Source organism: Quercus lobata, chromosome 10 (genome assembly GCF_001633185.2).
Source record: "Quercus lobata isolate SW786 chromosome 10, ValleyOak3.0 Primary Assembly, whole genome shotgun sequence".
Taxonomy (NCBI): domain Eukaryota; kingdom Viridiplantae; phylum Streptophyta; class Magnoliopsida; order Fagales; family Fagaceae; genus Quercus; species Quercus lobata.
Genome location: NC_044913.1, coordinates 61574430 through 61646518, shown reverse-complemented (window position 1 = coordinate 61646518; position 72089 = coordinate 61574430). Strand labels below are relative to the sequence as shown.

At 37.1% G+C, this 72089-nt stretch overlaps 2 protein-coding genes, 1 long non-coding RNA gene and 1 other non-coding gene across 4 annotated transcripts; all 4 read right to left on the bottom strand.

Moving 5' to 3' along the window:
* Positions 1-30893: 30893 nt before the first annotated feature.
* On the bottom strand, positions 30894-32032 carry LOC115962439 (zinc finger BED domain-containing protein RICESLEEPER 1-like). Its single transcript, XM_031081276.1, has 2 exons — positions 31144-32032; positions 30894-31036 (listed from the first exon to the last, which is right to left on the bottom strand). The coding sequence occupies exons 1-2, from the start codon at positions 32030-32032 to the stop codon at positions 30915-30917; spliced, it is 1011 nt and encodes a 336-aa protein (XP_030937136.1). The 3' UTR covers positions 30894-30914.
* A 15490-nt stretch (positions 32033-47522) lies between these two features.
* Positions 47523-51618, bottom strand: LOC115965364. Its single transcript, XR_004086041.1, has 4 exons — positions 51485-51618; positions 50557-50661; positions 49113-49207; positions 47523-48053 (listed from the first exon to the last, which is right to left on the bottom strand). It is a non-coding gene; the product is annotated as an uncharacterized LOC115965364 (long non-coding RNA).
* Positions 51619-52254: 636 nt separating this feature from the next.
* On the bottom strand, positions 52255-53454 carry LOC115965148 (putative disease resistance protein RGA3). The gene is made up of 2 exons (XM_031084338.1): positions 52566-53454; positions 52255-52457 (listed from the first exon to the last, which is right to left on the bottom strand). Exons 1-2 carry the CDS (start codon positions 53452-53454, stop codon positions 52255-52257), a joined length of 1092 nt encoding a protein of 363 aa, XP_030940198.1.
* Positions 53455-59974: 6520 nt separating this feature from the next.
* LOC115966142 lies at positions 59975-60083 on the bottom strand. The gene has a single exon (XR_004086331.1). It is a non-coding gene; the product is annotated as a small nucleolar RNA R71 (small nucleolar RNA).
* Positions 60084-72089: the final 12006 nt, after the last annotated feature.

Genomic DNA, 72089 nt, shown 5'->3' with positions numbered 1-72089 from the left:
TTCGAGTTTCCTGAGCTTCTTTTTGAACATTTTGAGACACAGCTCCACATGCCATAATGTCATGGCCTATAACTCACTACAAGAAAAAAAGGCCTAAAAAAAGCATAGCATAGTATAGCTTTGATCTATGCTTGTCACTTAGGATTTATTTGTGAAAGTGTTGTGAAAATGTTGTGAACATAGTATTTTTCGCAATTTTTTGGTTTAACCTTCAATGGACCAAAATTTTGAAGGGATCAAATTTTATTTTTAATGGGCTCAAGTTTTTTATTTAGGATGTTCAAGATTTTTTTTAGGTTGGGAACAACCCCATATTAATTTAAAATTCAAATTTTTAAGGTATATAAAAAACAATTAATGTCATGGCCACTTTGATTAACATGTAGAGTCCTCCCTGCCCTAATACATAAGAATTATTATTTTTTCTTATATTACATAATTAAAAATAATAATTGATCAAATTTAATTAGTTAAAGATCAAATTCAACCAATTACTTTGCTCTCATACTAGGAGAGAAGGTAATAAATTTGCCTATGGTCTAGCTTTGCATTTTCCTAATATCTCGGATTATGCCGTTTAGATGGAGGATGTTCCATCCATTTGTTATGCCATAGTTCAGTTAATATAGCGGTTTTAAACCGCTGTAATACGTACTGCCTATGCCAGTGCTTTTAAAACAGCCAGTATAGGTCATTTCAGATATAGAAATAAGCCCTATACCAGCGTTTTGGAAACGCCGTAATAGGCCCTGCCTATATCAGTGCTTTCAGAAATGCCACTACATGGTAATTAGAGAAATAGAAATATATCCTATTCTAGCGGTTTTAAACCGCTATAATACGTACTACCTATACTAGCGCTTAAAACCTCCGGTATAGGTCATTTCAATATTATAAAAATAAGCCCTATACTAGCGTTTTTAAAACGCTATAATAGGTCATGCCTATACTAGCAATTTCAAAACCGCCACTACAGGGTAACCAATGAAATAGACAATAACCTATTCCAACGGTTTAAAAAACACTAGTATAGGGTTGTTTGTCTTTTTTTTTTCTTTTCTTTTTTTTTTTTTTTTTTTTTTCAGGAACTTATAATAAACCTGTAATTCTTATTTTCCGAGCACCTGTAATGTAATCAAAATACAATACCAGATACAATACCACTTTAAACCAACGAACCAAATATATTTAATTACACTATATCAATAAATATATACCAAATAATACATCCCAAATGTCTAGAATGTTATGCACAGAATAATACATCCCAAATGTTTAGAATGTTATGAACAAAACAATACATTCCAACTGTGTAGAATGTTATGCACAAAAGAATACATTCCAATTGTCTAGAATGTTATAATAAAGTTTCCAACTACCACACACACACACACACACACACACACACATATATATATCAAAGTTTGAAACTTTATTATAAATTAGGAGTGAGCGCAAAGATGCCGTCACCGATCCAACCAACTGGCGCCAATCGTCCTACACTGCCGCTGCCACCAATCGACAGAGCCGATACCGGCGATCGGAGCTCGAAATGGACTTTCAATGTCGGTGCAGTGCATTCATCGGATTAGAGAGCCCGAAACCAAGTCCCTGCCGAACCAAGCCAATACGATTTGCATGTCTTTCAGATGTTTGGTCCGTTCTTCATACGATGCCATTTCACCAAGTATGTCTTTTAATTTTTTTAACAAAACAGAGTCGTATTGGGTGTTGTAAAAAAAAAAAAAAAAAAAAAAAAAAAAAAAAAACAAACAAACAAACAAAGGTACAAAACGATGTCGTATTTTGCTAGGTTTCTAGATTTTTCACCTCTCGCCTCTCACTAGCCTGAGCAGGTGCTCGCTAGTCATCGGCTCATTGAGGCAAACCATCGGTAAGGTTTATCCCTTTCCACCATTTAACCAATTCCATTGTATTTTGTAAGTTTATACAGTTATACTAACACTGTATCAGTCTTTTGTATTTGGTTTATACAAAAAGTGGACAAACTATTTTGTATTTGGTTTATAGTTATACTAAGTTGGTTTATACTTTATACTAAGTTACTAACATTGTTACGGGTTACCTATTTGTATTTGGTTTATACTAATACTAATACTAATATTGTTACTAAATTTATAGTTTATACTAAGTTCCATTCCCCCCTGTTACTGTTACCTATTTGTATTTGGTTTATAAATGCTCTGTTTTTTATGTTTTTTAGTTAATTAGTTAATGAAATGATAGTATCCACTAAAATGTGATATATAGTAAGCAGTAATAGTTTATATTGTTTGGGTTTTGGTTAACAGTTAAAATGTGATACCCTGTTTTACTATAAACTTACCAAAAAAAAAAAAAAAAAAAAATAGTTTATACTGTTTGGGTTTTCTCAGCTGACATGAGATAAGATAATTTCAACTTAAATGTGATATATAGTAAGTAGTAACAGTATAAACTGTAAACTTAGTAATACATTGTTAGTTGTTACTTTAGTAAGTTTATAGTAATAGTATAAACTATAAACTTTGTAAACTTAGTAATACATTGTTAGTTGTCACAGTCTACTAAGTACTAACTTTTTTTTTTCTTCAACTTTTTAATTTTTGAGGGAGACAGAGATTGAGAGAGTTCATGCTTTCAATCCTTCACAGAGAGGTAATCACTAATCACTCACTATATTCAACATTTTGATTTTAAATTTTTAGTACTTAGCAACAACTGCTTTAAGTTTATATATATAATTAGCTTTTATTTTATATTTATATCAAGAACATTATAACAAATTCCTTGTTAAATTAGTGACATGAATTGTTGAGTAATGACTAATGATTGTTAATTTGTTAGTTGTTATTGTTGCCTTGTTGTAACTAAACTGATTAGTTATTGCTATTATATGATCTGGTTGTGACATTCATTGATTGGGAGTGAGCTATATTGTATTGCTGGAAAAATTATAATTTGATATTGCTGTGAAAACTTTGTTTTTTTGTTGGTTAGAAATTTTTTTATTAGATGGATGTCGATGCTCCACCTACATTTGGTGCCCCTGGGGACCCTAACCCACCTCCTCCTAGTCTTGGTAGTGTTAACCCTAACCCACCTGAACTTGCAACACCAATTGGACTTGGTGCATCACTTCCTCCACTATCACCTAAACAAGGTGGTAAGGACCCATCTATAGTATGGCAGCACTTCATTAAGTTGGCTGGTTCTGATCCCAATAATCCTAGGTCTGAATGTAAGTATTGTAAAAATCAATATAAATGTCATGGTAAGAAAAATGGTACTTCGGGGGCATGTTGCAACACATGAAGGTGTGTAAGAAGTGGCCTTTTCCCCATGATGATAAGAAAAAAACTTTGTCTTTCCAAGCCAAGAGAGAAAAGAGGATAAGGTTGGCGTTGGCAAGGATGATCATCATTGATGAATTGCCTTTTAAATTTGTGGAGCGTCAAGGCTTTCAAGAATTTATGGAAATAGTTGAGCCTAGGTTTCCTATTCCCGATCGCACTACCATTGCAAGGGCTTGTATGAAGATTTATTTTAGTGAGGTGGATATTTTGAGAAGGGCTTTTGTTGGGCAACGCGTTTGTGTGATAACGAATACCTGGACATCCATACAAAACTTGAACTACATGGTAGTCACCGCACACTTCATTGATGGGGATTGGACTTACCAAAAGAAAATCTTGAACTTTTGCCCTATAGCTAATCACAAAGGAGACACCATATGTAGAGCGGTTGAGTCATGTTTGTTGAAGTGGGGTATAGACCAGTTGTTTACAATCACCGTAGACAATGCTAGTTCTAATGATGTGGCAATTGATTATGTGAAGAAGAAAACAAAAGAAAGAGATAGTAGCATTTTGGGTGGTGAGTTCATGCATATGCATTGTTGTGCGCATATCTTGAATTTGATAGTTCAAAGTGGGTTGAAGTATATTTATGAATCAATTGCCAAAGTTAGGAATGCGGTGCAATATGTGAGAGCCTCTCCTGCATGGTTTGAGAAGTTTCAAGGATGTGTTGAAAATGAGAAAATTAAAGCCAAATGTTTGTTGTCCCTTGATGTGCCAACAAGGTGGAATTCCACTTATCTCATGTTAGATTGTGCTTTGAAATTTGTGAGAGCATTTGATAGGTTGGAAGAGGAGGATGGACATTACAAACTTTATTTTTGTGCAGCGGATGGGAATGGGAAAAAGCCCATTGGTCCTCCTAACTATCTTGATTGGGAAAATGTCAAGACCTTTGTGAAATTTCTTGGCATATTTTATGAGGCGACACTTAGATTTTCTAGGTCCTTGTTTGTCACTTCTAATACATACTTCCATGAGCTAATTAGTATTGAAAATCAATTGCAACAGTTGTATAGTGTTGATGGGGATCCATTTTTGAAGAGTATTGCCGTAGAGATGAAAAAAAAATTATGATAAGTATTAGGGAAGTATAGATAATATCAATTTGATGCTTTTTATTGCTGTTGTTCTTAACCCAAGGTATAGATTGAAATATGTAAAGTTTTGGTTTAGGGAGTGGTATGGAAAGGACAAGGGGGATGCAATGAGCTCTAAGGTTCGGGATGCATTGAAGAAATTGTATATGGAGAGAGTGGGTCAAAATGGAGCTTCGAGTTCTAGTAGTGCTTCATTGTCTAGGGACTCCAGGCCAAGTGTTGATAATGCTTCATTGTTTGATCACATTAAAAGTTATAATAATAGGTTTAAGCAACACTTGGTGGACAAGGACAATGTGGAAAGCAAATTTGAGTTGGATAGGTATTTGTTGGAATCTTCTGAGGACCCTGATGTGGAAGATTTTGACATCTTGATGTGGTGGAAAATGAATTCTTCTAGATATCAAGTCCTTTCCCAAATTGCCTGTGATGTGCTGGCTATTCCTATCTCTACAATTGCATCTGAGTTTGCTTTTAGTACAGGGGGGCATGTTTTGGATTCATTTTGTAGTTCACTATCTCCTAATACAGTTGAAACTCTTATTTGTACCCAAAATTGGTTGAAGGATGCAAAGAAAAAAAGATAAATAAAGCTTCGGGAGTGCATAGATAATGGGGAGGATATGGATGGTTTTGAGATTGACACTGGTAAATATATATATATATATATATTCATTTTGTTTGTTGTATATATCAATTGTTTATTTGTTTGCTCAATGCTTACGAATCATTTTATTTTGAATGAGATTGTAGAAATTGCACCAGTTAACCTAATGCCTATGGAGGAGAATCCAAGCACCATTGTGTTGGATGATAATGAGTGATGTGCTACTATTTGCTTGGAGTTAGTTAGTAGTTAGTATTATGTAAGTATACTTACTATTATCATTTGTTTGTGTTAATTATAAATATTTTATTGTTCATAAGCGTTTTATTGTTATTAACACATGTTTGTTTTGTTTTGTTTTGTATTTTGTAGGAGTTCTAGAATGATGCATAGTGCACAGACTTACAAGACAAAGGACTTACAAGAATTAGCATTCTTTTGCCTATATGCTAATTATATTTGTACATGTTATTGGTAATGGACTTTTCACTAATGGTAGTTATTTAGGTATTCATGGGTGAGATTATCATTGGGGATACAAGCAATTAGCATTATTTTGCCTAAATGCTAATTTAATTAGTATATTTTTCTTTTGGCATTTGTGGATAGCGACAAATGGTTCTTGATGGTTTTTAGACCCCTTAAACAATTGATTTAACCTAGGTAATTAGCCAAGTTGTTACTTAGTCCAATTAAACAAGTCTAGGTTATCACAATAACAAAGATCAAATCATGGAAAGCAGTAAAAAATAAATAACACAAGATATGATCACCCAGGAAACCAAACCGGTAAAAACCTGGGGAGGATTTGACCTAGCTACCCTCAAGATAAACTTGAATCCACTATCTTGAAAGAATCGAAGTTCATACAATAAGACTTACAAGCCCCCACGCTCGACTTCTTATTGCTACCAACCAGTAGAACTTATTGACACGACCACGTACAAGCTCCGAATCCACGGACTCCTTCTTTCTTGGATTCACCACCAGATACAAGCACACCCGCTTGTGTTTTCTTTAAACTTTAATGGCAGCAACTGAATTGATCATTAAGGTGTAGATATATCTTCTCCTTGAAAACCTTAAGTTTGTGTAAAGGAAAGCTCCTCTAGATCTCACAAGAGATTTACGCAAACCACAATTATGAGCAACACTAAAACGTGGCTAGGGTTTGCCTTTTATACTTAAAACAAATAAGAAACCCTAAAAACGTTTTAAAACACTTAGGGTTGAGTTGGAAAAGTCTGCAGAAAATCATTTTGCCCGAGCTTCGATTGATCGAGCCTGTCTTTCGATCGATCAAGCCAAGCCGAAAGGCATAATGTTTTCCTGCTTTAACTCGATTCCAACTTTACATAAATGCACAACTTTGAGCTAGACTAAAACACTTCTAAATACATTGTTTTGATCATGGTTTGCCAACAATACAAATTAGAGTTCTAAATACATAAAATCCTAAGACTTTAGAACCTAACAAACTCCCCCTTTGACAATCCGTGACAAAACACAACTAGAAGCTCAAAGTTTACAAAATAAAAAACCCTTTACAAAATAATGCTCATAAAACAAATTCAATCCTAACTACTATCCATCAGTTGCAAGTGTAGACAGCAGCTCAATTGAATCAACCTGTATATTTCCTAAAACACTAAACAAAATGCATAACCGCATGTGTGGAAATAATACAAGTAAACAAATTAACTTCTTGATTTCAAACAACACTCAATAAAGACATATATCAATGAATAACTCATAAATATAATTCAATAAACAATTTGAAACAAGAAACATATAAAGTACCAACAAAACATAATACTTCCCCTAACATGAATATCCCATCAAAAACATGGCAAGAGCTGAAAAATGTAAAGTACAAAGTGAAGCATCTAGATACAATCTAAACTCCACAAGCTCTAACCAAAAACATGAACTCCCCCTGAAAGCAAAAACTCTACAAAGTACTCCCCCTTTTTATGATGGAATGCCAAAGGGCAAACAAAATCCATCATCAAAAGGGAGGTGGTTGAAACTGCGCCAACTCCGCACGCAAAGTACGGATCTCATTGAGCATGTCCACCAAAATTTGTCCATGAGCCACCTGAACGGTCAAGACATGATCCAATGTGCGACGAATGTCTGAATCATCCGAAGTAGTCGATGGAGGAACATCATCATCAGCAGCAACACCTGATGTCCCAGCAGCATCAGTACCTGTAAAAGAGGGAGGAGGGGGAACAGCACTAGATGACGCACCTCTAGGACGGGAATGAGCAACTCGCAAGTGAACAGCCCTCTGTCTAAGAAAGGTGGCACATATTGGAGCAACAACATGCACAGGCTCACCAGACGGAAAACCATCTAGACCTAAAAAGAGCAAAATCCTATGAATGAAAATAGGATGAATAAGCGCATGCCCTACAGCAGAACTCCTATGAACCTCGTTCAAAGAACGAAGAAACAAATGAGGAAAACTGATAGACGCTCCAGAAACAAACGCATACAAAAACACACATCGCTCTAGAGGGATGGTGTGGAAGTGAGAAATAGGCCACAACGAATGACATGCTATCCTAAAGAAAAGATAAGCAGTCTCAATAAGCTCAGCAGACGTGATCCGAGGATCAGAACCCCACTGGATAGATGACCCAGTGATGTATGACATGACAACATCTAATGAGGGTGACTCATCATAGGGATAGACAGGCTCCCAAACAACTGGAACCCCAAGAGCCTCAGCCACTACCCGAGGGGTAATGGTGAACTCAACACCTCGTATCCAACTCCTAACAAGGGTGTTAGAATCATAGACGTGGCAAGAGAGGTTCAAGAAGAACTCTCTAATCAGGGCGGTCGGGGGTGGATGATCTATCTATAAGAGAGGCAACCAACCTCTAGACTCAAAATTGGCCCTAATGGCCGGATCAAGCTCATCTAAGACTACAGCTCGCTCAGCCCAAATCTTACGCTTACAGTTCAGGGTCTCAAAGGCTTCTCTACACCTATCATTCCTAAACACCTCACTCCTAGAGGGAGACTCAGAGGAAGTGGAAGGGGTCCTATGGGCTCTAGTTTTCCTAGGCATGGTGCTAGGATAAGGACCAAAACACAGAGCAAAAGAACAAAACACAAAACCAAGGGTAGACTGCAAGTAAGCACAAAAAAAATATAGAATAAAAATCTATATGATGCATGAACAATTTAAATGGTATGATGCATGTTCTAATGCTGTGCAAATAAGTCCAACAAGTTCAAATTCACAAAATTGGCTTGAACATAGACGTATTAACACAAAAACCCCAAAATTTTGAAAACCACTTGATCAATTTGAAAAATATTGACGAATTGATCATCACACATGATAGAAATCAAAAATTAATGACCAAATTCATCAATTTAACAAGCCAATTTCATCAATTTAACCCAATTAGACAAAATCCCCAATTCGGAACAATTTCAAACCCTAGAATTTTCAATTTTTCAAAAACCACAAAATTGATCAAATTAAACTACAAGAATCATCACTATAGCATCCTAAAACAAAAACCCATCGATCAATTTCACCAAAACAGGTTTGAATCATCAAAAACCCTAATATATAGAAAGTGCCAAAAATACCCATAACAATGCATGAAAAATGCATGAAAACAAGAAATAAAATGCAAAAGGAAGGGCAAAAGAGACTTACCGGCCTTCAAGGACAAAAACCTTGCAAAAAACTTGGAAGAAAACGACAAAAAATCGTTGGTGGAGCCTTAGCCAAGTCGGAGAGAGAGAGAAGGTTGAAAATTTTTTAAAAAGTACCTTTTGAAAAAGACATTCTGACCTTTAAAAAAAAAAACAAGTTTTACGAGTTTCGATCGATCAAGGAAACAGACAGGGACTCTATCAAAAAATTTTAAAAATTTTCGATCGATCAAAAAACAAAATGGATCGATTGAAATGGGCAGAGGCTCACCAAATTTGAGGAAAAACACAGTTTTTTTTGAAAAAGACATTTAGAATCAACTTAAAGCATTGAAATTTAAGAGCAAAATGCATGAGTATGAGATGATATGATTTCAAAACAAGAATTTTAAGCCTAAATTCCCAAACAATAAAATTTCTTGTATTCTCCACAAAATTTCAAGTAACAAATTAATTTTGCACAAAATTCATAGTATTTGCAAAACTTGATTGGTCAGACCATAAACACACACAATAACATGTATAGAGTTTAGCAAAGAGTAACTCGTGTAGTGTGTGCAACTAGCAAAAACTTGAGATACATGTGAGGTGATATGTGAATAGCAATCAATCACAAAGTCTATAAAATTCATCACAAAGAATTTAAAAGAGACTATCACCTAAAGAGTTACATCATATAACTCCTACATCTCCTAGATCATAAGCTTGCAATCATGTAAGTTTCTTGTAATTATGCCTCATAATATACATATCAAATTTTAGGTCATGTGAGTTTGGCATCAAGCCTAATAGTACACACCAATTTTAATTTTAAGAATTAAGCAATTTAAACCGAGGCTTCACCTTATGTTCTTTTTGTGCATGTGCTACACTTTCTCGAGCACAAAATCTTATGATATGCACTAAGGTGTTCATAATTGGCTAGTGAACAGTGGTGAGATGGTTATTTATGCATTTCTCTAAAAGTTCAAGTCCAACATTCAAAAACATGTGATTTCAACATTAAGACAGTGCAATCAAAAACCATAAACATATTTCCCACACAACATGCACTACAAAGTTTCAACTAGTAAAGTGCAATAAGTAAGCTCATCAAAACTAAACAAGATACAAAAGACATGTTATGTGAAAATAAATTGACCAACCTTGTTCTCAAAAACCAAGAAAAATAGTACAAAACAAAATTTGCTTCCTTTTACTTCCTTTTTTTTTTATATATTAAAAAAAACACCTAGAATGAAATGTATGAATTTTATGCAATGCAAATCCTTGAAAAAAAAAAAAAAAAAAACAATGGTCACAAAAGGTAGAGCAATGAAGCATAAGGACCATGTCAGAAAGACTCAGTTAGTTCAAGTTTTTTACATCCAAAACCTTTTAGATGCACCATGAGCATTGGAGTTCTTATTCACATGAGAATGATTACCAACTCCAGAATTGGAATAAAGGTTTAAAGCCTTTACCAATTCACCAATAAGTACCATAGGATCTTGTGCTTGAGGCACATGTACTTTTGGTTTGTTTGCTCTCTTTGCAGCTTGCAGCTTGTAACAGTTTGGACGAATGTGTCCAGACTTTCCACAAAAGTGACAAACCCATGCAGGCTTATCATGTGTCTTGTCCTTAGATAGGGTAAGCTTCTTAGACTTAGATTCTTTTAGATCAACCCTATTCTTCCTAGATGGTGACACTTCTATGGGTTTGACAACCTCACTCACAGGGGGTTTGACAGTTTCACTCACTATCTCACTCACAGAAGGTTCAGAAGAAGAAGATGAAGGAACAAACTTTGTGGAATGGGGAGCAGACACAGAGATGCTTTCAACATAACCTAATCCAGTTTTGTCAGAAGAAAACTTTTGAACACTCAGCATTTGATCAAGTTTAGAACTAGCAGATCTAGCTACAGATAAATCAAGTTCTAAAGATTTAACTTTATCAAGCAAAAGCATATTCTCAGTTTTCACACTGTTCAAAAGTTCATTAGCATCAAACAGTTTAACAAGCAAACTCTTCTTTTCAAGCTCAAGAGATTCAATTTTCTTTAGGCCAAGTTCAACATTCACAGCATCCTTTGCAGCAACTTTGCAAAGTTTATTATAGGCCTCTTGAAGATTTGCATCTTCAGAGAGTTCCCCATCAGAAGGGTTCTCTTCAATAGATATGCTTTCATCGACTACAGTAGTAGCGGTGAAAGTAATAAAGTTTCCATCCTCATCACAATCAGACTCATTATCAGAAACTTCAACATCACTAAGGGTTACAGCCATAGCCTTACCCTTAGACTTCAAATAGGTAGGACATTCAGATTTCATGTGTCCATACCCTTGACATCCAAAACACTGAGAGCCCAAAGAATTATTGGAAGATTGACCTACTTTTTCTCTAGTTTTATCATTATTATTAACCTTAGTGGGATCATGCTTCCTAAAGTTTCTAGGTTCAGCAGTGTTTGTCCTTCTTGCCTTTCTATTACTATTCCTGAGAAAGTTTCTAAAGTTCTTGGCAAGATAGGCAATCTCTGTAGCAGAGAGCTCATCATCAAATCCTCCACCTTCAACATTATCAACTGACTTAAGAGCCATTGATTTGGATTTGGTAGTTTTGGGTAGATCCAACTCATAAGATTGAAGAGATCCTACAAGTTCATCAACAGGGATGGAGTCCACATCCTTGCTTTCAGTAATGGCAGTCACCTTGGGTCTAAAGTCTTCAGTTAAAGATCTAAGAATCTTCCTAACAATTTTAGGTTGATCATAAATTTCACCCAAGTTAAAAGCAGAATTAACAATATCATTCAATTTAACATAGAATTCGTCAAAAGATTCATCATCAGACATCCTAATGCTTTCAAATTTAGAAGTTAATTGCTGCAATTTATTGATTTTGACAGCCTTTGTGCCTTCATGCACAGTCTGGAGGATATTCCAAGCAGTATGAGCAACCTCAACATTAGAATTCTCTTAAATTCCTCCATAGAAACAGCGTTAAAGATCGCATTCATAACCTTGCTATTAAACGAAGTTGCTTCTTTTTGAGAAGTTTCCCACTCACTAACAGGAGTAGTGGGCTTCTCCTATCTGTATTCAACGGAGTTCCACACTCTTTCATAAATAGATTTTAGGAATGCTTTCATCCTTACTTTCCAATAAGCATAATTATTCCCATCAAAGTGAGGATGAAAAACTAGAGAGTGTCCATGTTCCATTACACCAGGGGTCAAGGATCAGCTCAATGATTAAAAGATCAACAACAAAAGAGCTACCCGCTCTGATACCACTTGATGGTTTTTAGACCCCTTAAACAATTGATTTAACCTAGGTAATTAGCCAAGTTGTTACTTAGTCCAATTAAACAAGTCTAGGTTATCACAATAACAAAGATCAAATCATGCAAAGTAGCGGAAAATAAATAACACAAGATATGATCACTCAGGAAACCAAACCGGTAAAAACCTGGGGAGGATTTGACCTAACTATCCTCAAGGTAAACTTGAATCTACTATCTTGAAAGAATCGAAGTTATACAATAAGACTTACAAGTCCACACGCTCGACTTCTTATTGCTACCAACCAGTAGAACTTATTGACACGACCACGTGCAAGCTCCGAATCCACGGACTCCTTCTTTCTTGGATTCACCACCAGATACAAGCACACCCGCTTGTGTTTTCTTTAAACTTCAATGACAGCAACTGAATTGATCATCAAGGTGTAGATAAATCTTCTCCTTGAAAACCCTAAATTTGTGTAAAGGAAAGCTCCTCTAGATCTCACAAGAGATTTACACAAACCACAATTATGAGCAACACTAAAACGTGGCTAGGGTTTGCCTTTTATACTTAAAACAAATAAGAAACCTTAAAAACGTTTTAAAACACTTAGGGCTGAGTTGGAAAAGTCTGCAGAAAATCATTCTGCCCGAGCTTCAATCGATCGAGCCTGTCTTTCGATCGATCGAGCCAGGCTGAAAGGCATAATGCTTTCTTGCTTTAACTCGATTCCAACTTTACATAAATGCACAACTTTAAACTAGACTAAAACACTTCTAAACACATTGTTTTGATCATGGTTTGCCAACAATACAAATTAGAGTTCTAAATACATAAAATCCTAAGACTTTAGAACCTAACAGTTCTGTAATACGTTATTAAGTGGATACATTAACGCTTATTGACATTGACACATACAGTGAGACTAATGATATTATATGTCACATGATAGTACTTTGGGTGTTGAATTCTTATTGAGACAATTTCAAAATATTTTTGCATGGTGAATGAAATGAAAAAATTTGGATAGTTTGGATCATTACTATTTGGGTGAACAGATTTTTTTTTTATGTGAACAGATTTGTTGAACATAATTTTTTTATGTGAACAGATTTGTTGAACAGATTTTTTTATGTGAATAGATTTTTTTTATGTGAACTGATTTGTTGAACAGATTTCTTTTATGTGAACAGATTTATTGAACAAATTTTTTTATGTGAACAGATTTATTGAACAAATTGTTTTATGTGAACAGATTTGTTGAACAGATTTTTTTTATGTGAACATATTTTTTGCACAGGTTTTGAATCATTACTATTTGGGTGGACAATTTTTTTTTTTTTTTTTTTATAAAAAAACACAAAAATAGATTGTTAATGTTTCAAATCAAACCGACCAAATTGATTAAATCAAGCCGATCAAACTGCATTGCTATAGGTTGGAAAACCAACCCTAATCGGTATGCATCGGTTTTAATTATTACAAAACCGATCCCTATTGGTTCGGTAACAAATTTGAAAAAAAACGAGCCAACCAAACCGCACACACCCCTAAAAATATCAAAATGTCAAACTAGCTACTCCAAAATAAGGCCCACTCCTATCAAAATAAATAAATAAGGCCCACAATCTATATCATCATTACCTAATGCCTGTCATCGGATGATTAGCGTTGATCATTGGGAGAATGGACATCCGCAGTCGAATCATCATCACCATCCTACAAATTAATAAATGCACAATGAATTAGATTATTTAACAACGTTAGTAACTGAATGACACAATATCACTAGTCTATTACCAATTGAACACATTATATAACTACATGGATAACATGGCAAATTTAAGTTAGTCTTCATGTAGGTCATTGGTTCTTCCTTGTGTCTCTGTCTTAAATTAAATAGGTATTTTTGTAATTGAAAAATGTAGCAAATCATAATTATTAATTATTACTAGATTCATGATATTATCTTATGTCACAAAACACATAATTTATCTTGTCAAAGGTATATTCAATAAATAAATATAAAAATAAAAAGGTTTGTCAAAGGTAGAAAATAGGGATCCGTTGGGATATTTGAAATAAGGTAACTCTTAAACTACGCCGCCCACCTTGTTAATCTGAGATTGAGTGGCTTTGTAAAAAGGTTAGGTTGCTAGTTAGTAACATAGATGAACTTATAAACTATGTTTTTCACCTAATCTTAGATTGATACTATCTATGGTTTTCCAAAGCATTTGGAAACAAGCACTATATCTTAGAGTGCAGATTGTGAGTGACACCCATCCATGGCAACACAAATATGGGTGGTATTGTTGATACATAAGATTTTTTTTCTTATATTACATAATTAAAAAAAATGATTTATCAAATTTAATTAGTTAAAGATCAAATTCAATCAATTACTTTGCTCTCATACGAGGAGAGAAGGTAATAAACTTCCCCATGGTCTAGCTAGGAATTTTCTTAATATCTCAGATTATGCTATTTAGATGGAGAATGTTCCATCTATTTTTTATTACATACTTCAGTTAATAAAGTCATTTCTTCTCAATAAAGTCTTCAGCTTTCTTCTAAAAAAAATGCTAAAGATGAGCTTTTATAAAGTCAAGGTATCGTAATTAATATATTACTTTATTTTATATACCCATTTTTTCATCTAAAAAAAAAAGTGACTAAATTAGTTAAGGTATATAAAAAAATTAAAGTCATGACCACCTTGATTAACATGTAGAGTCCTCCCTGCCCTAATACATAAGAATTTTTTTTTTTCCTTATATTACATAATTAAAAAAATAATTTATCAAATTGTTAAAGATCAAATTCAATCAATTACTTTGCTCTCATACAAGGAGAGAAGGTAAAAAACTTGCCATGGTCTAGCTACACATTTCCTTAATATCTCAAATTATGCTGTTTAGATAGAGGATGTGCCATCCATTTTTTCTTCCATACTTCAGTTAATATAGCAGTTTCTCCTCAATAAAGTCTTTAGGTTTTCTTCTAAAAAAAAAAAAAAAAAAAAAACTAAAAATGAGCTTTTATAAAGTTAAGGTGTCGTAATTAGTATATTACTTAATTTTATACACCCATTTATTTCATTTCAAAAAAAAAAAATTGAGTAAATAAATTAGTTAAATAAAAAAACTTAAAAAAGGTGAACATATCATAATGATAATTATTAGTATATTTGTAGACACGCAAAATTTGAAGAAAATAGACTTCGCAGGCTAAGTGAATTTGGGCTAGAACAAGCACAAAGGACCCGCAGGTCAACAGAAGAAACCCTTGGACGAAATGGCCCACAACTAGAAGCTATGGGGCCCAACAGTAAAGAAAAAAGGGAAAGCCCGAAAAAAGTGAGGCAACAGCCCAAGAATGGGTGCAGCCCGGAAACCTTAATCAAGGAGCAGAAGGCCCAAGAATGGGCTCAAGACCTAAAAGGCTAAAGCACCCAAAAGAAGTGGTAATGGAACGACCTTATTCTGCCGCAGTGGGACTAAGTCCAGATCCCAGAATCCTTTCAAATATTGCTAAGTGTACCGTGTGTTATATATAGTACATACCTTGACAATTAAACCAAAGAGAAAAGGAAAGTGATCAGGGCAGGGTAATATTGGAGCTCTATCAAAAAGATGCCCCTGAAAATCACTCCCAAAGACGAATCTTGAGAAAATAATATATAGTATATACCATTAAATTAAAAGGATAATCTTTGATATGGGATCGGGTTGTCATAATCATTGCATTAATGATATATACTGTAGGGACCAAGTATGAGACTTCTGGGCCTTAAATCACTTGGGCTCACAATTTATTTGTAGTGGGCTTGAGGATTTCCTATTCTGGGTCGTTCTCGGCAGAGAGACTCAAAGCAACACTTAGTTAATACTTTCTCACTTGACTATTTTCTCTCAGTTTTTTCTGAACCCCTTCTTCTCCCAAATTTCTTCTATTTATAGCCAAGGTTAGTGGGGAGATCATGATTACAGCCACCGTTAGTGCTACTGAAGGTCCAATATTATCTGATTAAAGTGGATGTTTAGGTGAGAGGGCGGTGCAGCATTTATGGCCTTGGAACTTGGTTCCAGCTTGATCGATTATGTTCGGCAACTCAGTTTCCTGTGCATATCATGATTTTCCTGGACACAGCTCATACGCTTGCCTGGGAAAGTTTAACCGATCACCTCTTGGAATTCAATACCCAAAACTTGTTTTTTACATTAAGGCAGTTTCAAGAAGGGCATGGGGTAACTGGACCTTTCTGCTGGGCCTGCGCCCAAGGCCGGTATGGGCCTGGGCCCAGGGCCTGTATGGGCCTGGGCCCAAGGCCAGTATGGGCTTTGGGATCTCGGTGCCGTACGATAGCCCCCCCTTGATTCATACTCGGTCGCCGAGAAGAATCAAGGAGCTGTTTGGGCCTTTTGACCTCGGGAATCTTATAGCCTGGGACTCATGACTGTGGCTTCTCATTAATATTCATCTCAAAAGACGCGCCGTTTCGCGGCGCCAGGCGCAGTCGCCATTATTGCCTGACGGTTCGTGAACCGAAGCGGCGCGCGAATCGGTTACGTTTGGCATTCGCTGGGCCACTCGTAAATCGTGCCCATTTATTGCTTGATTAAACGTTTCTTCTTCCCCCATTTCTTTTTGGCTCTATAAATAGTCCCCCTCTGAACATCATTTCATTTTTCCTTCACCTCTGATTTTTTGCGCTTACTCTCTGCCGACCAAATTTCTGTGCGCTTACTCGCTTACCCAGTGTTCTTTTCCTCCTTAGAACCCAAAGTAAGTTTTTCTTCCCCTTCCTGTTCCTTCAGCTTTATTTCTTTAAGTTCCCTTTTGTAGTTTTAGGCGTTATAGATGGGTTACTCTTACCTTCTAGAATCCTCGGCTGCTTTGGCCACCTTTAGGAGTAAATTTAATGTTCCCGATGACGTGGATGTGGCTTACTGCCATGAGAGTGATATTGAACTCCACCGAGGGCGGGGTACAACCTTCTTTCCTTTGATGTCAATTTTAGAAGGCGGGGTCAGGTTCCCCGTGGATCCCCTCTTGATAAACACACTCACTTACTACGGGCTGTGTCCTGACCAGCTTCCCCCCAACTTTTACCGGGTAGTTAGCTGCGTCAGTAAGTTGAACCACACCTTTAACTTACAGTTAAACCACCATGACATTAACCAAATGTATAGCCTCTGTGGGAACAAAGCCACCAACTATTACCTAAAGACAAGAGATACTCGGGTACGGCTGATATCATGCCTACCTGATTTGAACAGGAACTCCGCCGGGGAGTTCGTTAGGGTGCGCGGCAACTGGTTTGCCGAGGACGTCCCTTGCCCCCTTTCACGGCGTGAAGTGGGTTCGTACCATCCCCTTGATATAATTGCTTTCCTCCACTTCTCTTTTTCTTCTTATTGAAGTAAATTTTTATTGTTAGAGACTAATGCGACACTTGCTCTTTTACAGACGGCAAAGTGTTTGTTCCGGACATCAGAGCCGTCCATGCCAAGGATTTGAACTTCATCCTCCGTTCCGAGATATACGTGCATTGGGACGGACAACTCCGGGCCTCGCACTTGATCCTCTGAGTAGAGCCAGTTTATTCTACCTGGCAGCCCTTCAAGCAGGCACTATTAGTTGATAGCCCCCTGCTATCATATATAGACGTCCGGTACGTAAACTTTTTGCCGCCGAAACTTACAACCGGGGAGGCAAGGGAATTTGGTCAGCGGTTCACTTGCTTGGACGAGCTAGCTCCTTTGCGAGACGAGTCCGCGGAACGGGTATCTCAGCGCCTCAGAGAGATAGCCCACGAAGCCATACAGCAAGAAGACCAAGTCCAAGAGCAGCCCAATCCCGAGAATCCAGTCGCCGAGCCTCAACAACAAGTGATAGAAGCGGCTGCCTTGCTAGCTGAAGCTATCCAACTTGGTGGAAGGATGGTATCAAGGAAGGTCATGACCATAGACCGGTTCGTGCCCGGTGCCCGGCAACCCAATCAGTCCCCACCTTCTCAGGGTCGGGGTCAAGTGCCTCAGCCTCCACCCTCTTCGCAGGCCGGACGGGCCCGTAAGAAACAGAAAGTTACCGATCAACCTTCCACGAGCCCGGGGGATACCGCTGTCCAGACTCCTCCCCAACCAACAGGAGGAATCGTTATCCGTGAGCCGCCAACCCAAGCTGGCACGGGGGTTGCGTCCTCCTCTCAGGTGGCTCTAGCGTGGAAGCCAAAGTTCCTGTTGGACGGCAAGCCACTGCCCTCAACCGCCTGTGTTCGGATGTGGGAGAAGGGCGAGGACGGCCGTATTGCCCAAACTTTGGCTGAAGGTCTTCTTCTTCCCGAGGTCGTGCATGCCTTCGAGGAGGGATCCGAGGAGTCTGTGGGGCGCCGGTTAGAGTGGCACGCCATTGCGGTAATTACTTAGCTTATTTGTTTTCTTTCCATACATTCATTTCTGCTTCTTTATTAATTTTTGTGCTTGCTAGGCTGCCCAACTGGCTCACATAGTAGCCAGCCGAACACCGGATCTCGCCGAGGAAGTCGAGCGCGAAAAGGGAGCGCGGGAGTTGGCAGTTAAAATGGCGAAGGAAAAGCTGAAAGCTGCTGAGTCGGCCGAGAAAAAGGCTGCTGTCGCGGAGAAGAACCGGGCATTGGCCGAAAAAAGGTGTGCGGAGCTCCTGGCCAAACAGAATGAGACGGAGGTCAAGTTTGCTGAAGCCATCAGCCTCAATACTGCCAACGCCGAGGAGTTAGCCGACCTCAGGGCAGCCTTGGCGGCCGCGGAGCAAAAGTGGTACAATGAGGGCTTCGCTGATGCCGAAAATTCTGCAGAGCCGGTAGTGGCTCGGACTCGGAATCTGGGTTTTGAGGCCGGGTGGTTCACCGCTCTCCAAGCAATGGGAGCTCTCGAAGATTCGCCTCTGAGAGACCTCGGCCAAATTCCCTTTCCGAGCCCTGTCCCTGCCGTCCAGGAAGCCCCGGCTGCTATTGACGAGGAGGAAACGGCCAGCATGAGGGAGCTGGTTGAACAAATTGACGCTCACGCCGAGCCTGAGGAAATGGAAGCCACCAGCATCCCGACTGTGCAGGAGCTTCTCGGTGAAGACCAGCCTTTCCCCCTGACCGACCAGCAGGAAGTGACCCCGCCGACCTAACCTCCCAGCTGATTTTACTTTTATTATTATCGTATTTCTAATTTGGTGGTTTATTTGCCTACGTCACTGGGATGTGGTGACCGAACAATTGCCTTTGTTTGTTTAATTGGTAAACCGTTTTCCTTTTCTGTTTCAATCTGTTGAATGAATTTATATCTATTTGTATGCTTTGCTTGGATCATGCCAGCGTTTTGGCCGTTTAATGGAATGATACCCCCAAAAGCTGTTGTGCGGTGCTTTGGGGAATCCGAGAGCGCTAACGGACTTAGCATTTGTAAAGGGTTAGGGTTTCAACATGCTTGGTGATTTTAGCTTAACCGAGAACCTGGTTTTCGTCCTTAGAGCATTTAGTTTTAAGGTTTAAACCTGTTCAGTGATTTTGGCTTAACCGAGAACCAGGTTTTCGTCCTTAGAGCATTTAGTTATAAGGTTTCCACCTGCTCGGCGATTTTGATCGAGCCGAGGGTCAGGTTTCTGTCCTTAGAAATTTATTTATAAGGTTTCCACCTGCTCGGCGATTTTGATCGAGCCGAGGGTCAGGTTTCTGTCCTTAGAGATTTATTTGTAAGGTTTCCACCTACTCGGCAATTTTGATCGAGCCGAGGGTCAGGTTCCTGTCCTTAGAGATTTATTTGTAAGGTTTCCACCTGCTCGGCGATTTTGATCAAGCCGAGGGTCAGGTTTCTGTCCTTAGAGATTTATTTGTAAGGTTTCCACCTGCTCGGCGATTTTGATCGAGCCGAGGGTCAGGTTTCTGTCCTTAGAGATTTATTTGTAAGGTTTCCACCTGCTCGGCGATTTTGATCGAGCCAAGGGTCAGGTTTCTGTCCTTAGAACTTTATTTGCAATTCTCTTGGTGTGCGGTCACGGAGCCAAAAACAGCATATACAAATAAGTTCATCATAATCTTAATTTTAACGAAATACAAGTTCTGGCTTACACGGATGATCATGCGTAGAATTTCTTTAAGTTGTTGGCGTTCCATGGTCGGGGAAGCGGCCTCTCGTTGAGGTCTTCCAAGTAGTAGGCCCCTGCACCCGCGATGGCTGTGGCTCTGTATGGTCCCTCCCAGGTTTGAGCAAGCTTCCCTGCAGCTATGTCTCGCATGTTTCCTACAACCTTTCTTAACACTAGTTCCCCGGCACTGAATTCCCTCCCCTTTACATTTCGGTTGTACCTTTGGGCCAGCTTCTGCTGATACTCGGCGAGCCGTATGGTCGCGGCCTCCCTGCATTCTTCTAGCCAATCCAAATGCTCCATCATCAGGTTGGCGTTCTGGACGGGGTCAAACCCGGCGACCCGTGCACTGCATAAGCTCACCTCGGTTGGTATCACTGCCTCCGCTCCGTATGTCAGAGAAAACGGGGTTTCCCCCATGGACCTCCTGGGGGTTGTGCGGTAAGCCCACAATACACTGGGTAGCTCTTCTGCCCATCTTCCTTTCGCCCCATCCAACCTTCTCTTGAGCCCGTTCAAAATAGTCTTGTTTACTACTTCAGCTTGGTCGTTGCTTTGTGGGTAAGCCGGGGTTGAATACTTGTTCCTGATGCCGAGTTCGCTGCAGAAGGTCCGAAAAGCGTTGCTGTCGAACTGTAGCCCATTGTCTGTTACTAGCGAATTTGGCACCCCAAACCTTGTAATTATGTTTTTCCATACAAACTTTTTCACGTCAGTATCCCGAATATTAGCCAAGACTTCATCTTTAGCCCACTTTGTGAAGTAATCTACAGCCACCAATACAAAACGGCGGTTCCCCGTTGCTCGGGGGAATGGTCCGAGGATGTCAAGCCCCCACTGTGCGAACGGCCACGGGCTGCTGACAGGATTTAGACGTCCTGCAGGCTGATGGATCATAGGGGCGTGCTTTTGACACTGTTCGCAGCTCCGAACATATTCAGCGGCATCCTTCTGCACCTGTGGCCACCAAAACCCCCTGGTCATCGCTCTGTGTGCTAAAGACCGTCCCCCAACATGTCCGCCACACACTCCCTCATGCAGCTCAGTCAGAAGCTCTTTGACTTTTTCGGGATGTAGGCACAAGAGGTAAGGGCCTGCGAAGGACCTTCGGTACAATTTTCGATCCGAAGACAACCAGTACCGGGGAGCCACCCGGCGAATCTTGTTGGCCTCGTCCTCATCCTCTGGAACTTTATCCTCGGCAAGGAAATCTATGATCAGGTTCATCCAACACTGACCAGCCACTGCTACCTGCGCAACCTCTACTCCGGCTTGGTCAGGAACACTCTTCACACAGATACTTGGCTCCCTTATAAGTTCTATCATGACTAGCCGTGGCGTGTCCTCGGTAGCCGATGAGGCTAACGTGGCAAGGGAGTCAGCGTGCTTGTTTTGTGACCGAGCTACCTGGGATATCTTTACCGTTCCGAATTGACCGATAATCTGCTTTGCTGTACTTAGATAAGCTTTCATTCGAGGGTCCTGAGCCTCGAAGTCCCCTGTGATCTGATAAACAATCAGCCAAGAGTCCGAGTAAATCTCTACATCCTTTGCGCCCAGATGCAATACGGCCCTCAAACCGGCCAGTAGGGCCTCGTACTCAGCTTCATTGTTTGAGGCTTTGAATCCCAATCTGAAGGAGTGTTCAAGTCGTATACCTTCAGGGGTGATTATGACAATACCAGCCCCGGCCCCCATAGCATTTGATGCGTCGTTCACAAATACCCTCCACGGGCGAATTTCTGCACTACAGATTACCTTGCCGTCGTTCTTGGGTGTGAATTCTGCGATGAAATCGGCGAGAACCTGTCCCTTCACCGAGCTTCTAGGTCGGTATCTTATGTCAAACGATCCCAACTGAGTCCCCATGTGAAGTCAGATCTCTTTAACAGTGATTGCAATGGATACTCGGTGAGGACGAACACCGTGTGAGCCTGGAAGTAATGTGGCAACTTCCTCGTGGTGTGCACCAGGGCTAAAACTAACTTCTCCAGGGGCAGGTACCTCGTCTCGGCATCTACTAAGGTTTTGCTTACGTAATACACTGGCATTTGAACTCCCCGGTCCCTTAGCAACACAGCACTTACGGCATGTTCGGTGACTGCGAGGTACATAAACAAATCCTCCCCGGGCTCCGGGGCTGTCAACCTCGGCGCCTTTGCCAAGTATTCCTTCAACTCTCGAAAAGCCTCATCACATCCCTCGTCCCATCGAAACCCCTTCCACTTCTTCAGAAGTTGATAAAACGACCGACAGCGATCGGCAAACTTGGAGATGAATCGGTTCAGGGCAGCTAACATTCCAGTGAGCACTTGCACCTCTTTAGGATTGCTTGGTGGTTTGAGGCGGTTCACGGCCTCTATTTGGTCGGGGTTAGCCTCTATTCCCCGAGTAGAGATCAGATATCCCAGGAACTTACCAGCCCCCACTCCGAAAGTGCACTTCTCGGCATTCAGGCGCAATTTGTGCAGCCGTAGTATCTCGAATACTCCCCGGAGATCTTCGGTGTGCTGTGACTCAATTCTGGTTTTTACCACCATGTCGTCAATATAAACTTCAACCGTGCATCCAATTTTTTCTCGGAACATTCTCGTCATCATTCGCTGATACGTGGCTCCGGCGTTCTTCAATCCAAACGGCATGACCTCGTAGTGATAGTTTGCATTCGGGGAAATAAATGCTGTCTTTTCTCGGTCTTCAGGCGCCAAGGCAATCTGGTGGTATCCTTGGAAGGCATCCAGGAAGCTCATCCTCGGGTGCCCATATGTGGCATCTACTAGCTGATCAATCTTGGGCATTGGGAATGGGTCTTTGGGACATGCCCTGTTCAAGTCTGTGAAGTCCACACAAACTCTCCATTTGCCGTTCTTCTTCTTTACTACGACAGTGTTTGCCAACCATCTCGGGAAGAATATTTCTTTTATGACTCTAGCCTCCTTCAGCCGCTGGACCTCCAGGTTTACTGCATCGACATGTTCTTTTGACGCTCTTCTCGGTTTCTGCTTCTTCGGGGGGAATAATGGGTCCACGTTGAGTTTGTGGACAATGAACTCGGGATCTACGCCGGGCACTTCATACGGGTTCCACGTGAAAACATCTACGTTCTGCAAAAGGAACAACAACATCTCTACCCTTTCCCGGTCATTCATGCTTGTACCTATCTGGAAATATCTGTCAGTATCTGGAAGAATTCTAACCTTCAACACCTCCTCGGCAACGTCCGCCCCTGTTTCCCCTTGGGGTTTCTGTAATTGCTATGAAGTCTCTTTCTCGGCATGCTCGACATGACCGAGCTGTTCATTTTTCCACCTGACCGCGGCGACAAGGCACTGCCTCGCCACTTGTTGGTTCCCCCTTACCTCGACAACTCCATACTCAGTAGGAAATTTTACTTTCACGTGGAGGGTGGACGGAACAGCCTTCATGGCGTGAATCCACGGCCTCCCCAGGATTACGGTGTACAGTGAGAATGATCGGACTACTATGAAGGTAACTATAACTCCCTTGCCTTCCATGTCCACCGAGAGAGAGATTTGTCCCTCGGGAATTACGACTCTCTCGTCAAATGAGACCAGCGGCGTGTCATACTTCGCCAAATCCTGGGTCTTTAACCCGAGCCCCTCGAAGAGGTCCGGGTACATGACGTCAGCCCCGCTCCCTTGATCAATCATTACCCTCTTCACCAGGAATCTGCCTATCCGGGCTGTCACCACCAAAGCATCGTCGTGAGGTTGGACCGTTCCTTCCAAATCGTCTTCTCCGAACGAGATGGCTAGCCGTCCAACTTTCTTTTTCTTCTCGGATGATTCTTCCCCCGTGCAAGCCACTGTCAATACCCTTTTTGCTGCTGCTGTTCCTCTTGGTGCGGCATGGATGACTTCGATTACCCCTAGTGGAGGTGGGAGGGGGTTCCTTTTCTGTTGGATGCCCTGTCCGGATTCTCGGTTAGTGGAGTCTACTACAAACTCTTTCAGGTACCCTGCCTTTACTAGCTGTCCGAGATGATCTTTTAATACCCGACACTGCTCGGTGGTGTGTCCTTTGTCTCTGTGATAGGTGCAGTATAGGTTTTGGTTCCTCCGAGATGGGTCGCCCCCCATTTTGTTTGGCCACCTGAAGAATGACTCGTTCTTGATCCGTTCCAAGATTTTGTGCACGGGCTCTTTAAACGCCACATTAACCCCTTCGATTTGCACCTCTGGCTCCTGCATTCTGAAGTCTCTTTTTGGTTTCGTCGGCAAAATGCTTTGCCGAGATCTCCCCACTAATGGAGCTTTCCCCCTGCTCTGCAGCCGGTCATCCTCCAGGCGTTTGTACTCCTCTATGCGTCTCATCAGTTGCCTCATATCCTCGGGGGGTCTTCTCGTCAGCGACTCCCGTAATTCAGAATCTTCGAGGAGCCCCATCCTGAAGGTGCTTGCCGTAATTTTCTCGTTTCCTCCACCAATCTCGTTGTAGAGTTCCCAATATCGACTGGCATAACTCCGAAGGGTTTCCCCGACCCTCATTTTCATGGAAAGTAGTGCGTCAACCGGCTGTTGCACTCGGCTGCAGGTCACGAACCTACTGCCGAACTCTTGAATCAGCTCGGCGAAGCTGTGTATAGAACCTTTCTGTAACCCATTGAACCATCTCAGTGCCGTAGAGCCGAGACTAGAGGGGAATACCTTACACATCAATGCATCATTGTGTGCATGCAAAGACATCATGTGGATGTAATGACTAACATGCTCCACGAGGTCTGTCCTCCCCTCATACGAATTGAATGGCGGTCACGTGAATCTGCTCGGCATAGGGGCCCGTTCAATTTCATCGGAGAATGGAGACCGGGCCGCCATCCGCAAGGCTCGGCTCATGGCGTCCATGGCGGCATTGTGGTGCTGTCATTCCTCCGGCAATTCTGATCCTTGGTCATCGTAACCATGCGACCGTGAGCGGTTTCGCCGATGGTGTGGTTCCCGTGGTTGCCGGTGTGACTCTTGAAAGCGTGATCGGTCTCGGGATCGTTGCATACCAGATCGGCTGGAGCCCTCCTCGCCCTGATTTCTCCTTTGCTGGGGGTTGCGATTCCTTTCATGGCACCGACCCCTTGCTTCCAGCTCTAAATCCCTTACCAGTCTGCGCAACCGCTCCAGCTCTCGGTCTCTATCATCATACTGCCGATGCGCCGAGACGTCTGAAACCGTCCGGTGTGTCTGGGCCGACCCTTCTCCCAATCCGGACCTTTCCTCTCCTCTTGGGTGCTCCCTATCTTCCCGCCGTTTCTGCCTTCTCTCCCTCCACGTTGATCCTCGAGAAGATCCTATGGAACTGCTCGGTGCACGCCCTCCTGAACGCTCCTCAGACATTCCCCTCGTTTGAGTTTCAGTCGAACCACAGCTTCGTAGGAGAGCCCCACGGTGGGCGCCAATTGTAGGGACCAAGTATGAGACTTCTGGGCCTTAAATCACTTGGGCTCACAATTTATTTGTAGTGGGCTTGAGGATTTCCTACTCTAGGTCGTTCTCGGTAGAGAGGCTCAAAACAACACTTAGTTAATACTTTCTCACTTGACTGTTTTCTCTCAGTTTTTTCTGAACCCCTTCTTCTCCCAAATTTCTTCTATTTATAGCCAAGGTTAGTGGGGAGATCATGATTACAGCCACCGTTAGTGCTACTGAAGGTCCAATATTATCTGATTAAAGTGGATGTTTAGGTGAGAGGGCGGTGCAGCATTTATGGCCTTGGAACTTGATTCTAGCTTGATCGATTATGTTCGGCAACTCAGTTTCCTGTGCATATCATGATTTTCCCGGACATGGCTCATACGCTTGCCCGGGAAAGTTTAACCGATCACCTCTTGGAATTCAATACCCAAAACTTGTTTTTTACATTAAGGCAGTTTCAAGAAGGGCATGGGGTAACTGGACCTTTCCGCTGGGCCTGCGCCCAAGGCCGGTATGGGCCTGGGCCCAGGGCCTGTATGGGCCTGGGCCCAAGGCCAGTATGGGCTTTGGTATCTCGATGCCGTACATATACAAAGAAGAATATGAAAGAGAAATTTCCAAGGAAACTATTGGTAAATTGTCACTTTAGATTAATAGGATAATTGATGAGAAGTGAGAAATTTTGATCATTGAATTAATAATTAACTAGGGAATTGAATAAGAACAGTCCTGTAGGTATTGGAGTGGTCAATGACACAAGGAACCACATTAAGAACTTTGATAGTGGATACCTGAGTCGTACCTTGAATACTTTGAAATCTATTATTATATCTTTGAGTCGAATCGGTCAAATGAAGGACTATAAAAAGTGGCTAATCTATATCTATATATGACTAAAAGCTGAAGCGTGACATTTATTGCTGCTGAGCTCCTGTTACACTACCTCATCGCCACGTCATTCATCACATAATTATTATTTATTTCTTTATTATTTCCAATTTTCCTATAATTTTTTTTACATTCACTTTTTTTTTTAAATATTTACACTTTTTTCGACCTTTCGTCTTCCCTTACCTTTTCATCTCCCCATTACCCTCTAATTTAATATTTCTATTCATCTTTTCCTTCATCTTCCTTTATTTGTCTCTTCTTATCCCTTCCCTCTTACTATAAATTTGTTACTCTTTTCCATTCTTTGCATAATTTTCTCTCACAAAAAGGTTCTTTGTCTCTCAATGTTTTGGTGGATTTTTATTTTTTATTGCATATCCGCTTTAGGTTGATAAATTTTTGTGTTTTTAAGAATTCTAATTTAAGTTGATACGATTTAGTTTTGTGTTTCAAGTTATTAATATTATTATTTTGCTCTTTGATTGTTAAATTTTATCCAATTACATTATAAAAAATTAAAGATAGTAGATAAAAATAAAATAGTATTCCATTACTTAGCATAATTTGGATAATTTGGTGTTTATTGTTATATCTTTTAATTTTTCTTTTTTTTTCTTCTCTTCTATTTTACTCAATATTGAAATTAAACCACATCCTCCTTATCATTAAATTATTTATATTTTCTCTCTCTCTTTTTGTTTTTAAAAATAAAAAATGTAATATTTTACTTAAATTCAAATAAAAGAAAATTGTACTCATCAAATTGTCCTCATTTTTTTTTAACATTTACACTTTCTTCAACTTTTCTCCTTCTCTTTACCTTTTAATCTCCTCAAATATTCTACCTTGATATCACTCTTCCTTTTTCCTTTTATCTTCCTTTACTTCGTTTCTTTTTATTATCATCCTCTTAGTATAAATTTGTCATTCACTCTTCCATTCTTTACATAATTTTCTCTCACAAAAAAGTGGTTATTTCCCACTCTTTCTCCATCAATTTTTTGGTAGATTTTTATTTTTATTTTTCTTGCATCTCTATTTTAGCTTGATAGAGTTTTGCATTCTTTAGAATTCTATTTTGGTTGATGGGATTTAGTTTTATGTTTTAAGTTTTTTTTTTTTTTTTTTTAATGACTTTGATTGTTAAATATTTTCATATTGCATTATAAATAATTAAAAATAGTATATAAGAATGTACTATTATTATATTACATAGAATTATTTGGACAAGTTAGTGTTTATTGTTATGTATTTTATTTTTATTTTTTTTCTCATATCATTTTATTTAACATTTAAATTCAGCCACATCCCCCATATATATCATTAAATTATTTATATTTCCACTCCTTTTTTATTTTAAAAATTTTAAAATATAATATTTTGCCTAAATTAAATAAAACAATTGTCCACATTAAGTGGAGTAATGCTAGTGAAACACACATTCTCACTCCCAATGCATCAAAGGAAGAATGAAATACAAAACAAATCAAGTTAGAAACACTAAATTTAAAATAAAAAAACAAAAAAAAACTAATAATGCATATTTAATGTCATAGAATCATCATCAATTTTTTTGGAAAATGATAGGTTGCCAATGGAGAGAGAGAAAGAGATGAAATAGAAAAAAAAAATCAATACAAAGTAATAAAGAGTGATCAAGAAAAAAACCAAATGTCAATTAGTAATCGATGATTGGAAAACAAAGAGGTTGTAAGGAGAAGTAAAAAATAAAATAGAGATTACCATGTGGAGAACATTAAAAATTTTACAGTGTATTAACATAAACCATTAAATTCACTTAAAAAATTAAATCAATAATCAACAATTAAATACAATCATAGTACTAAATTTAAAACTAATCAAACTCTAACTATGGTATTAATCATAACTAAAAAAGAGATGTTCTTTGATAGTAGTAGAAATTACATAAGAAATAAAGTTAGAAAATTTAAAAATCCATTTTTTGACATTTCATTTAACCTTATTTATAATATATATATATATATATATATATAATTTTCATACACTATTACTTTCGAAAATATAATGAACAATGCTACCTCTCATTTATCGTCTTTGTTATGCAAATCATCAGTTAGTAAATATATGATAATGGTAAGAAGCGTTAGAAATGAGATCGCTAAAAAATATGTATAAAATTAATTAGCCACTATCATTATGGAGTACTAGTCTATAATTTTACGCATCCAAAAAAGTGGAATATAAAGAGTTTTCTTAAAAGTATGTGTAAATATTCACTATATATATATATGTGTGTGTGTGTGTGTGTGTATAAAGGTAAAAAAAAAAAAAAAAAAGGTATATTTAAGGTTTTATTAACTTAAAAAATAATTAAAAACAAATGGTTAATAACTAAAATTATAGTATTAATAAAATATTTAATGAGACCATCCTAAAGAAATTATCATGCACAACGCGCAAGTTTGCGACTAGTGCAAGTAATTTTTCTATACAAAACTTTTATTTTATTTTCATGTTTTCTCGTCTACTTTTTGGTAAGTTGACATTGTCACAAATCACAATGATTTAAGATGAAAGAGGCTTCATCGGGGATATTTGGCTTCTAGCATAGTAAGGGAGGGCAATATAGTAAGTTAACACACATTTGAAATGTTTTAGCAAACTAGCATCTCGAGTTTCTAAAACTCGAGTTCTACTTAAAACTCAAGTCTCAAAGACTCGCTTTGTACTTGATGACTTAGACTAAAAATGCCAAGAAATGCCACATAGATCTCAAGTCTTAAGGACTCGAGTTCTATGAAATCAAAATCGAGTCTCTAAGACTCGATTTTCTTAGGCAAAACCATTTTTGACACAGCTTTTGGATGATGAGGTTCTATAGCAAATTCCAGACAAGGAACCCAGAGAAAAAACATCATCAAAGAACCCAGAGAAGAAAAAACATCATCAAACAATGAAAATTTATCAAACCAAAGACCCAAAGAAAAAAAACCTTTGCCTAGAGCTTCACTGCCGCTGCCTCTGTCGTTCCTGGGTTAGGGAGATTTGGGTTCGTCGATTTTGGTACTTGAAGAACAACAAACCTAAAGAAGAACAGGAAGAACGATCTAAGATGAAGAACAGAGGAAGGATCTGACGACGAACAAAGACGAAGTCACTCTGTGTCGCTTGCGGCAGCAACGTCGGCGACGGGACCGAGGAGCGGCTCGGATCGTGGTTGATGCTCACGTGCTTTTAGACGTCAGTGATTTCGTCGGCAATGTTGTTGACAGCCATGGTGGTGAATCCATTGAGCACGAATCTGCTTTGAACATGATCAAGAACGCTAGGTCAGAACTCAGAAGAACGCGAGGAAGAAGTTAAAATGGTGAAACTCGAGTCTTATAAACTTGAGTTCCATGTGGATTTTCTTCCACATTAGCTCCCACCACTTACAAATCAAGACTTAAAAACTCGAGTTTTATCTTGGAACTCGAGTTTTAGACACTCGAGATGATAGTTTACAACATTGTTTTGAAACGTGACAACTAACTAAATTTTTTGATATTTAATGTTATTTGGAAAAAAAATTCAGGTTTCATCTACGTTATCAACTCAATCCCCAAATATAAACCACAACATGTTCAAAGAGAGTGCATGAAGATATTTTACATTACAAAGAAAGTTAAAGAGGCTCTCAACAATAATCTATCAAAAGCTCAGATCCTCCCAAAATATGAGGAATCTTAACATCTTATTGTTTGAGATCAACTGAAGATTAGGAATGGCAACGGGTCGGGTTCGGGCCGGGTTTTTCCATATCCGGACCCGACCCGCGGGGCAAGGCCCGTAATCCGGACCTGGTCCGTTTAGGGTACCGGATTTTTTTCCGGGGCCCAGACCCGCCCCAACCGGGCCCCGCGGGCCCCGTTTAGGAATTGGGCCCAATTCGTGGCCCAATCAAAAAAAAAAAAGTAAGCCCAAATTTATTTTTGCCTACATTAAGCCTGCATTTTTGGGCCCAATAAAAAAAAAAATTAAGCCCAAATTTATTTTCCTACATTAAGCCTGCATTTTTGGGCCCAATCCACAAAAAAAAAAAAAAAAATTTAAGCCCAAATTTGTTTTTGCCTACATTAAGCCTGCATATTCTAGTGCAATTCAAGCCTAAATAATATGGCCCAAATGCCAATAAATAACATGGCTCAAATGCCAAATCATAAGCTACTAATAATAAATCAATAAATCACCTGTTAATTATAAATCAATAAACCAATAAACTATAACTAATATCATAATCATAATCACTAGCTAAACATAAAAATAAAATAAATCCAACAAGTTTAAGAAATTCTCATCAAAAGTCCAACGAGTCCAAGAAATTAAAAAGCTACAAAATAAATCCCACAAGGCCACAAGTTTAGAATAATTACATACCAACAAATTAATTCAACAAGTCCAAGAAATTAAAAAAACTACTAAATTAATACAAAATATTTAATCTTCATCAACTGTTATGCAACTCCCATCAATTGTGGCACAACTCCCATCATCTTCATTTGGCTCCCCATCATTAAGAATGGATTGAAATGTACTATCTCCAGGTATAATTGAAGAACCTACAACAACAATGAATTAAAAAATGTAATAAATCTCATCAAATTGTAACTAGCAAATATAAAAACACAATTTTGATTTTATAAATAAAAATTAGACAATTGCTAACCGTTGATTTCACTCCATAACCAATTCTGAGCACACATCATTGCCTCTATAGTCTTGGGATGTAGCCTACTGCGGTGTGGACTTAAAAGTCTCCCACTAGTGCTAAAGGCAGCTTCTGAAGCAACAGTTGTGACGGGAATAGCTAAAATATCTCTTGCAATCCTTTGTAAAGTAGGATACTTGAGACCATTATTTTTCCACCATGCCAAAATATCGAAGTCTTCACTCCTCTTCAACACTCCCTCATCAATGAAATGATCAAATTCCATTCTACCACTCCCATGTTTCTTTGAACTACTTGAACTATTGTTCACAAACCCATCAAACCTTGACATTGACCCAATCAACCTAAATTTTATTTGTGCCACTTGATTTGAAGTACTTGCAGGCATATGAGAACTTCCTTCATTATCTACAGGAGACTCATCTACATCTCCATACTCATCAAGCAAATCATAACAAAGATTCTTAATTTTTTCAATCTCCAAATCAGAATTAACACCATAAATGCTAGGATAATAAAACTCCAATAACTTCATCTTATATCTTGGATCTAAGATAACAGAAACAGCCATAACAACACTAACATTAGCCCAATAAGAATTAAATTTAGCAAGCATGCTTTCGGCCATCGTACTTATCATCTCACTTGAAGACAAACTCCATTCATTCAATGCAATTTTCAACTCACACACCAAAGAAAAATACATATTAGTTGTGGGGTACTTACGACCAGAGAAAAACTCAGTCACACTATAAAACAACTCCAACCTCCCACAAATATCTTTGGCTACCTCCCAATCATGATCATATGGCAAACAAGTATAAGATGTTTCACGTTTAGCCAAACGCGAGAAAACATCTTTATAAATCAATGCAGTAGAAAGCATTAAGTAAGTTGAATTCCATCGAGTTTTACAATCTAAAACTTACTCTTTGGTGCATTAAACACGCAATTGACGTGCATTTTCTTCAAATTTTTGTCTCCTCTTTGGTGATCCAGTCCAATAAATCACACTATCACGAATCCTTTCAATACCATCACCAATAAGAGACAACCCATCTTGAACAATCAAATTCAAAATATGTGCAGCACATCTCATATGCAACATAGACCCACCCAACATAAGAGAACTAGTATCAAGCTTATTCAAGAGAAGTCTTATCATGGCATCATTAGTACTACAATTATCTACGGTTATTGTGGACAACTTCCTATCAATATTCCACTCTAAAAAGCAATCAACAAGGACATCGGCAAGAACATCTTTCGTGTGTGGAGAAGGAACATAAACAAACCTAGAAAAATAATAGGAATAATTATAACATAACTAAATAAACATTCAATTTAACATAACTCAATAAACATTCTAAATGTAAAATCTTTAACATTCAATTTATAGATAAAAAAATTACCTTAAAACCCGGCTTTGCAACGTCCAAGCATGATCAATGAAATGAGCGGTAATGACCATAAACCCTCTCTTTTTGTTACTTGAAGTCCACATATCAGTTGTAATTGCCATCCTACTTCCATTCTTGTCCGTGATCTTCAAAGCTTTCTCCCTCTCATTATCATAGATTTTAAAAATGTCACTCTTCAAAGTATTTCTAGTGACAAGTTTAAACATCGGTTGAAGATCCGTCACAAATTCTCTAAACCCAATGTGATCCACCATTGAAAGGGGATATTCATGTAAGATGACCATTCGAGCAAGCTTATTCCTAACTCTAGCTTGATCAAATTGATAATTACCTAAACTCATAGTTCCATCCACCTTATTTTGTTGTTTAATTAAGACTTGTTGTCTTATATCTTTAAACTTCATCCGTGGACATCTTGCTAGATGATTACGCAAATGGGTTGTACCTTGGCTTGAATCACCCAAGTAAAGTTTGCCACAATGATGGCATTGGGCTTTAACTTTTCCTTCAACTTTCTTCCTTGTAAAATGAGCCCAAACATCTGAAGTGGTCTTTCTTTTTTTACTTGCATCCAAGTCCTCATTTGTAGGCTCTTGCTCTCTCTCTTCCTCTGTCCCTGGACTTCCTCGACTCCCTTCTTGTTCCTCTACCTCTAAGTCCACCACCGGGGATTTCGGACTCCTAATTGATTCAAAAGTTTGGAGGTTAGAATCAAAACAAATTTATTATTACACATACTTATTAATTAATAGGCACAAATTCATAATTACACAAATTCACAAATTAAACATGATTAACAACAAATTCAAACACTTACTCATTGTTTGATGGACATAAAGGTGATGGTGATCCTGAAGGTGAGCTGCCAGGCGACAATGGTGAGGGTGATCGTGAAAATGGCGAAGGAGACCGCATAGTTTGCAAGGGACAACGTCCGGTTCTTAAAGGAGAGCCACTTGGCGAGGAAGAATCAGATTTGTTTGTGTTTATGTTTGTGTCTTCCATCTCCGTTTTAGGCTCTACATTCCCAACAAACACAAAAAACAATATTTCACTACCATATTTCACACTTAGTTTCACAAGAAATGCAAGTTAACAAAGTTTCTCAGCAACTTTCCATACTTACCAAGTTTCTCAGCAACTTGGGGAAAGAAATGTTCACCCAATGGTAATTCAAGTAGCATGGTATCAAAAGTTTCAATGCAATCTAAAGCATCACTATAACAGCCACGGAAAACAGAGCAAGCTCAACTATTACAAATCCATGAAATCAAATACACGCAATTTGCATAAACAAAGCAATAATCAACACCAACTGCCGCAACCTCTCCAAAGCATAATAATAAGAATGACACATCAGTTCTGATCCAAAGGAACCAAAACCACAAACTAAATATTTGATTCTATTTTTTTGGATAATTCAACATTTGCTTTACTAAATCAAAAATCACAAGTTATATTGCAACTGTTATATGTGAAGATTTTGAATATTTGACCTACCACTCAGTGCACCAACCAAAAACACATATAAATAACCAGAAGTTAAATGTGAAGAAATAAAATTAGCAATGCACCACCAGATCATAGTAATCAGAAAGATCATTACACAGTTCCAGCAAGGTGTAGATTTTGTTTGCATTTGTAATAAATGCAGGAGGATGGGAACACTAAGGTTCAAACTTAACACAAACAAAAACACTTGCTCTAGCATACTAATTTCATCAAAAAAGTTAATGGGGCCATACTAATTTCTTGTACATAATGGTGAAGTTTTCTAGTTATTTAGATCATTTAATGGGTTACACAACTCTTATATGCCAGATAACCAAGTGAAAATTATAAATTCAACACATTTTTTTACAAAATAAGTAAAGATGTAGATCACTTTGTTTCACTGATTCAAACAAAGTCTATTGTCATGCTTCATAGATTTGTTTAAACAGATTGGATCTATAACTAGCATGATTATTATACATAAATAAGAGTTTAAATTCATCAACTCCAACAGGCACCACCCTATCATAGTCTCTCCCTATAAATATATAAAGGGCTTACATCACAGTTGTGGGATGAGGGAACAATATCCTCAAGCTTCTTCCCATTGAAGATGTCAATAGCAACAAAGTGACACTTTGGAAATTACATCAATATCATACACAACAAACACATTATGGAAATTACAAAATGCAAACACAATTCGAAGCAAAATAGAAGAGGAAAAAAAAATAATTTGAATAGAAAGAAAGGAAATAGAGCGGCATTGTTGTGTGGAAGGACGAACCTTCTTGCAGGTGATTGCTTCAAATCCAAGATCCTCAGTGATTGCGGTTGGAGTAGGTGATGAAACCGAAAGTCCTGATCGGCGATCTTGAAGCAGGCGACGACGTTCGGATCGGATCCAGAGACGCGAACGGCTGCCGTAACCAGGAGTAGAGAGAGGGTAGCCGGAGCCAGAGGCTTGTGAGGGTCGGACTGAGGGACTGAGGTACTGAGGGACGGACTGTACCAGAGACGCTGAGGGACGGAGTGTGGGAGTGAGGGTTGTGAGGGTCGGACTGAGGGACGGAGGCTTGTGAGGGTCGGACTGAGGGACGGAGGCGTGAGGGAGTGTCGGAGTGTGGTGTGGGACGGCGACGTGAAGGTGTGGGAGTGAGGGTGATGGACTGTCGGACTGAGTAGGGAGGGAGGCTGCTGAGTGCTGAAGAGTGAAAGAGTGAAGAAAGTTAGGGTTAGATTAAGGTGTATATATATATGGGGGGTAGTTTTGTAATTTTAGGTTCCGGGTTTTTACACGGGTCGGGTTTCGGGCCGGGTCTCGGGTTTTTTAATTAAAACCCGGACCCGACCCGGACCCGCTTCGGATTTTTTTTTGGAAACCCATACCCGACCCTATTTCTAATCGGACCGGGTAAAATCCGGCCCATTAGGGTCGGGCCGGACCGGGTACCCGCGGATCGGGCAAAAATTGCCATCCCTACTGAAGATCCTCCAACAATTGTCGCACATGACAAGTTTCTCTTTCCCTTCAACCAATCTAGCCGGGTTTCCAACAGCTGTAGTCTTAGGAGGCACCTCCTTTAGAACCACTGGCCCTGCACCAATTTTAGCCCCTTCTCCAATTCTTATACTACCCAAAACCTTAGTTCCAAGCCCACCGGTCCTTTATTTGGACTTGGGCTCAGCAATTACTTTTGGTTTTCAACCCATATAGTCTTTTTTTTCCCCTTTTCTGGGCTCAGCCCATTTACTTAGTTCAAAACAATTTCAAATTGTACGTGTTAAGAAAGCAAAATTGTGTAATTGTGTGCAATTGTACATGAAATATTGTGTGCAATTGTACATGAAATGAGCAGAATTGGCCTACAACATTTTGGAAGGACTATTGAAAATACAAGCAAAATCTGAAGTATGAAATGAAAAGAACATAATCTAATCTAACATTTTCTCAATAGGGTAGTCAGCTAAAATTTGCATTTGCAGAACAACAGCACAGTGGTGAATAAGTCTGTTAAAAAAAAAAAATTAATAATAATAATAATAATAATAATAATATTAAAATTTAAAAAAAAAAAAAAAAAAAAAAAACAGCACAATGCTGAATAGAGGAAGAGGACAATGCAATTGAGCTGCTGAAATAAGTTGGAGGATGGATAGAAAAGTAATCTTATTGGCTTTTGGTGGGCCCTATTGATACTTCAAACTCCCATTTTCTCTTGAAAACAAATAATCTTTTTTTTTTTGTCTTTTTTTTTATAGGAAAAACATTTTCATTTTCTATCCACCCACTTTTCAACCTAACCAAACAAAGCCAGTCCAGTTATTAATGAAATTGAAGAGATTGTCCCATGGCTAGACTCAAGTATAGGTCCATAGAGAAAGATTAAGGTTTGCCTAAAAGGAGAATCTGGCATGATGAAAAAAAATTTAATCAAACTAAATTTTGGTCAAGAAACTAAAGTAGGTGTTAATAAAATGAAATCAATAATTGATAACTTTAGTTTTGCTAGGCATATTTTGATTCCCTGCTATGGGTAAATCAAGTGGACTCAACTTTGGTTGGAAAATGACATTGATATAGAAGTAACGGCCCAAAACTAACATTTCATCCATATTCTAGTATTCAGGGTTCATGAATCATGTTCGATTAGCCACTAAAAATTGTCATTGCATGACATTTCAGCAACAAACAATTGAGCATATCAATGTCGATTTTGATATTAGATTGAAAATGAAAGAATTCAAAACAATTGCCGTCACATTTTAACTATTGTTAAATAGCCTCTTACACATATATAATCATTTTACAAACTGATCGATATAAAGAATTCAACAAAATATATATATATATATATATATATACATACATACATATATATATATAGTTGTCACAAAAAATTAATTACATAAAAGATTCCAAATTGGTGGACCTTGTGGAACTAATAGTGATGCCAGTAGAAAATTCATATATGAACAAGGACTTACTAGCCTAGGATTTAGTGGCAATAGATTCACGTGGTCAAACTTTAGCTGGGGAAAGTGAAAACATAACATTACGGGAAAAAAAAAAAAAAAAATTATGACCAATAGACCAAAGGTTGGAAGAAAGGTAAAGTTACAAATTGGTCTAGTCCTCATGAGATTCTTGGTTTTCCCCAACCAACTCTTCACCCAAATTTGTTCATATCAACCAGATTATTAGCACGGTCATAAATTAACTCCACTTCTACCTTAAACAAACAATTCACCAACATGCCAAGAGCCTAGTAGCTCAACTAGCACTTTTTTTTTTAATAAGAAAAGGTAACGAATTTTATTATAGGATTATACATACATCCATGACTTTACTGATACTGTTACTTCAACAAAGTTTTATGCTGGTATGGTTAGAGACTAGTGGCTCCTCACAAGCTTGATATCCCATCTCCAGCTAAATCATTCCTACTGTAAAGGGAACAAGGAAGCAGAGTTTTTAACAAAGCTTGGATACACTTAGGGTTTGACTTTTATTAGGCATAGCTCTCCTCCACTTAGGGCCAATTGCCTTGAATTCGTCGAATTCATACTCAAAGTTGCCCCCATTCCAGCTTCCTCCTTGTACGTCTGCTAGTAATTATAATAAATTGTTCCTCCAGCTGGAAACAATAGACATTGTCTCAATTGCATTTTCCTGCACATGATAACAATATAATCATGTGACAAAGCAAGGAAGAAAGAGAAAAAGTTAGTTTTGGGAAAACAGAATAGAGGAATGATGAAATATGAGTATATAAGAATGATAATCGGTTTTAAAAGCATGCTCAAAACAATCTTGAGAAGATCCAAATAGAGTCCTCAATGTCCAAAGCTCCTTTCATCCGTGATTAATGGCACCAAAGACAGTGAGAGGTCATTACAGGGCATGGTTGGTCATTAACTGTCTAGTGTTGCCCAAAAAAGATATCATCCAAGCACTTCGAAGGCATGTTACTACTAATCTGCTCTGTTAAAAGAAAAAAAGATAGCGAAGCATGCATCACATCTAGCCTTTTCTAAATCATTATGGAAGTCATCAGAATGTATGAACAACATGGTGGCTTAAACCACTTATATCAGTACTGATCATAAAATCCCAACAATCCCTTCTCTTCAAGTTCAGGAGCTTAGTCTCCTCGAATTGACTAAGTAGTCTAAGTTATCTTTCAATTATCTTGGCTCATATCAAAAACCTTATCAGAATATTGTATTTTTAAATGTCCTAATAGAGATAGGTACAAATGATTTTTAGTGAAATGCTTATGAGGACAACCAACAAGTAAAAAGACTTAACTATAGATGTACACCGCATGATCCAATAAGCTGTTGAAGTCATTTGATAGAAGAAACTATTCCATAAGCACAGGAAAATCCATGGCCTCACCTATTGGTTTGCTGGAAGTGTTGTCATGTATAATATACTGATCAAAACATGTAAATAATGTACAATATGGTTCAAGTTGACTGACAACTAGATATTTCTGAGGGGAGAGAGAGAAAACTCAAGACAACAAAATCAACATGGTTTTATTGCAATCTTCAAGAAATCTAATTACAAGCAATATGGCATATCTAAAGTCATAACTTGATCTCAGAAAAAAATGCAATCAGGGTCTAGCTCAATTTGAGTTGAATCTCAAGATTATGGGGTACAGTAAATTGGAATTTAAGTTCATGCACAATTCTAATCAGGACAAACTAAATAAATAAATGTCATTGATTACTTCTCAACATTAAAAATTAACTTAAAACATAATTTATGATATTAACAAAATATAATGGACTTTAAAATTCCAGGTTCACTTAATGATAATGTTAAAAGCCACAGTCATACATTCAGCGTTTCTTCCCATAAGTTACACATACACCTAAGGGTGAACGTGATACAATAAAATGACTTTTGAAATATGTACAAAGAAAGAGCCCTAATTATTAGAAAACTAGCAAGTCAAAAATTTTTTTTTGATAGGTAATAAGACTTTTATTAAAAAAATTGAACATCATGTTCACGATGGTGAACACTTTGAACAATGAAACAAATACAAGAAGATCAAGAGCTAAAAGAAATAGAAGCTAAAAAATCAGCTACAACAGTACAATTCGTACACCCCCAAATACGAGCCCAAAGAAACAGAGTACGAAAAAGTAAACATTTTAGATGTTCCAAAGTTCTCGCCTTGTCTTCAAAAATGCGGGCATTACGTTCCTGCCATACTAACCACATTAAACATGCCGGGACCATGTTCCAAATGATTGAAAGATGCTTTCCAAACCAGTTTCTCCAAATAAAGAAAAAAGATTTCACTGACCTTGGCATTACCCATTGAATCTCAAACACTGCAAAAACTTCACACCATAAGGCATGAGAGAACTTACAGTGAAGAAGAAGGCGGTTCACTGATTCCCCATCACAACAACACAAGCAACACCTATTAACCAAAAACTGACCTTTCTTAATAAGGTTGTCAATAGTGAGTATCCCATCATTAGCTGCTGTCCATAAGAAGAAAGACACCCGTTTAGGCACCTTAGTACGCCATATACATTCCCAAGGAAAGGCATCAGTGGTAGGACTAGATAGTAGCTTATAAAAAGAGCGCACATCAAAAACACCAGGTGTAGTCAATCTCCAGACCAGCTAATCCTCCCCCTCACCCCTCGGCATAGAGGAATAAATAAACTCAAAGAATGAGTAGACAATGGTTGCCTGCCAATCCTGAGGACCATGACGAAACAATAAATTCCAACTCCTACCTCCTTCTGAATTTGATACAACCAAGTCAGAGACCCATGCTTCTTTAGCAATAGAGCAATCATACATGGAAGGGAAGAGGTCCTTTAAAGGAGTAGGCCCATACCATGGGTCATGCCAAAAACTAACACGGCTGCCTTCCCCCACAGTAAACAAAATCTGGCTAAAGAACTTCCCTGTTCCTTCTTTAATACTCCTCCACATCCCACACCCGTGAGCACCTCTTACCCCTCTAGTGCACCAACCTCCTCTCGTCTCTCCATATTTGTCTGCTATAACCTGATGCCATAATCTATGATTTTCTTTCCCAAACCGCCACAACCACTTCCCAAGCAAAGCCTTGTTAAACAGCCCAACTCTCCGGATTCCCAAACCACCACATTCAACTGGCAAGCATACCTTATCCCAAGCAACTAAAGGATATTTAAAAACATCCTCTGAGGCCCCCCAAAGGAAATTCCTCTGAATTCTTTCAATTCTTGCAGCCACAGCCTGAGGGATAGTAAATAACGATAAAAAGTAGGTGGGAAGACTCGATAGGGTACTTTTTAACAAAATAAGCCTACCTCCTTTCGACAAATACAGCCTTTTCCATCCAGCCAACCGTTTCTCCATTTTTTCAATAATAGGATTCCAAATTGATGAATCCTTATAATGTGCCCCAAGAGGCATGCCCAAATATCTCATAGGCAGAGTGCCCACCTTGTAGCAAAGGATACGAGCCAAACCATTCAAATCCCCAACATCACCAATAGGAACAATCTCACTCTTGCCTACATTCACTTTTAGGCCTGTAATAGCTTCAAAGAAGATCAGCACCATCCGCACATATAATAACTGGTCACTAGAAGCATCACAAAACAGTATAGTGTCATCAGCAAAAAGAAGGTGAGAAATATGGATACCCCCATGTCTATGGGACCCCGCTTTAAATCCACAAAGAAAACCACCATTTTCTGTCCTCTTCAATAGTCTACTCAACACTTTCATAATCAGAAGAAATAGAAGTGGAGATAAAGGATCCCCTTGGCGAAGACCACGAGAACTACCAAAAAAGCCTGCAGGAGATCCATTAACCAAAACAGAGAATTTAACTGTAGAGATGCATGCCTTGATCCACCTACTCCACCTTGCCCCAAAGCCCATCCTTTCCATAAGGTAAAATAGTGCATTCCAGTTCACATGATCATAAGCCTTCTCAATGTCCAGCTTTATTATCACACCTGGAATACCACTCTTCAACCTGCTGTCTAAGCATTCATTAGCAACAAGAACTGAATCAAGGATTTGTCTCCCTCTCACAAAAGAGTTTTGAGAGTCGGATATCAGTTTATCCAAAACTCCTCGAAGCCTATGAGCCAACACCTTAGCCAACAGTTTATAAAGGCTGCCCACAAGACTAATAGGGCGAAAGTCTTTGATATTTACTGCATTAGTCTTCTTGGGGATCAAACAAAGAAACGTGGCATTAAGAGATTTCTCAAAAACACACTGACTGTGAAAATCTTTGAAGAAAGCCAATATATCCCCTTCTAAAACACTCCAGCATTTCTGAAAGAATGCCATAGTAAACCCATCTGGCCCAGGGGCCTTATCGCCTTCCGCCTCCTTAAGAGCCTCAAGAATCTCCTCCTTCTCAAACTCTCTCTCCAACATAGACCTCTCAGTTTCGTCTAGACAAGCGAACTCTAACCCATCAATAGTAGGTCTCCAAGTTTCTAGTTCCTGATATAATCTCTTGTAAAAATCCACCACTTGATCCGTAACATCTGACTCCTCCTCAAAGAGAACGCCATCCACCTCCACTCCCCTAATCTGATTTGTTCACCTATGGGAATTGGCAATTCTATGAAAGAACCGTGTGTTGTTATCACCTTCCTTGATAAAAAGAGCCTTGGATTTCTGCCTCCAAGAAATCTCTTCCAGGGAAGCTAGAAAATCTATATCTGATTTAACCACCAACCTTCTAGCCCTATCCTCTTGAGTCAACACCTGCATCTCTTCTCTCAAGTCAATGTCTAAGAGCTCTGTCAAAAGACTCTTTTTCCTAAAAGCTACATCTCCAAAAACATTCTTGTTCCAATGCTTCAAATCCCTTTTAAGGGCTTTCAATTTACAAGCTAGAACATAACTTGGAGGTCCTATGAAATGATAACCATTCCACCAATGACGAACCAGATCCACAAAACCCTCCACTTTTAACCACATATTTTCAAATCTAAAAGGCCTCTTCCCCCTCGACATACCACCAGCCTCTACTAGCAAAGGACAATGATCCGACACCACCCTGGGGAGAGTTCTTTGAGTCACATCTAAGAAATGCTCTTCCCAATCTGCTGTCATCAAAACTCTATCAAGTCTGGACATAGAAGGACTATCAGAGTCTCGAAACCAAGTATATTCACCTCCTACCAAAGGCAGATCAATCAGCGAATGTTTAGCAATGAAATCCGAGAATTTAAACATGGCTGGACTGAACGAGTTACAGCCAAGTCTCTCAGCCGGGTAACGGATAACATTGAAATCCCCCAACAAGCACCAAGCCCCAGCCCACCGTGATCTCACTGAGTCTAATTCTGCCCACATAGCATCCCTAAGACTTCCATCAGTCGGTCCATACACCCCTGAACAAATCCATTCAAAGCCATCTAACACACCCTTCAACACAACAGAAATTGAAAAACTTCCAACCACTGAATCTACTCTCTCAAAAACCCGTCTATCCCACATCAGAATAACACCCCCAGATGTATGTATGGCATCTAAAGCCCCCTAGTCTACAAAGGGACTACCCCAGAGACTTTTAACCAAGCTGGAATTTGTGCTGTCAAGTTTAGATTCTTGAACACATACGATATCACACTTCCATTCCCGTAAAAGATTCTTCACAACATCTCTCTTATGAGGATTATTCAAACCCCTCACATTCCATGACAGCATTTTTAAATTCATTTACCAACAAATAAACCCAAACTAGAGGATTTCAAACTGCCTCTAGAACTTCTACCAGAATGCCCATCGTAATTAATAGATGAAAACAAATTTCTTAACTCCCTCATACCCTTTTGGTTTGAATTGCTTACCCGACGAGTAGTAACAGCAGTTGCTTGCTACTCCCAAACCCTCTCAAGTTTTTGAAAGAAATCAATACACTGTCTCTCGCAACAATCAATTGGGAAACCCACATAGGTACCAAAATCTCTAATCATCCTGCTCACCCATTCTGAAGGCTCCAAAACCTCTTCCACTGAAATCCCATCCGAGCCATCATCCATAGAGACGAGATCAAGAGAACCATTTGGGTCCCACAGAGCCAGAGGTGTAATGACCTCAGGATTAACAGCCTCCTCACCCTTACCCGAAGGCAAAGAAGCATCCCAAATCAGTCTAGAAACCTCAGAGTCAACCGACCCACAACCCACCTCAGAAATAGGAACATTCAAGTCCGAAACCACCCTCACTTGGCTCTGAACCTGAACTGGACACCTAGAATTTTCAACGGTTGTCACACGAGCTCCAAGACCTGTATCGGCAACCAAAAACCCAGTCCCTTGGTCCACGTTTTGATCAGCGACAACAGGGGAGCATGCCGGTGCTCTATCGACACTCAAATCTGCCTCCACAACAGTGCCGTGAACAACTGACCCCGACTCACGATCGACGAGCTTCGAATCAGTCACGAGTGGGTCGCTCAGTTTCTCGCCGGAGCACTGGAACTCCCCTGACTCTTCCATGTGAGCCGGTTCCTCAACGGACTTCATATCGGCAACATGGAAGCCACCCAGTCCCTCGCCGGAGCTTGGGATCTCCCCTTTCTCGTCCTCATGTGTTCCCGATCCTTCCCCAGTCACCCACTAAAAAATTTGCAAGTCATCGGACCCATCACTTATACGAATATGACTTGAAATATCAAAAGAGGGCTGGCCCAACCCATTCTCACGATTGGTTTGGTGGGCTTGATTGGGTCGGCTAGCAATGCTGCAATGGGCTGTAATTTACCCCAGGAAACAGTCCGCTTACCCTCACCCACTAAGTCAATGGAAATTTTTAAACAAAAATGGGCCTGGGTCCATTTTAAATGACTTACACGGACAGGCCTACCAGCTATTGACACACTAGCAGATATTGTCTTTTTGGAAACATCATCAAATCCCCCCAAAGACTCAAACTGATTATGCTGACCAGTTATATTTGGAAGATGCTTCACCAACCGTAAATTACTCCCTTTATTATCGAGGCCATTTAATTTTTCCAAACTGGGGGTTTTTGCATGTCAACTGCTTTTTCAAACTCTCCGCCTCCGGCCACCACCCTTTCTACCGGTCCAGCAATCTTCTTCCCCAAAAAATAGTCACTTAGTCTTCTTCCAAACAAAGTCCAACCACTTATCTTGGTCCCCTCTGGAACTCGTAGGCAACCCCTTCTTGCACCATTGTGGTATTCAGAGATTTCCACAAATAAGCCGCCCTTGTTAAATCTACTGGCAACCTCCAAAAGTTTAGAATTCTCTCATAAACGTTTGAAAAAAGGTTGTTTTCGAAAGTTCCACTGATCTAGGTCTGTCAAGCAAGCAATAATCCAATCCAAACCCAAACGGCCTACCCTAATGGCGCCATGGAACTTACCCCGTCGTTCGTGAATAGCATAGGAATCTATCCTACCACCATTATAAGCTAAAGAAAAAACCTTTGAATCAATACGAAAAACAGCTGAAATCCTCTCTACCCCCCCTGACTGTGGTTTAGGCTTAGGCTTAGGCTGTTGAGGTTTAGGTGGCTGTGCAGGAGTAACGGTGGGCTTGGGTTGGAAGGTTGAGGGAAGTGAGACGTTTGGTGGCTGTGTGGGAGTAACGGTGGGCTTGGGTTGTAGGGTTGAGGGATGTGAAACGTTAACAGTATGGGAAGCTATGGGCAAGGGGGGTGGTGGTGGTCCTTGGCCAAATGTCGGCCAAAAAAATTGTGGTGGTGTGAAAAAAGGTAAAGGGGGGTGATAAGGGTTGTAGGGATGGCACGTTGGTAGGGATGTAATGAAGGTGTAAAATGGACATGTTGTGGTGGAGGGGGTTGTGGATATGGTGGTGGTGGTATAAGGGTGGGGTAAGGTGGTAGAGAGGTCATGGTAGTACCCATAAAACACACATGAAGAAAAGTATTTATCACAACAAGCGGTTACAAGTAAAGGAATCCCGGTACCTTATACTAACCTACAGTTGAACATGTCAAGTCAAAAATTTATTCTGAAGACAATGCAATAATAAGAAGAAGACCAGAATTTTTAAATACAAAACAACATTAATGGAATTGATTGAAACAAAAATTTGAAGGTCTACAAATGCTATGCAGCAAAATATGATGCACCACATGGAAATAGAAGTTTCCACCAAAAATGAAGGGATATCTCTATCATATAACTAGATATTTGGAAATAGCAGTTTATTAGAAAGTGGTGTTAAAGAAAAAAGAAAAGAAAAAAACAAGGACATGTGAGAGAACACACAATTTATTGTGATGTTACAAGGGCATTCTTGGACCACTCTGTGCCGAAGTACATGAACACTAATTGGGAAATGAAGGATAACCAGCGTTTGTAAATTGTATATGCCCAACAAATTTAGCAAATAGTATGGGAAATTGGAAGTAGAAAAAAGAACAAAGGAACATTGATAGGTTTTGTTGGAAGAGAGAAATCAAAAGAGAAGTAGACGAGAAATGAGGGAACTCACAAATTTCGATGACATAATTGCAATGGAATCAATTTAGAATTCCCTCTATTGTGATTCTTGGACCATCAACAATATTCCACTGATGGGCCACTCCCACTACTTCCATATCCATTTCAAAGCAAACAGTAAGAAAAAAAACATCTAGCTGTTCAGAATTCCTAGGATTCACATTGCTATAAGATCTCTTACCTCAATCACTCTGGCAAACTTTCATTCAACACCACATGGAAAGGGATCTCACTTCTTGCTTTGTTGGTAGGTGGTAGCAGCTCTTGTAACTGAACTTCAGTTTTTGAAGAGATGAAAAGTTTCCCCAACACATCTGGAAAGGCTCCAACATCATCACAAATTTAATGCCTCCAACAAAGGACATATAGGTGCCAAAGTTGGCCCAACAACTTAGATCAACAAAGAAGGTTAGGCTCCTGGCTTGTGGTATGTGAGGTATCCTTGGGATTTGAAAAGAATTCTCTGATACATCAGAAATTACTTTTGGCTCTTATATGTCAAATTGTCAAGTGCTACCTGTGGGTTACAAATATTGATACAATGACATCAACACTTGAAAACTACATCCATCAGAATATCAAGATGGAAAATATAATAAGTAACAGGTTTAAAGGATTTATAGGAAAACTGGAAAAGTGAGAGGGAAGAGAGGATAATTACCAAGAATGACATACTTATTGGATTGAATTTATAATTCATATATTAGACAAGAGGAGAAGATCTGAGTAAACTTACTAACTCTTATAAACTTCCTCTAGCTTGGGAGTATATTAAAAATCCATAATGTAATTAATTGTTTTCCAGCTGAACACAATAGATACGCCATCCCTAGTATCTGCACGTTAAGGCAACATATTGAACTCATTAAATAGAAAATAACCAAAAACAAAAACAAAAAGATTTAGGGAAACTGAAGAGAGAGAAAAAAATGGGAGCAATTACGAAAATATTCTTAGGTCGATATAAACTATAAAGTAAGCTATAAGAGAAGAAGAGAGGATGAGCTAGAAGAAAACTTACTGGACATCTGTCTTAACAATGTATATGATCTTCAAATTGCTTGTTTAATGCATTCATTGATGCAGAAATTTGGTTTATGGCAAATCTTGGACCACTCTGCACTGCTCCCCTTTGCACATTTTTCCTTTAATTAGGGGCAATGACAAATAAGTTCTTCTAATAAGGTGAGGCATTGCATGGCTCGTGTGCCGTGGGAAGATACATTTAGATCTTGCAATTGTGAAGACTCTATAGTTGAACAGTTGAAAGGTCCTAAACATTCAGGAAAAGCTTCCATTTCATCAAATTCCTCTGATTCAGAAACTAGAATTGGCTAGCTCTTATACCTTAAGAATTGCCAAGCGTGACCTGTGGATTAGAAATTTTGATATGTTGTCCAATGATGCAATGACATCAACACTTCAAAAATACATATTTAAGAATATCAAGATAGAAAAGATGCAATGATGTCAAAACTAATTACAAACTCACCTTTTTTTAATTTTTTTTGATAGGTAAAATTACAAACTCACCTTATAATTGTGCAGGTCTTGGAATTTGTTATTAGTATCAGAAGAAGAAATTTTTCTGAGCCATACTTTAGTTTCAGCAATATCATATTCTTTGTTTACCCTGTCTTGGGATTGGTCAAGAAGAGCAAGTCATGGTGGTTATTGATAAAGGGGTGCATTAAGGTTGACAAATTAATGCCCAAATAACAACATAATTAAGTTCATGGTAGTTAGTGATTCTTAATTTTCGATTTCATTTTAGCTTAAGTTTTGTTAACTTCTAAGAATGAGCTAACAACTATAAATATAATGCTAGGATTTTAAAATGCAACTAAAAAGTTAGATTTCTAGTAGATTGAGGAATTATAGGATAAGTTGTCCCCCACGGCCCTCCCCCCCCCCCCCCACCCCCACCCACCCACCCAAAAAAAAAAGATTATTAGTTGACATCCTAGAATAATATAATATTTGCAAATTTTAAAATATCAATCACTTGCATAGTATAACTTTTTCCAGCACATTTAAGCAAGCATTAGAATTAAATAGGGAAAACAATACAATTCTCAAGCATTATGTGATGTCAGTGGACGGGGGGATAAGCCTTCACAAGCAAGAGAGTTGAAGTACTTGAACTTATTGGTGCATTAGTTGAAGTACTTCAAAATTCTCTCAATTAAAAGAAACAAGTAACAAATAACCCTACAGACACATCATGCCCAAATTTTGTGAATAAGTTGAAGAATTGGTATTTGATGCTATAATATATACACACACACACATATATATATAAAATAAAAAGTAAGATTTGGAGAACAGAAAAAGTAGGAAGTCTGTTTTACACGGACATACTATTGGCTTTCAATGACATCAAATAAAATTCAGTTGCTACCAGTTGAATGATCCAGCTATCTATTGGTAATGGACACTCTTGGACCTCCAAAATGGGTGAGGCAATGTGTGGGAGCAGATGGATCAGCTTTCTGCAATCATAAGTACAGTATGCAGTTTTTGAAGAAAATTGTCAGTCTTCATCAAGAGCAGAAGATTAGGGCCATCGGTAACAGATAAAGTAATTTTAACTGCTGAACAGAATTTTAACAACAATAAACAAAGTGTTATACTATGCAATAATGATTCTGAATAACCATCTCATATGAAAACAATGCAGCAGCTCTCATACCTGACAAGCATAAAAGACACAGGAGTTCATCATTTTAGATGCAAGTTTCCAGGTATTAATATCCAAATGATTTGGCGAATCATTCTACTAAGGTAAATCACTAGTCCAAACAATCCACTAAAACATTCGAAATATAAATATGGGAAAACAGTAAGCAGAAAAAATTTCAAAAGCAAATATCACACCACAATCAAGAAAAAGATTAATCATTTCCCCCCTTAACTTGAGAAAATCCTACACTTTTTATTCATAAGGAACTTTTACATGATCTTGAAGTCTAAATCTCTCCATTTACTTAGTTGGATTTTCAAATTTTCAAAATGGATAAGCTTAATGTAGGCAATATTGATTGGCAATGATTGAATGGTTATATAAAGAACAAAAGACATAATTAGATTCACGAAAAAGCAGTGGCAACACATTATTAATTTAAAATAGCAAAAACAGTGAAAAAAATGAGGTTGGTGATGGCATTCCAAGTATACCTTCATGCCTAAATTGTAAAGGGCAGTACATTATAATGAAATGGTCTCAAATGTTGGAAAATGAGCAAAAGATTTCACGAAGGCTTTCCTCAGTTGACTGAAAAGCTACTACTAACACAAATCATATATAAATAATTTCCTAGAAGGCTTTCCTCAGTTGACTGAGAAGCTACTACCAACACCAATTATGCAAAAATAATTTCCTAAAAATATAACGGATTATCAATTTTTTTTTTCTATTGCTAAGTAACAGGTTAGAAAATGTTGTTGGAACAAAGGGAGGAAGGAGGGGGCAATTGAAATGAATAATACACTTATTGGATTGAATCAATACTTTATATACTATAAAACATTAGAAAATTGAGAGAACTTACCAACTAAAACATCTGTTGGCTTGGGAGGGGATTAAAACATCATAATATTTAATTTTTCATCCAGCTGAACACAAGAGAATTGCTGTCCCTAGTGCCTGCAAATCAAGGCAACATATTTAACTAATTGAATAGTATTTTAGGTCTATTAGTAATGCGGATCCAGGTGTTATTAATTCTGCTAATTAAGGATGGGAACCTGAGAGTAATTTGAGGTTCATTTTGGAGAAAGTATTGAAGTAGAGCAAAGTATTTAGTCTTGGAACAATTATGCTAGAAAAACTGATCTCCCTTTCTTTTCTCAATACTACAAAACTTTTGTTTTTTCTTTTATTTCTTATAAATTTTATGAGGATTAATGGACTTAAAAAGGACGTTTCATAGTCATTTATTCAAGGTGTCAAAGTGTGGCAAATATGTAATTCACTATCTCAGTCTTTCTTCTTTCATTTTTTATTTTTATTTTTAAGTTTGTTGTTATCTTTAGTAATTTGCTTTTGGATTCTAAATAATTTACAAAGAAACCTCACAGGTGATACAAGGAGTGAAGCTACAGTGATCCAGGCCTAAGTCTGATAGCAAAAGGCATAGAAAACCATAGAAAACCCAACATGCAATTTCAATCACTTGAGCTGCTGCTAATGGTGTGTCATCTTCACCCACCACACACAAAAAGTAGCATAGATAATTGTTACAAGTTTGAGCATCAAAATCTGATTAAGTGTACTGGCCCTTATAATGAAAAAGCATTCAGTTTGACAATTCAGTTTGAATCTGAGTTTGACAATCAGTTTGAATCTAAGTTTCTTAAGTACAAAAAGACTAGGAAAGCTAAGGAAAAAATTTGCAAGTCTATTTTGTTGCCATGAAAATTTTACATTTATTACTCTTTGATTTAAGATTATAGTGGTAATATGTTAAAAGTTATGTTATAGAAAGAACAGTTTGAGTTGTTAACAGAAGCCCATTTGTGAATATTTATAATTCATTAACCTCAGTTTCTACTATAAAATAAAAAGAAGAAAAAAAGTAAATTCCAAATCAAATTATCCAAATGATTGACAGAATTTGCTGTTATTAATGGTGACAGTGACACAAAGGCATTTGTAATTTTTCTGACTAATGGCAAATAAATGACTAGCAATCACTTTGTTATATCCATGTCAGCAACTAAAAGAGTCACAGCAAAGGGCATTTCACACTATTCAGGCTGAGGCCGCTGAGCTATAATAACACCAAAAGCACAGAATGACTTTCATGTCAAAGAGTGTCAAACCAAAATTCAGTGATTTGACTGCACTCAACATAACTCTATAAATTGTAGATATGCACATTGGCTACAGATATTGTGACACTACAAATATATATAAACTGAATTTGGTTTTGTAAATCACCATTTATGAAGTAAATTATGTATCAACATCCCAAATGGTAAGAGAAAGCAAACCTAAAGTGCCTTTGCAACAGTTGTCATCAACTTAATTATTTTCCCAGATGCGAACTTTCTGCCAGCTTCTTGAGTTAGTCTTCAAAATCTTTGCAATGTGGGTACCTTCAAAAGGTAAAAACCATATATAGATATATAAGAACCGTCAACACCTTTAGTGCTGTCTGAAATTTTTTAAGTTAAAATTTGCTTGTACTACTAGAACTGGGGATCACATAATTTCATTAACAGTGAACAGTAAAACTGACCTTCAGCCACCCAATGTGAAAAGAAAATCAGCAAGACCTTCACCCACCCAATTTCTCATTCTCATGCAACTGAACTCTATTTTTCCATAGCAATCCAGAGCAATTATGACCTAGCCCAAATCTATTGTCAAGTTTTAGACAGCCCTAAGCAAAAGAACTGATCCACGAACTCTTACAGTATCAAAATATGAAGGTTACAAGAAATGCTAAGAGAAAGAAAATTTTAAATTTGAAAAAATTGATAAATCCAATATTCCATATTTCCCTATCTCCAGAAAATTTCAATTTTTAATAAATTGCAGAAAGAAAATAGCTTAGCAAACAGAAACTGAATCGCAGCAAGACAAATTGGTAACAGAGTCAGCTATTTCAACAACCGGAATGTGGTTGACCTAAATTGTACAAGTAAACTATGCTTTTTGCAACTTTTTAAGTCTTGTCATGATTTGCAAAAACCAAAATTTGAATAGCACCAAGACAAATGACTGCAAATAGTAACTTCATAAATTGAAATTTTCAAGTATTAACAGAGTGGTTGGTAATATTAATATCTACTATTTATTTAAAGAATCATTAACTAAAATTATAGCATTTATTCATTTTCTTAGTGGTGTCCAATTAAGTATTAATACTCTCACCCATTACAAACAAAAGAGGATATAAGGTATGAGTAAACTTACAAATTGGGAAATTGAATAAATGGATTGTGGTCAATCTGATTGTTAAATTTGGGGCAACCATATATCATCACCGTTTTCAATTCGGTGAGGCATCGCATGGTTTCCTCGGTGGGCAGATGCACCAAGTTCTTGCAATCCACAATATACAGCTCCTGTACTACCAACTTTTGAAGGGAAACACCAACAACACCTCATCCTTCCACTCTTCTAAGCTACTCATAAAAAGCAATTTGAGTATTCTCAATGCCGGGAATAATGCAGTAGTATTTCTGTAACTCCCTTCACTGTAACTGTAAAACTCACTTCCTATACTTCTTACCTTCCACATTCCAAATATTTCAAGAATCCTAAGACTGGGTAAATGCCCCAGAATGGGAACTTCTTCACATTGTGATATAGCGACAAACCAACCCATGATGGTAATTTCTTTCCTCCGTAGAATTCGATTCTCAAGCTTTTCAAATTTGGGTAAGGTTGGAGGCCTTCCAATACCTTTTCATCTTTATCATACCTGTCCAATGCTATTGAATATTCCCAGTATAATCCCAGCTTGAATATTTCCTTTTCTTTTAATTTTGCACTTTTGGCTTCTTCCTCATCTTCCACATACCCTAGATTGTAAATGCCTATTTCTCCTCTGAGATTCTTCAATGGTCCCAATTCTTTGATCCGATAACCTTCATCTCGACCCACACCAAAAAATGGCAATGTTTGAAGGCAAGTCAACCGCCCCATATTTTTGAGTAATTTATAAATGTACGATAACCCCATCAAACAACCAATATTAATATATGTCTCAAGTTAATCAAATTGCTTAGGTCTTCCGGAAGCTTCTTAAGTTTAGGGCATTCTTCAATTCTTAAAGTTTGCAAATTGTAGAGTTTGGTAATGGATTTTGGTAATTCCTCAATTTTAGTGTGCAAGATGTGAAGAAGCCTCAAATGTATCAACCGCTCAATTGAATTTGGCAACCCTATTATACTATGCCCAGATAATTTTAAAACACATAAGCATTTAAAATTTGATAACATGTCATCAAAGTCTAGATATTTTGAAATTAATGTGCGCATTTTTATGAAACCATCTCTACCAAATGAAGTTCTTGGTGTTGTTTCGCCATCAGATCGGAAAAATAATGGTTGTACTTTGCTAACATTATCCACAGAATCTCCCTCTAAAATCATAATTTCAGATTTTGAAATTGAGATGGCAAAATCATGCACCAAATCATGCATTTTGCAACTAATAATATCACCATAGACATCCTTTGTAGCATTTTGGAAAAAGGAAGTGGTCAACAAAATATTAAAATACACGTTACCAATATCCTCCATCACCATATTAGCTTCTTTAGATGGTTCAAGAAACCCTTCAGCCATCCAATGCTGAATTACTTCGTCCTTTTTCAAGTCATAATCCTTAGGGAAAATTGCACAGTATGCGAAACATCGTTTCAAAGATGGTGTTCGAAGATGATCATAACCTAACTTTATTATGTGAAACACTCCATTATTATCATCGTCTAGTAAATCCCAATTTTTATTATTTTGAATCGATAGCCATTCACCTTTATCATGTATAAAGTACATTATTCCCCCTAAAAATCTAGTAGCCCATGGAATCCTTTTACATTTTTTAACAATCTCCTTTCCAATTTTCTCCAAATCTAGAGTTAAAAGTCTCTCATTTGCAGATGCTCTTTTCTTGAATATGGACCAACAATCATATTCTGTTAATTCATATTGGGGAAGAGTCTCCATGATTTCTGTCACAGTATCACAATAGGTTGCTTCAACAATGTTATTTCCAACATTCTGATTAACTTTTGAATCATCAAGGAAGGAGTCTATCTCCATGTTAAAGCTAATCTCAAGAATTGAATTCACAAACTCCGCTTGAAGATCATAACTAGCAATGTCATCTTTAAGTATATTTAATGATTCATTGATGGTCTTAATATTTTCTGCCATATTGAGGGGGGATACAATGCGATTGGAGAGTAAATAGAAGCTTAGTACCTTCTACTGAAGAATCTTATAGCCAAACTCATCTAGCACATCATCAATGTCATAAGCTACATCTCTAAGCTTTGCTGACCAGCTCCTCAAAAACTCATCACTTACTTGTCTTTTCTCAACATCATTTAACACGAGTTGAATCTGGGTCAACAAGATAAGAAGGTCTATTAGCCCCACCTTGAAACCCCACTCTAAACTAGTATGGTGCTCTATAACAGTTGATCTTAACTTGGCTAAAAGTCCCTCGACAACAACATTTAGTTAATTTCAGCTCTGTATTCTTCCTTACTCTGCATAAGAGAAAATATAATAGAAGGATTTGTAGACTGTAGAGTGCAATTATATTATAAATAAACAACCATATGACTCCAAAAAGGAGGGGGGGGGGGGGGGGGAAATTAACAACCATATATAGGTAGGTTTAGATATAAAAGTATATAAGTGGGGCTAGATAAAAACTAATATGACAAATTTTCCCTTCTAAAGTTTTCATAGAATAATTAGTAGTTAGTGACTTAGTGCCAAGAGTCTTGTTGATCAACCAGTTGACATTGACCATGTTTCTAATTGAGATATCCAAGGTTCAAATCTCCTCTCCCCTATTGTAACTATTAAATTGTAAAAAATTACTAGTCAAAAAAATTGGTTGTACAGAGATTATAAAATTGCTAGACTACTTAATGTTCTTCTAGGGACACACACAATTGCTTACACACTTTAACACAACTTACACATTTGTCAATGTGTGATTAGATTATATCACTTACATATATATCCACCATTGGAACTTAGAGAAAAGTAATCTAATCACCGCTTGCCACATGTCTAAGTTGTGTCAAAGTGTGTGTGCAAGTGTGTGCAAGCGTGACTTTTTGACATTCCCCCCCCCCCCCCCCAAAATCTTCTTATAACAAAAAATTCATTAATGAAATTTAGTACAATGTTTTACTTGATTCAAACATTTAAAATCAGTAATTGAATTAGTTATCTCAACCAAAATTGTGGCAAAATATAAACTAACAATAAAATATTTACATCATTGATTACAAACATCACTCACCTTTTTAAAGAGTCCATTGATGTCATCCTTCAATATTGAAGTTGAGCCGATTTTCCTCTCCTCAGCCTTGCTTGAAGTCGATGCACCTTTAAGTTTTTTGTTAGGCTGTCCAATATTTAGAGAAGCTTCTTCTTGGACTTTTTTAGGTACTTTTTTTACAAATATCAATATCGTAGCCTTTAACTCCAGCTAAGTGTGCTTTAATCCTTGTAGCACCCCCAGCAAAATTACATTCACAAAACTTACATTTGAAACGACCATTTAGTTCTTCAACATACTCCCAAAATCGATCTTTCTTTCGGACCATATTTCTTTTACCTTACAATAAATAGATAAAGAATATAATATTAGAATACAAAAATTGATAGTAAAATTGGATCTATACAATAATTAAAAATAATTTAAAAGATATGGATCTATAGAATTATAAAAATAAGCTTTTTCTAATTTTAAAAAAAAAATTATATAATTATGTTATGTTTTTTCTCTCTATACTCTATAGCACATACATATACTATAAATATAATTAAATCAAAATCACCTTGACTTTTGTACGCCCTCTAAATTTTAAAGGCTAGATAAGCTTCTTCTTTTCTTTTTTTTCTTTTCTTTTATTTTTTGAGGGAAAGATAAGCTTCTTCTTAAACAATTTTAGTAGTTTTCTTATAAATAACAATATCATGATCAATAACTTTGCCAGATGTGATTTAATCCTTGAAACACCTCCCTCAAACTTATGTTCACAAAACTTACATTTTAAACAACAATCTAATTTCTCAACATGTTTCCAAAATTGATATTTCTTTCTATCCATATTTATTTCTCCTTATAATAAATACATAAAGAATATCATATGATTCTCAAAAAAAATAATAATAAAGAATATCATATCTAGATCAAATACAAATTTATTTGCAAAAAATAAAAAGGATCTATAAAGGAGTATTACTTTTCTTTTCTTTTTGAGAATCACATAATTATTTTTTTTCTCTCTCTCTCCCAATTATATATATATGTGTGTGTGTGTGGAGAGTGAGAGAGAGTTCAAACTTCAAATAAAATAAAATATTAAAACAATTTAGAATTATTTTATTCACTTACGCTCTGTTTGTTTCAACAATGATATTTTCTAGAAAATGAGTCATTTTTCAAAAATCATTTTCTATAAAACTATCTCATTTTCCAATGTTTGGTAGCAACTTTAAATGAGTTGAAAAACAATTTCCTAATTTCTCTTATTGAGCTTGTTGTGAGATAGAGTTGTTTTCCAAAAAAATTTAATGGAAAACAATGTCTAAAAATAAGCCATACTTTTTATGTTGACCAAAGATAGTTTTCCTTTGACTCATTTTTTTTTATGCTCCCAAACACTAGAAAGCACGGAAAACTATCTCTACACAAGGTTTTCTATCGAAACAAACGGAGCGTTAATGAAATTAAGAGCACGCTTTAAACATTATAGATCCATACTCATTCCGAATTGGTCTGTTTTCTCGATAGTGGTAAATATCAAATTAAAATTTTCATCTTATTTTAATTGTTGTGTTTAATAAACTATTTATTTAGACTAGAAAAATAAAATCAATGGCATGTTAAGAGTGAACTTACTGGATTAGTACAAATAGGTAGATGCAGCCCAAGAGAAAGAAAAGAGGTAACAACGTCTAAGAAGAAGAGGTAGGATGAAGAAGAGAAGTAATAGTGTAGCAATTGTGACTTGTTTTATATCCTTATTCTCATTCATTTCAATTTAATGTTTTTACATGTATTGTATGTATAATGTTAAGAAAAATGATATATCGACAACACTTTCATAACTACTTAATAACACATCTTAACTGATAAGTTATTGCTAGGTAAAAAAGTGATACTAGTGATGTACCCAAATTAAAACCAATAACAACTGTGATAGATGTAGTATTTCTGTATTGTTAATTTGTAAACCCATTGTAACAGTTTGGAGTTAGAAGTAAACAAAATGTTTTTAAACTCTTATTGCTAATACAATATTTGATTAAAGTGCCCCAATTTATTGTTTGACTGTGATAGGTAGAAAACAAATTGAAGATGCCTCCAGGAATTTTTTCCAGGTGGTCCTTTAGAAGTTCATATATTGACGACAACGACAACAACAACAACCCAAAAAACACGGCTAAACTCACTGCCTAACATAGTTTAATTTTTTTTGTCTTTTTGTAATGTCTTGTTCAGTGTTCACTTACTACCCCAATTCAAATATTCAATGCCATCACCCCATCTACCCCACCTGAAGAGACAAGAGACAATCAACAATTTTATATTTTACATACACTTACGCAAAAAGACAAAAGCTGAAAAGCCAATTTATATTGTCAAAAGATAAGAGCCTGCCTAAGAGCATTAGCATTGGAGAATGCTAATGCCATATCTAAGGACAATTTGGCATTTTAAGTCTTAAAATACTTTGCATCAGAGAATGATAAACCCCACTATTACAAATTTTTTTGCAATAGTGCTACAGTACAATTCTAAAGTTAGAATTGTACTGTAGCAGTATTCTAAAAAAAAAAAAAATTATTCACTTCCGAAATTTCTCTCTCATCTCATTATTTTAGTTCTCTTCTCTCTCTTCCTTCTCTGTTTCTCCATTTGCTCTCTCCTCTCTTCAGACCAAAACACCATTCTCCATCTGCTCTCATCATAGTGGCTCATTTTTTCTGGTGGGTTACGATTCGATGGTTCTGTGGTTGCTTTTTTTTATTTTTTTGGCGTGGGTGACGGCATGGGTCACTGTGGTGGTTGTGGTTTTTTTTTTTTTTTGGTGTGACCGGTGCTTAAAGGGGTTATGGGTCATGGTTGGGTCCGGTGTTTGGGTCATTGGTCGTGGTTAGGTCCTGTGTTTGGGTTGTGGTTGGGTGTTTGGGTCATGGTTAGGTCCGGTGTTTGGGTCGTGGTTGGGTTGCGGCTGAAGTGGGTTGTTGGTCGTCGGAGATCGCCAGTGTTTGGGTCTAGTGAGGTTGGGTTCGGTGTTTCACATGGCCTCTCTCTCATCTCTCATCGTGGATCGACGAGCTGGGTTTGGATCGGTGGGCTAGGATTAGTTGATGGTGGGTTTGAAACGGTGGATCTGTTGATCGGTGGGTGGATTGGTTGGGTTGATCATCGGTAACTTCGATGGTGGCTTCGGTGATGATTTTTTTTGATTGGGTTTGCTTCGGTGGGTTTCAAATCGGCGGTGTGGGTTTCAAATCGGTGGCTTGGGTTTGCTGACCGGTGGCTTGGGTGGTGGGTGTGGTGGCCGTTGTTGGCTCCAACTGGTCTGATGGTTTGTGTGTATGTGGCTTTGTTGATGGTTTGTGTTTGTGTGTGTGTGTGGCTCTGTGCGTTGAACCAGTGATGTGCATGAGATATATACAATAAAGTACTCACATATCTACATATTTAGTCTTACTTTTATGTTATTTTGTGACTGATTATATAATATCTTTGTGTTATAGGTAACAAGGGCTTTACATGCAAAGTGGGGCTAGGCCAATTGAATCAAGCCAACTTACATTCAGCCAGGCATGAATTCAAGAAAAGACCAACCCAATTAAATTTAAGTCCAATTGGAGCAAGGAATCAAAGGAAATTTGCACAAAATCCAAGTCCAATTTAGATTAGGATTCTAGACTGCATATCAGTTAGTATTTTTGGCATAACTTTCATCTCAGATGTCCAATCAAGATGATTCAAGTTGGGCTGGAACGATAACTTAAAGGGCTACAACTTTGTAGTTTACCAAAAGTCCAAATTCTAGCGTTAAATGGGCCAAAATAGTCAGTTAAGTGAAGCCTAAAAATCTGGGATTTTCTCCAAACGAGAATTCAACTTGTAATAGGATTCCTTGACCTATTTAAGGGCTCTTTAGGGCAAAATTCAGGGAGGCAGAGGCTAGTGCTAGGGCTGAGGGCTGAATGTATAGAGAGTGCGGCTACTTCTTTGGTTTTCTTCTATGACAGTTAGTTTTATTTTATTTGTCTAATTTAATGTTTAGTATTTTATTTTTGTGTTTTCTTTCAATTACTATGAGTATCTAAATTTATAATTAGGGTTGAGGATGAAACCTTGTTAACGATTATCAATAATATTTATGTGATTTGATTTTTCCCACAATAGTTGTTCTTTAATGATTTAAATTGTTCTTGCTTCATATCAATTGACTAAGATGGAATTGTAGATATGAGTTCAATCATGTTTTTCTCATGATTTAGGATTTGTCTTAATTAATTGAATGCTTGGTTTATTAATTCTTGATTATAAAATTAGATATCTCTTGTTATTTGTCTGTCAATGGATACAATTTATGATTTGATTTTTAGAATTGGATATATCTTGTGATTTGTTTGGCTACGGATACAATTGATGATTTGATTTTATACTTAAGAAGCGAAGAAGAACATGCTTTTGATTTTTAAAATAAGGATTTTAATGATGATATTTTCCATGATAGCAAGATTGATTTCTAGATTATCATGTAGTGAGTTGGGAAAAATTAATGATCATAAATATATGCTGATATGACTTACAAGGCGGATTCCAAAACCTTAATTCCTTTCTCTTAATTGTTTACATCTTTTTATTGCTTTATATCTTTTGCTTAGTTTAACTATTTGCTTAATTTTATTATTTGCTTAGTTTATTTTATTGCAACCAACCAATTTTTATTTAAACTAGATTAGGATTAATTTGGTTAAGGTTTAATTAATTTTCCTACATTCATACAAGTCCCTGTGGGTTCGACCTCGTTCTTGTCCAACTATACTTCGGTACGGTTCGTACACTTGCGAGTATTTTAAAATTTCACAACAAGTTTTTGGCGCCGTTGCCGGGGACTTGGTTAGGAAAATAAATTAGGTCTTAATTGAATTTTTCCTTCTACTAGTTGTAGTTAATTTTTTTTTTTTAAATAAAAAACAAAAAAAAAAATTTTTTTTTTTCTTTGTGCTTGGTGTATGAGAACTTGGATACGTGATAAAGAAAATCGTCTTGTTAGTTTTGATTATTCATCCACAATGGGAGAAACTGGAGATGATTCAAAAACTCTTAGGGAGTTGTTCTCACCCATAACCACCAACCCTCCATCTTGCATAGTATTGCCTGCAACCACTGCTGCACATTTTGAGTTGAAGCCACAGATAATCCACCTTCTTCCTACTTTTCATGGATTGGATAGAGAAGATCCTTATATGCATGTGAAGGATTTTCTTGAGATTTGTGCTACTTGTAAGTTTCAGAATTTCACTGATGACTCTGTTCGCTTGCGTTTATTCCCTTTTTCCTTGAAGGATAAGGCAAAAGCATGGCTTAATTCTTTGTCACCTGGATCTATCACTTCATGGGAACTGTTGGTCACAAAATTCCTCTCTAAATTTTTCCCAATGGCCAAGACCAATGCTTTGAGGAGAGAAATTGCAGATTTTTATCAGGATGAACAAGAGAAATTTTATGAGAGTTGGGAGAGATTTAAGGACTTGATCTTAAAGTGTCCCCATCATGGTTTTGAAACATGGAGACTAGTACAATATTTTTATAATGGTTTGACTCAGACAAATCGTAACATGATTGAGTCCATGAATGGTGGTGGATTTTTGAGTCTTAGGGATGATGAGGCATACAAATTTCTTGAGAATCTATCAGAAAGCTCACAACAATGGGATTTTTCCAATCGTAAAGAGAGATGTGCCCCTACAATTAAGAAAGGAGGATTGTATGAAGTCAGTGAAGATTTAGACATAAAAGCTAGGTTGGAAAATCTCACTCGTAAGGTTGAAGCTTTAGCTTTAGGTAGAGGGATGAATTCTGTCAATAAAGTTCAAAGTGAAACATGCTCTATTTGTGCAAGTCCTATGCATACAACACAAATGTGTCCCTCCATAGCTGGTTACCCTGATTTTTATACTGAGCAAGCAAATGCACTAAATAATTATGGAAAACCACTTGCTAGTCCATTTTCAGAGACATACAATCCAAATTGGCAAAATCATCCTAATCTCTCTTGGAGGCAGAACCATTCCCCCACAAATATAGGTGGACAACAAGTGCATCAACAAAGTCAATTTCGTCCACCTACTCAAGCATTTCCTCCCATTCCTCAATCAACACCTCAGTTTGTAGCACCACCAAGACAACAACCATCTTTGGAGGAGTCTCTCAAAACTTTCATGCAATCAACTAGCCAAGCCATTCAAGAGATGAAAAGTTCCACCCATTTGAATACTCAAGCTATTTCAAAGTTGGAAAATCAAGTTGGCCAGTTAGCAACCCAAGTTGGAGAGAGGGAAAAAGGAAAGTTTCCTAGTCAACCTATACCTAACCCAAAAGGGCAGTATGCAATTAATGGTTCTTCTAGTTCTACTCATGCACATGAATCTGTTCAGTCTATTACTACCCTTAGGTCTGGTAAGCAAGTTGATAATCAAGTGAAAATGCCAGAAGTGGAGGATGATGAAAATATTGTGTTAAAGGAAAAGGGAACTCATAGTTCACAGGATGATCATAGAGAAAAGAAGGGCAACTCAACCTCAATTCCAATTCAGGATCTTAGTTCTCCCCTTGATAGGAGGTTTGTTCCTAAAGCTCCATTCCCTCAAAGTTTAATCAGTCCTCAGAAAAGTGCACAATTTGGAGATATTTTAGAGGTTTTTAAGCAAGTGCAAATTAATATTCCATTTCTTGATGCAATTCAGCAAGTTCCTGCTTATGCTAAGTTTCTAAAAGATCTTGTGACAATGAAGAGAAAGACAAATGTCCCTAAAAAGGCATTTTTGACAGAGCAAGTTAGTTCAATCATTCAGAATAAATATCCAGTGAAATGTAAAGACCCTGGATCTCCTACAATTTCATGCAGGATTGGGGATCATCTCATTGAGCGAGCTTTGCTAGATTTGGGGGCAAGTGTGAACCTAATGCCATATTCAGTATACTTACAGCTAGGTTTGGGGGAGTTGAAACCCACAACCATGACACTTCAATTAGCTGATAGGTCTGTGAAAATCCCTAGAGGTATTGTTGAGGATGTGCTGATTAAGGTGGATGCGTTCTATTTTCCTGTTGATTTTGTTGTGTTAGACACTGAGCCTGCTCTAAATGCCAGTACACAAATCCATGTCATTTTGGGTCGCCCTTTCTTAGCCACATCCAATGCTTTGATCAATTGTCGGAGTGGTGTGATGAAGATTTCTTTTGGGAATATGACTGTTGAGCTTAATATTTTTGACATAAGTAAGCAAGTACTAGACAATGAGGATATATGTGAGGTTAACATGATTGGGAGCCTAGTCCATGATACTTTCCTACAATCAAGTTGTGAGGATCCCCCAAACGCTTGCTTAACCCGTTTTGATTGCAATTTGGATACTGAAAAATCAATTGAGGAGGTCAATGCATTGTTGGATTCTGTTCCTCTCTTAAGTATTGATAGCTGGCAGCCAAAAGTGGTCCGTTTCCCACTTTCTTCATCCCCATTCCCATCTATTGTAGAACCACTAAAGTTGGATGACTTTTGGGAACACCAATTGATAAGTATACTTCAAGAGCATAAGGAAGCTATAGGTTGGAGAATTGCTAATATTAAGGGTATTAGTGCTTCTGTGGTTATGCAAAGAATTCACTTGGAAGACACTACAAAAGCTTCTCAACATGTTTTTGACCTAGGTAAGTTACAATATCATTGGACTAGTCCATTCATAATATGCATTATTTATCTTCATGGTGTTGTTGAGGTTTGGATGGTCCTGTTTATCAGGATTGATCTCCAGTTGTCTTAAATCTTTTTGCAAAAAAAAAAAAAAAAAAATTCTCTTGTTTATTTTCTGATTTTAGATTAATCTTTGTGTTTATTTTCTTGTTTCATTTTATTTTCTTTTGTTCTAGCTGATATTTGACAGAAATTAAAATTTATAACAATCAGCTTGATCAAGGTACGTCTCCTCTTTCTCCTTACCTTACTTTTCCTACTTGATTTTCTCATGTTGCATATTCATATTTTGCTCTCTTTTCATTCAAGACATATATTTGAGAGTATCATTTTTAACATTGAGGACAATGTTTGGTTTAGGTTTAGGGGGGATTTATATAGATTTCTATCTTTTGGTTTTGTTTTGTTTAGATGTGTTAAAAAAAAAAAACTTTTGCCTAGCTTGAGGTTTATGTTGTGAGTTCATTATACCACTCTTGCTTAAAGAATTTCATTGCTTTCATGCTCAATTCATTTCACATGCACATAGCCACTCAAACACAACTTGTTGTTGAAGGATAAAAATGATTAGAAAATCTTGATGATAACAATGTGGAGACTATAACCCCTGTGAGTTGTGAGCCAATCATTATTTATGGAGGGTTATTTATTGTTTCTAATCTTAAAGTTCATTTGGAAGTACGTAATATGTTTCCCTTGTTGTAGTCTCATTGTTCTTTCTTTTGGCCAAGAAAAAAAAAATGAATTTATGCCACACTTGAATCTTTTGAAGTCATTGATATTGAATGAACTATACTAGTCTTTGAGAGATGAGATTATGTCATTTTTGTCTACTTTGAGCCATATATGTATTTTTCTTTTTTTGATACATTATCGCTAGTCACCCCATTGAGCCTTTTAATTAGCCTTTCTTTCTTAAAGCCCTTATCCATAGTGTTTCAAGATTGAAATTAATCAGTTTGTTTCAATGTGGTGGTTTGTACGAGAATTCAAAGAAGAAAGAAAAAAAAAATTTCAAAGAAAAAAAAGAAAAAGAATTGAAAAAAAAAGAAGACGAAGAAGAAAAGTGTCAAAAAGAAGAAAATAAACAAGGTTCTCATCAAATTTTGAGAAGTGAAATGTAAGGAAGGAGTACTGCTTTGAAGAAGAAGAGTTAAAAAAAAAAAAAAATTGTTGAATGGAAATTCCAAAAAGAGTTGACATTCCGACAAATCTTGAAAACACTTCTTATTATTTACCTTCACCCATTTTTATTTCATTCCCTTTGCTTTTACCTAACATTACGTCCTAATAAAGTCCTTATTTGATCTTGAAGATTGTGTAGTTCAGATATTGATATGACTGAGAAGAAAAAGGTGTGGTATGAATATTTTTGGCATCCTTTCATGAGACTACTTATTCTTTCTTGATTAAGCGTTTTTCTTGTGATTTATATGTGAGGTATTTGATTTTGTTTACATTATTTTTCTCACATATGTTGTTGAGAGTGTTACACCCCATTTCAGAGTAATTTCATTTGTTGAGTGATAACACAGGAAAGATTTGAGTTGAAGCATACTTTCAAATAGAGATTCGAGTCAAGTTTATTCTAAAACTAAGAGTATGTTTGGGTTGGCTACCACTTTTCACTCACATTGAGTTTTGATGGCATGAGAAATTTCTTTAGCATTTATAGTGTTTTTGAACTTGAACTAATCCTCTTTGCAAAAATCAATTGAAAAAAAAAATGACTTTCTTTGTTTTGTTTATTTATTTATTTGTATGTTTGTTTTTTTTAGTATTCATTCTCAGAATTTTGTGGGTATATTCCCTGCAAACCCTCACGAGACTACAACTCGTCCACTAGTGTAAGCTAGGGGTTTAAAGGCTTGTTGCATACGCTAAATGCAATCGAAAATTCCAGCGAAAGTGGATTAGTTAGGATTTCCTTTTTCTTTGTTTTTAATTTCTTTGTTTTGTTTTACTCTTTATCTGTTTTGCTCGAGGACTAGCAAAATGTAGGTTTGGGGGTATTTGATGTGCATGAAATATATACAATAAAGTACTCACATATCTACATATTTAGCCTTACTTTTATGTTATTTTGTGACTGATTATATAATATCTTTGTGTTGTAGGTAACAAGGGCTTTACATGCAAAGTGGGGCTAGGCCAATTGAATCAAGCCAACTTACATTCAGCCAGGCATGAATTCAAGAAAAGACCAACCCAATTAAATTTAAGTCCAATTGGAGCAAGGAATCAAAGGAAATTTGCACCAAATCCAAGTCCAATTCGGATTAGGATTCCAGACTGCACATCAGTTAGTATTTTTGGCATAACTTTCGGCTCAGATGTCCAATCGAGATGATTCAAGTTGGGCTGGAACGATAACTTAAAGGGCTACAACTTTGTAGTTTACCAAAAGTCCAAATTCTGACGTTAAATGGGCCAAAATAGTCGGTTAAGTGAAGCCTAAAAATCTGGATTTTCTCCAAACGAGAATTCAACTTGTAATAGGATTCCTTGACCTATTTAAGGGCTCTTTAGGGCAAAATTCAGGGAGGCTGGGACGGAGGCTAGTGCTAGGGCTGAGGGCTGAATGTATAGAGAGTGCGGCTACTTCTTTGGTTTTCTTCTATGACAGTTAGTTTTATTTTATTTGTCTAATTTAATGTTTAGTATTTTATTTTTGTGTTTTCTTTCAATTACTATGAGTAGCTAAATTTATAATTAGGGTTGAGGATGAAACCTTGTTAACGATTATCAATAATATTTATGTGATTTGATTTTTCCCACAATAGTTGTTCTTTAATGATTTAAATTGTTCTTGCTTCATATCAATTGACTAAGATGGAATTCTAGATATGAGTTCAATCATGTTTTTCTCATGATTTAGGATTTGTCTTAATTAATTGAATGCTTGGTTTATTAATTCTTGATTATAAAATTAGATATCTCTTGTTATTTGTCTGTCAATGGATACAATTTATGATTGGATATATCTTGTGATTTGTTTGGCTATGGATACAATTGATGATTTGATTTTATACTTAAGAAGCGAAGAAGAACATGCTTTTGATTTTTAAAATAAGGATTTTTATGATGATATTTTCCATGATAGCAAGATTGATTTCTAGATTATCATGCAGTGGTTGGGAAAAATTAATGATCATAAATATATGTTGATATGACTTACAAGGTGGATTCCAAAACCTTAATTCCTCTCCCTTGATTGTTTACATCTTTTTATTGCTTTATATCTTTTGCTTAGTTTAACTATTTGCTTAATTTTATTATTTGCTTAGTTTATTTTATTGCAACCAACCAATTTTTATTTAAACTAGATTAGGATTAATTTGGTTAAGGTTTAATTAATTTTCCTACATTCATACAAGTCCCTGTGGGTTCGACCTCATTCTTGTCCAACTATACTTCGGTACGGTTCGTACACTTGCGAGTATTTTAAAATTTCACAACAACTAGTGCTAGAGGTTGAGGGAGACTGAGGAAAAAAAATACTGTTGAAAAGCCTAGGAAAATTGATTCTGGCCAAAGTCTAAAAAAAAGTGACGGTTGGAAAGAAAGATTAAAAAATAATATTTTAATAAAAATAGAGTAATAAAGTGGTATGGTATAAGTGGCTTTTTGAGATGGTAAAATGGAATAGGATAGAATTCTCTGATGCTGATGCTCTAAGTCTAAGTCACAACACAAGTCATCAGTAGTCAGACTATGAGTATGAGATAGAGAAAAAGAGAGATAGAGAAAAAGAGAGAGAGAGAGCGTTGCTCTTAGTCAGAGCAGAGATGAGATAGAGAGAAAAAACAGAGAGAACTGAAATACCTTGATGTTGATGGGGCTGAGGTCAGGGGCGGCGGCACGTTGAAGGCTGAAGTTCTTATTTTCCTATCTCACCGTTGTCATTGCCTGCTCTGGTTTTGCTATTGCTATGTCGCTGACTGTTGAAAACCCTAATATAGTTTATAGAAATTTAATTATTATTATTATTAATATATTTGTTGATTTAAAAATCTGTTTTGAGCAACAAGTGAGGATTGATTTTGGGTGTTTTTTTTTTTTTTTGGCATTTGGGCTTGCTATTATTATAAATTTTTCTTTTTCAGATTTTAGTTCATAATTTTTTTTTGGCTTTTTCTTTTTGTTGGAAACGTACTAAAATATAGTTTTTTTTTTTTTTATAATAAAAATAAAATTTAGGGTGGTCACAAATCTTTTTTAAAGATAGACAAATATAAAATTTTAAATTATTATATATAATTTTTTTTTTCAAAGGTACAAGAAGTCAACTCTTTTCCTTGTATCAATTTGATAAGGTGAAAATGTGTGGATGCATTTGATTTGTATGGATCTCTAATTCATTGTTTTTGTTCAAGACTGGCTATTATGAAGCATTGAAAATCAAAGCAATACAATAGAAAAGTCTAACTTAACAAAATATTTTCTTATAGAATGAAATGTTAGATTGTTTAGTGTGCTTAAAGTAGATAAAGTCTTCTCAAGATCACGCAAAAGTAGAAATTTAGTACATTGGGTAAGATTTTTTATTTTATTTTTATAATCTCTTCTACACAATTTAAATTGTTTGAAAAATGAAAGAAATGTGCAGTAGATCTTACAACAATATGATATAGCATAAAAAGGCAAAGAGTATTTCCACCCCCTCTCCCCAAAAAATTAAAATAAAAAAAATGAAAGGAAAGAAGACATGTATTCATGAAATATGTGTTTATACATATCTGCTATCTTTTCAACCTGGATAATGGTAGAATATAAAAATAATACCATTACCTCATCCTCTTGATTAAAGCATAGTTGTATGTGTGCAGTTGAATTTGATTTAGAGAGTAGTTAAATTGAATATATATTATAAAAAAGAAAATAAGTACATCTACTAAAATGGTAATGTATGGCACCCAAACCCCCAGGCCCAATTGGGCCTTGGGCTCTGACCCAACAACACAGCCCATGACACCAACCTCTTTTTGCCTAAGGCTTGGACCCTAGGCCCACAAGGACCATAGGCCCAGGTCTCATGCCACCTTAAAGTCCATTGAGCGAATGGTCTTAATTAGTATGCACCATGCTTCATCACCCGGACCACGCCCAGTGAACCACTTATCGAACATTAAGACAACTGCTCGGGTTTACCGCTTCTCGGTTGCCCGGCAGTGCCTTAGGGAATATTGCCGCCATGCAGCTCTACTTAGGTGGGAACCAGTTCCAATGTCACTCTTACCACACCCCATTCCCAACTAAACACCCACTTAAGGTTAATGACATTGGACCTTCTTTCCCACTAACCATGAAAGTAATCATAACTCCTTACTAATTTTTGGCTATAAATATGAGAAGCTAAGGAAGAAAAGGGGGTTATTGGAAAAGTTCTAAAAGAGACTAAGAGTGGAAGAAGTGAGAATTAAGCTTGTGCAGTAATAAAAGGGAAAGGCAGCTCCGTTGGGTCTCTGTACAAGGAACTACCCAAGGTAGGAAATCCGAAACCCACGTTACAAATAGATTGTGAGCCCAAGTGAGGGTTGGCCCATTAGCCTCACTTTTGGCGCGCATAGGTAAGGTTATACAGTTATACATAATAGTTGTAATGACCCGACTTGAGTTCCTAGCCCAGCAAGTGGATGGACTTAGGCCCAAGAAGCCCAAAAATAATGAATTTGTAGAGGTATGAGTTGGAAAACTAGGCTTTAGTTGGTCAAACAATGATCTAGATAGGCTTGATGACAAAAAGATAAAAATGGACAACTATAAAATGAAGAAAGAACGTCCTCGGCAAAATCCAAGGACAATAATTCTTATATAATGCTTTCAAATAACGTTACAAGATTGATTGTGGATTGCTACAGTATTTCTTCTCTCAATTTTTCGATCCCCTCTCTTGTTTTTCTCCTTTTCTTTTATACTCTCTTCCCTTTTCATCTCCACCTTCCACCTGTATACTAGATGGTTCGGGCTGATACTTATCCCATCAGCACTTCTCATAAGTCTTCAGGTAGTAGCTGTAAGGTTGAAATACACTGTTCAGGTATCACTTCTATATTAATGCGGTCAGGGGATTAGCTACAGTGCATTTAATGAGGAGGTAGTAGCTTTCTCCTCAGATATTTTGGGGCTCATCCTTATCTTATATCTTTGCAGTGCTTGTCCGCCCTAACTGAATTTCAGGGGTTGTCATCCTTGCTGTCAATCCATCTTCTAGGACCTTGGCCAAGTTCGGCTGAGGAAGTTTTCATCCTCGGTAGACTCCCCAGAGTCATTATGACCAAACCTAACCTTTTATTCATCAGCGCAATCTCCTCTAACGAAGACATCTCCTCCTTAGGCAGATCCTCGTTCTTGACTTGGGCCACAGGCACAATATATGAATAAATAATGAACTTCTGGGCCCAAGGGCCCTACAATAGTAATTTTGTCATATCTCACATCACATTAAGAGTTAAAAAATAAAGTGTTATATCAATTTTCTATTCTTTTTTTCTTTTTCTTTTTCTTTTTTCACATTAGGTTAAAAAAAAAGATAGTGTTGTATCAAATTTGATGGTATGTCACAAAATAACTTATATATATTTTAGTTCATTCATTCTCATATCCTCTTTTTCTTAGATATTTTATTTAAAATTCAACAATTACCAAAGGCAATTTCATTCATATGCTAATCCTACAATCATGTGTACTATTCAAAAGATAAATAATTTTTTAACATTTCACTATGTGGATGAAATTTGATACTTTTTTACGAAACCCAAACCAAGCGAGAATATTTAGCCAAAAAAAAAAAAATTAAGGACAAATTACACTCTTTTCCCTTTAGGTTTGGGGGAATGACTCTCATCCCCAAACCTGAAAGGAAAAAAAAATACTTTCCTCCCTTAAGGTTTGAAAAAAATGAAACTCACTCCCTTCCATAAATATTAGTAACAGAATATTCTAAATTTTTAACAAATTCTTTTTACCAAAGTTTAACCATCGTCGGTAAAAATAGCATCCACATGAAAAAAATAAAAATGAAAAGAGCATATTATAAAACATTTTGCTCAAGCAGATGTTTTACTCGCTCTTAGTCAAACCTTAACAAATGATAATACAATAATAATTAAAGATAAAAGAAAAAGGACATAAGCAAAGAGAATAGATAAAATTAATTAAAGATGACATAAAAGAAGAGCAACCAACATAACCAATTCTACAGAATCATTTCATCATGAATGGTGACCAGTAAGATAGCTTTGAAATCTAAATAATTCATTACAGGCCTAGTGCTAAGCCCAGCTATTGGTTGGGCATGAACAAATCAGGCCTAGCTTTAAAACGGACTCCTTTTCCTCAAACAGCATGATTAGTTTTTTTTTTTTTTTTTTGTTTGAGAAATGCATGATTAGTTCATTACCCTTCAAACAAAATTATGATTACTTGTCTTGCCTCATAAACCTGTTACCCTAATACAATACAAACATCATCTTCTTACTATTCTTAAGCCATCGCACGAGTTACAAGTTAAACCAACTAAGATTGGCTATTATGAGATTGATAACAATAACATTTAAAGATACAATAACAAATCCAAAATGGCAGCTAACTGACTTAGTAATTTGGTACTATCAATGCATTAAATCATGTTTTTGACCTAATTATAAAGGGAGATATTCACATCTGTTGCATCGGTTTGGACTTTTTTTAACTTACATGCTGCAAAAACATTTTATTGGTAACTATAAAAATCTTCTTCAAACAAAGGAAGGAAATCTTTATATACATAAATAAACTACTTATTGATACATGGAAGTCAAAAACAGCTCAAAAATTCGTTTCTTTATCAACAAAGAGAAATTACACCATAGCACATGGAATCCATAACATGGTCAGGGCCTTGTTCAGATAACTAATATTGACATAAATTTGACCAAGTGATTTCATACCATTTATCAAATGCATCCCATGGTTACAAAAGACTGTACAATGGAACTTCAAAAGAATAATTAGCATCAGAACATGCATTTCTGATGGTGATGGTTTTTAGTATTGGTACATTGGAGTGAAAAACTAATTGAAGCTCGTTAAGATGTCTCCATATACATTCAGGATCAAAATTGACACAAAAAAAAAAAAAAAAAAAAAAAAATGAGCATTGGTTGAGATCTAAGTGTGATGACGAGTCTTTAGCTGTATGTAAATTGGTGGAAATTGGCATGGGCAATGGCGTTCTGATTTCCCGATCAGGGGCGTCGGTGGCATGTTGAAGGCTGAAGTTCTTATTTCCCGATCTCGCTATCGCCTGCTCTGATTTTGCTGTTGCTGAGTCGCTGACTGCTGAAAACCCTAATATAGTTTGTAGAAATTTAATTATTATTATTATTAATATATTTGTTGATTTAAAAATTTGTCTTGAGTAGCAAGTGAGGATTGATTTTGGGGCCCTTTTTTTTTTCTTGGATTTTTATTAGGCATTTGGGCTTGATATTATTATAACTCGTATTATACCCGTGCATCTTAATGGAGAATAATGTGTAAATTAATGAAAATAATAAATAATAATTTTGATATTTATTAAAACTAAATAAATAATAAAAACAAAATAATCTTTTACTCTTTTTTTTTTTTAAAAATGAAATAACTTTTTACTTTAAGTTATATAATGAATGCATAGTGTGTAAGACTAAGTTTTTATAATAATAAAAAATCATATATATGTCCAAAATTAATTTAATGGAATATGGTAGATAATTATACAATTAATATAAAAGGAGATGCCTTAAAAATATAAAGGGAGTTTGCATAATTAAAACTCAAGGGCATATTTAAATGAAAAACCTTGAATTCAATAATTAACAAAAAAATAATTGAAAGCATATTTAAGCGGTACCTCAATGTAATGAATAACCCAAATCACTCCCTCTCCTCGTGTGTGTGTGTGTGTTAAAAATACTTAGTGTAGGGTGACAATTTGGGGCCCAAGCCCAAAATGTATGGAGTCTTGGTCCAATGAGCTTGATACAATGAATTTGTAGAGAATGGGCCAAAGAACTAAGGTCTAACGAATTGGACAATGGCTAGATTTTGTTTAAATGGCAGTCAAACATAAATAAGAAGTGTTGATATCAATGGACTTTCAGTCCGAGGAGGTCATAATCATCGTATATTCAACACAATGGGATAATAAGACAGTTTAAATTGCTACAATATCCTTTTCTCTTTTTTCCCCCTCCCTCTTCCATGAAGAGTCTTCTACCTTATATATCCTCTTTGGTGTCATCTTTGCCCTCCACTTGTCGATTATCTGAACCCCCACTTGAGTGCTTGTCCTATCAGCCACCTTTCCTGGTGCCCTATGAGTTACGGTAGCCAATATGGAACTGTTCAGAGGTCTTTTCCTCATAAATGCGGCCAGTAAAGTAGCTGTTGTGCATTTAATGCGATGGTGTCAGCCTTTTCTTAGATATTTTTAAGTCCTCTTCCTTCTCTCATGCCTATGAAACGGGTTTCTGTCATTGAACCCTCTCGGCAAGCCACTTTAATTGTTGGGTTATATTTTTTGAACCATATTCTTAAGTCCGAGGAGTATGTACTCCTTGGACAACCATTCGTTTGCTCCACTGATAAGTCTCGGTTTGAGAATGTCTCATCATTAGTAGTTTCTCTTCGGACCTGTTTATCCCCTCGAACAAAGCCCAAGGCCCAGTATGCGATCTTGGGCCCTTACCCCTACAATAGCCCCTCAAAACCTCGGATTTCTTTTACCCGAGAAGAAGAGCGAGGTTTTGACTTTTAAGAATTAGTGCCATTTGATTTTGTTGCCCA

Bases quoted from the DNA above. Each gene is read 5' to 3' on its own strand.
- LOC115965148 (XM_031084338.1), bottom strand. From the start codon at position 53,454: ATGGCAGAAAATATTAAGACCATCAATGAATCATTAAATATACTTAAA. The intron at 52,458-52,565 runs GTTTCATAAAAA...ATAGTATAATAG, and splicing joins AACTTCATTTGGTAGAGATG to GGTTGCCAAATTCAATTGAG.
- LOC115962439 (XM_031081276.1), bottom strand. From the start codon at position 32,032: ATGCTTTCTACTGCATTGATTTATAAAGATGTTTTCTCGCGTTTGGCT. The intron at 31,037-31,143 runs GTTAGCAATTGT...TTGTTGTTGTAG, and splicing joins GTTATGGAGTGAAATCAACG to GTTCTTCAATTATACCTGGA.